Raw genomic sequence first — 72,089 nt, forward strand, 5'->3', positions numbered from 1 at the left:
GTAGCTGTGAGGGATGAAGTAGTGAAGGCAGCAGAGGATCAAGTAGGTAAAAAGACGAGGGCTAATAGAAATCCTTGGGTATCAGAAGAAATATTGAATTTAATTGATGAAAGGAGAAAATATAAAAATGCAGTAAATGAAGCAGGCAAAAAGGAATACAAACGTGTCAAAAATGAGATCGACAGGAAGTGCAAAATGGCTAAGCAGGGATGGCTAGAGGACAAATGTAAGGATGTAGAGGCTTGTCTCACTAGGGGTAAGATAGATACTGCCTACAGGAAAATTAAAGAGACCTTTGGAGAGAAGAGAACCACTTGTATGAATATGAAGAGCTCAGATGGCAACCCAGTTCTAAGCAAAGAAGGGAAGGCAGAAAGGTGGAAGGAGTATATAGAGGGTTTATACTCGTACAAGGGCGATGCACTTGAGGACAATATTATGGAAATGGAAGAGGATTTAGATGAAGATGAAATGGGAGATAAGATACTGCGTGAAGGGTTTGACAGAGCACTGAAAGACCTGAGTCGAAACAAGTCCCTTGGAGTAGACAACGTTCCATTAGAACTACTGATGGCCTTGAGAGAGCCAGTCATGACAAAACTCTACCATCTGGTGAGCAAGATGTATGAGACAGGCGAAATACCCACAGACTTCAAGAAGAATATAATAATTCCAATCCCAAAGAAAACAGGTGTTGACAGATGTGAAAATTATCGAACTATCAGTTTCATAAGTCACAGCTGCAAAATACTAACGCGAACTCTTTACAGACGAATGGAAAAACTGGTAGAAGCGGACCTCGGGGTAGATCAGTTTGGATTCCGTAGAAATGTTGGAACACGTGAGGCAATACCAACCTTACGACTTATCTTAGAAGAAACATTAAGAAAAGGCAAACCTACGTTTCTAGCATTTGAAGACTTAGAGAAAGCTTTTGACAACGTTAACTGGAATACTGTCTTTCAAATTCTGAAGGTGGCAGAGGTAAAATACAGGGAGCGAAAGGCTATTTACAATTTGTACAGAAACCAGATGGCAGTTATAAGAGTCGAGGGTCATGAATGGGAAGCAGTGGTTGGAAAAGGAGTGAGACAGGGTTGTAGCCTCTCCCCGATGTTATTCAATCTGTATATTGAGCAAGCAGTAAAGGAAACAAAAGAAAAATTCGGAGTAGGTATTGGAAATGAAATGGAAATGAGCGTTTGGCGTCAGTGGCCGGGAGGCCCCTCGCGGGGCAGGTCCGGCCGCCATATCGCAGGTCTTATTACATTCGGCGCCACATTGGGCGACCTGCACGCCGGATGGGGATGAAATGATGATGAACACAACACAACACCCAGTCCCTGAGCGGAGAAAATCTCCGACCCAGCCGGGAATCGAACCCGGGCCCAGAGGACGGCAATCCGTCACGCTGACCACTCAGCTACTGGGGCGAACGGAGTAGGTATTAAAATTCATGGAGAAGAAGTAAAAACTTTGAGGTTCGCCGATGACATTGTAATTCTGTCAGAGACAGCAAAGGACTTGGAAGAGCAGTTGAACGGAATGGACAGTGTCTTGAAAGGAGGATATAAGATGAACATCAACAAAAGCAAAACGAGGTTAATGGAATGTAGTCAAATTAAATAGGGTGATGCTGAGGGTATTAGATTAGGAAATGAGACACTTAAAGTAGTAAAGGAGTTTTGCTATTTAGGGAGTAAAATAACTGATGATGGTCGAAGTAGAGAGGTTATAAAATGTAGACTGGCAATGGCAAGGAAATCGTTTCTGAAGAAGAGAAATTTGTTAACATCGAGTATAGATTTAAGTGTCAGGAAGTCGTTTCTGAAAGTATTTGTATGGAGTGTAGCCATGTATGGATGTGAAACATGGACGATAACCAGTTTGGACAAGAAGAGAATAGAAGCTTTCGAAATGTGGTGCTACAGAAGAATGCTGAAGATAAGGTGGGTAGATCACGTAACTAATGAGGAGGTATAGAATAGGATTGGAGATAAGAGAAGTTTGTGGTACAACTTGACTAGAAGAAGGGATCGGTTGGTAGGACATGTTTTGAGGCATCAAGGGATCACAAATTTAGCATTGGAGGGCAGCGTGGAGGGTAAAAATCGTAGAGAGAGACCAGGAGATGAATACACTAAGCAGATTCAGAAGGATGTAGGTTGCAGTAAGTACTGTGAGATGAAGAAGCTTGCACAGGATAGAGTAGCATGGAGAGCTGCATCAAACCAGTCTCAGGACTGAAGACCATAACAACGATGGGTGGCAACACCAGCAGTGGATGGTATATAAAGCATCTCGGGGGGGTTCGCACAACATTGCGGTTGTTGTAATGCGGGAAAAGAGCGATGTATCTGACATCCTAAAGGGCATAATCATTGACTTTCGGACCTAAGGTGGAAGAATTTCCGAAACGGCTAAGTTTGTAAACTGTTCGCGTGCCGCTGTGGTTAAATTACACCGTGGGTGTCAAAATGGCGCTATCCAAATCCGGCGCTGAGGTAACTGTATTGAAGCAGGGGCCATAGATGACAGGTATGAATGACGGTGAGGGTGGTGCGTACGAGCGAACAGACGTGCCGTTGTTGAGCAACTCACCGTCCAGATGAATCAATGGGCTACCAACAGTCTCCTCAACGAGTGTTCAGCGTATTGGGGCATCGCAGCAGGCTCCAGGTTCATGCACCCATGCTGAGTGGCGTTCATGGGCGACGAAGGCTGGAATTTGCCGGCCTATACCAAAAATGTGGGTCAACTGAATGGCGACTGATCACCTTTTCAGATGAATTACAATTTATGCTCCATTAGAGGAATATCAAACACATTGCAAAAATAGCTGGAAAGGTCCAGCCCAGAGGACTGACTCTTGTGGTCAGATTGATTTCGTGCCACTCCCTGGGTTATGTCGTCATTCTGGAAGCACAGTTGTTCACCATAGCTATGAATCTATTCTCGGGTACCATATTCACCTCTACATTCAGTTTCTCAGTTCGATGTCACCTGCCAGCAGGATACTACAACGTGTCATGAAGCTCGCAGGGTAAGTGAGTGGCTCTAAGAGCAGGCCAATGAGTTTACCATACTCCCCCGACTACCAAACGCACCAGATATAAACCCAATCGAGAATCTATGGGGCCAACACGATCGGGCTGTTCGCTACATGGCTCCCCAACCGTGAATCCTGGTGCAAACAGCTACGGTACTGGAGACGGCATGGCTAAATAAATCTGCGTGTCTCGCAGGAGCCCGCTCTGCAAAAGATGACTACGCAGGCTTTTGATACATGGTCATATTAACGTGAATGAACAGTGTATTTTCTGAGGTGCGGTTTGGGAACAGGTCCAACATTTTCCTAAACAAGCCTGGAAAACTGCCTGAAACCATATCTGGCTGCGCTCCCTGTTCCGTAAGCTAGCGCACAACGATGTCATGGACCGATAATTATTTACAATACTTCAATTTATGTTCCACCTTTGGTAAGTAAGGAAATAAGCAGCAGCGATTTACATGCCGTCGCCTGTCTCTGATGTCGCAGTATCATGGATGTGGAGAGTGTGCTCCGCGCCCTGACAATTAGTCATGAGGTAGGGTGAAACACACCAACTAACTGCGCTCAGAGTAGGTCGTTGATGATTGGACGCCGAGAGCAGCGTGTGGAATGGCTCTGGGAGTGGCTCTACCATCTCTGCTTAATATGGCACTACTGTTAAACCAATAGAGGTTTTCATATATTTGGTCATTCTTGTCCTTATTGTTATGTGTCAAAGCAACTCTGACACCGAAAATTGACGTGCTTCTCGTCCTCTGTATCACCAACAGCAACACATGTCACCAAGGGTGTAGTGACTGATTAACATGATGGGGAAATATCACTATAAAAGCACAACCACCATGATGTAATGAGGTATACATACCATACACCGTGTGTGAAATTTTGGGTCATAACTGGAAGGTCATAGATCTGTAGGTAAAAGTTATTGCGAAAGACGCCTTTCGAACCTGCATGCGACGAATGACTGTGTCTTATATCACCTTACCGCTACTCCGGTTAGCAAGGACTGCCCTCTTCAGGAATAGATCATGAGCAGCAATCATTAGATATCTCAGAGTCCAATAAACTGTAGACCTTTCTTTTTCTTCTTCTTCTGGTCTTAATGTGTGGGTTGGTAGGCAGTAATTCTCATTCCCTAATTTTCATTATCTTGCTCAAGTCCCTTCAATTAATACTACATCATCAATTAATACCACAACATCAATTACAGTTATTACGTTATCCCCCTCATGTATTGTAGTTTTTGTCCTCCTCATGCATTCTTGTTCCCTTACTGTCCAAATCTTCAGGCCTTTTGAGGCAACTTTCCAAACAGATGTTTTTAAATACTGTTTTATGGCGTTTAACATTTATTTTTTATATTATTAGCTTCTTCCTCTTGTTTAATGCTGTCTTAATTTATACAATTTTTCATTCATATACGTCATGGTATGAATCATCCTCTGTTAGCTATTAAACTACCCAGGTGCTTCAGACTGGTGACTTGCTACATATTCTGCCCCTGCAGACATGGGTTTATTGCTACTGGAACATTACTACATACAGTCATTTCTCTTGTAATTTGATTTATTCTCATATTATATCTTTACCAAAAAATCGTGGTCATACATTCTATGGCCTTTTCAAACTTGTTTTCAGATTTTGCTGACACTGCTATGTCTACAGCAAATCTAAGCATTTCTATGTAATGTCCATGTATAGTTTATTCCGTCAGCATTTAGTGAGGTGTTAGTAGAGCTGTTTAGCATACCCCTAAAATGTGAAAAATACGATCCCCAGTGACCGACAGGGAAGGACCGTTTCCCATAAAGTCATATAACGTCAAAAGAAACAATGTTCAAAACCGTATAATATCTTATTAAATAAAAATTGCTAGGTGTGGCTCAATAAAACATGAAAGTGCAGGTACCACACCACAAATGGACATGTTAATGAAGGGACTCATCTACAAGTAACTACGAAAAGGAACTAGCTGTCACAACATAAATTTGATTTATTGCCGTGAGACATGAAATGAAATGTTTTACCCACTGAATCATCCCGTAAACATTTAATAAATGGACAAAAGTTAAATGCACGTACACAAGCATAAAATGGAACTATATCTTAGTTGTGGTCAGCGACTGTCAGTGTGAATCATGATTTGCAGAAAGACCCCCGGAAAGGCAAGTGCAAGAACTTGGGGAAACTAATAACCAATAGATTAACAATAGCAGATCTAGCTTTCGTCTGTAGGCAGAAAATATATAGCTCTATACTAAATGACTAGAACTTTAGTTCAGCGCTTCTATATTACGGTCCCTCTCAAATGCCCTCATGCCCTTCATTCCAGTCACCATGGATGATTATTTTCTCTAGTTACTTACACTAGATTGTTAAGATAACTTGTCGTTTGATTTCGCAATTGGAGGCCTCATAACACATATTTATTTTACGACGTTTTTTGATTACTTATGTTTTTATAAATTTTGTTACGGGTAACTAGTTTCATACACATATAGCTGTCCTTTATTACTACTTGTGATCGTAAAGTCTTGAGCACGGTAACAGTCGTGCGTGATGTAGACTGGTGGCAAACTGGCAATTAAAAACTCCAGATGGAGCCTGGAGTTCCGTAATAACTCTGCCGTTAAGCCGAGCCTTATGGAAACTTCGTAATGTCCTGTTTAATGTGCAGTAAAAACTTTGTCCTTCGCTTTGTGGGCCAACTCCGATGCCCTGCGTAATTGCCTGATTACTCTTCCCAACTCTTTCATTACTATAAAATCTTCTATTTTATTTCCAAAATCGAACTCCATGAAAGAATAACAACACGAATTTATGGTTTATTATCTGTTTAAATTAAGAAGTGCTTAAGTTTGAAATAAATGGATACTTGTCAACTGGCCAGCGAATATTCTTAGTATGTCCACTATGCCTTTCCTAATATGTTAAATTATTTTACAACCAGACTAAATTTTATCACGTGTATACTGTTTCGACAAACTCTTAACATTGAAGAAACTATTTTATAGTTAGTTAACCGGAGTTAACAATGCACAAACAGTCTACATGTTTTTGCAACTGAAATTCTTATTCAAATCCTGTGAATGAATACGCTGTGAAATTAACGATTTCGGAAACAATTTCATAGCTCAATAAAACTCTCGTTCTGGGGAATTATGAGTGAACCCTTTCTGGTCTACAGAACTCCGTTCATAGAGCTGTTTTGGAAATAATTTGAGACTGCTACCAAAATCGTTTCTTTGAAGAATCCCTGATCGCTGAGCAATCCCATCCTTTCCATTCTCCTGTTTCGTGTCTAAAGACCATAACCGCGATAACCCTAGTCATCTCTCCATGATTACTTTCTTAAATGAAATGGCTATGAGCATTCTTTCTAGTCTTAGTGAAATGAGAGTTATAAGATGCAAAATTTTGGTGTTGATGGTCTAGATTTCTTCTTCTATAATGTTTGTCACAAATAACTACCCGTGTTTAAAATCGTCCAGTCAACAAATGGTTCAAATAGCTCTGAGCACAATGGGACTCAACTTCTGAGGTCATTAGTCCCCTAGAACTTAGAACTAGTTAAACCTAACTAACCTAAGGACATCACACACATCCATGCCCGAGGCAGGATTCGAACCTGCGACCGTAGCGGTCTCGCGGTGGGACTTATCCTTTGTAACGCAAAGCATAACTCCCGTACTGACACAACAGGACTTAGACTCCCCTATTACGCTCGGTCGCGTTTGGAGTAGCGATGACTACACTAGAGGCTGAAAATAGTGTACAGTCATTTAGAGATCATAGTACGAGAAGAATAAAAGGGCTGATGGAGGGATTAAGGAAACTCAATTGTGTTTCAGTAAGCACATTTATAGCCCGCCCAGTCAACAAATTTGTCTTTTCCCACGATAATGTGTTGCTTCAGGTCATCCAGTCACAGATCCCCAATCCTCCCAATTCTTACTCAGAAATTGGACTTGCCCTTTCTAGAGACAGCTTTCCAGATCTTGGCACAATTCAGAGGGAGAATATGGAACTTGAAACAGCCAGCAGATGGCGCTTCTTATATTTCTAGAGCAACATAAACGTACATCCCGATAATAGCAGCCTATTACGGAGCTAGGAGGCAGAAATGTGCCCAGACTGCAGGCGATGACGTGGTATGCGAGCCACATGTACCTGTAGCCCTGGTGACGAAACATATCTTGCAACAGATACGCATCGCCACATCCGTGAATACCGTTTATTCGCGGTTGAAGTATCTGACAGTTTGGTGCATTACAAAATAATACGAGTATAGTGTGCGGTGACTGCGAGTGTAAAATGAATGAAAAGTATAGCACTTTTTGCATTATCAAATAACTTCTGAGTAAAACAATTGTACAACAGGAGTAAACTTAGTGAATTTGAACTGACTGGCCTTATATTTGAGATAGTATAGTCTCCAATCTTCATCCGGACATCCTGATTTAAGTTTTCCCAGGTTCTCCTGAATTATTTCAGGCAAATGATGGGAATGTTCCTACTTCAAGGAACTAGACTTGTAAGTATGTAAATGCCGATAGGCATATAAATTATGTTATTTTTGTAGTTCTTAAATTTTAATAGCATGACGTGTAGAATATCCATCAAAAAGTGATCTACGGACGAATAAAAATAGTACTAGTACTACTACCACTGTTGCTAACTATAGTCAGTACGTAATAAATATACTTCACTAATCTCGATCACATCTACATCTATATCTACATGGTTACTCTGCAATTCACATTTAAGTGCCTGGCAGAGGGTTCATCGAACCATTTTCATACTACTTCCCTCCCGTTCCACTCTCGAGTGGCACGTGGGAAAACAGAACACATCTTCCCGTTCGAGCTCTTATTTTATTACGATGATCGTTTCTCCCTACGTAGGTGGGTGTCAACTAAATATATTCGCATTCGGAAAAGAAAGTTGGTGATCGAAATTTCGTAAATAGCTCTCGCCGCAAAGAAAACCGCCTTTGTTTCAGTGACTGCCACCCCAACTCATTTATCATATCAGTGACACTCTCACCCCTATTGCACGATAACACGAAACGAGCTGCACTTCTTTGCACTTTTTCGATGTCCTCCGTCAATCCTACCAGGTAAGGATCCCACACCGCGCAGCAGTATTCCAGCAGAGGACGGACAAGTGTAATGTAGGCTCTCTCTTTAGTGGGTTTGTCGCATCTTCTAAGTATTCTACCAACAAAGCGGAGTCTTTGTTTCGCTTTCCCCGCAACATTATCTGTGTGGTCTTTCCAATTTAAGTTGCTCGTAATTGTAATTCCTAGGTATTTAGTCGAATTAAGAGTACTGAGATTTGTGCTATTTATCGTATACCCAAAATTTATCTGATTTCTTTTGTTACCTATGTGGATGACCTCTCACTTTTCTTTCTTTAGTGCGAATTGCCACTTTTCTCACCATACAGAAATCCTCTCTAGATCATTTTGAAATTGGAATTGATAGTCTGATGATATTACTAGACGGTAAATTATAGCCTCATCTGAAAACAATCTAAGGGGGCTGCTCAGATTATCATTTAATATCACATGGATATGGAAGTAGCTTCTATCGTTGAGAAGTGCTTCGTATTACCTCCACAGATTTACATTTCTATGTTTATTGAAGCTACGTAAGTGTAGTTTCGGATATTACTAATCGTAACATCATGGAAATACTTAATACTAAACACGGTTGCATTTGAATAGCAGATAAGTTTTTTTATTCAAAGGCAGACTGAATTTATTCAGGAGAAAATCTGCTATTCACTGTCGATCCGCGCTATTCATTGCCTTACGTCAAGTGCGCCATAAATGCCTGAATGCTACCAAATCTTTTACCTAGTTTGGATTTTTCCTGTTTGTAGATATGAAAATGATAAGCAAGTTCCGTCATTATGTTAGAGCAACCTGCAACAGACGTCTGGGTAATTAAAAATACAAAAAAGCCTTTTCTTACGAACGAATTTATTTTATATTTTACGATAGCTTTCAGTGCTACTGATCCAAGTTTCTAGCGATTGCGTAACTGTATTGAATATTTACTCTTGAATAATGTGACTTCGTCCTCTGTTGTAATGATCACGTCGTGCGACTCACTTCGAGAATCAACAGTTGGAACTAGAAGTGTCTGTACGGATCACCAACGTTGAGCCTAGCGGTAGACATCAGCCAAGCAGAGGGTAACATCAGGATGCAAGTCCATTGCCCCTCAGCGCCGCTATTTACATACAGTGCCCAGAATCGGACCTGGATAACTTGCTGTGCGGTTAACACTGCTGTGCGGCAACCGGAGTATGACCCGTCACCACACAGCCACATGCCATTTCGTCCGCCACTGCCTCTCGACCGACCACAAAACGGAAGACAGCACGAATGGCACTGAAATGCTTGGCCTGTGCCGATCGCAAGCTTAGGTAGAATACGCCAATTCCGGCGTCAGCGTCACGCCTCAGTGTTTTGTTACCTCGTGAGCCAGCGTCTTCAGGCTCGGGCACTACTCACTGTGTTTGGAGTTAAAGAACATCACGTGGAGTAGTCCCCAAATTTACAGACTCATCCTGATTTCGGTACGAGCCATATATCAAGGGTCACAGTACTTTTGCATTTAGTTGCTATTATTACTAGCACTTGTTTAGTGGAAGAGATGAGTTTCACAATAGTGAAGATAAACAAATGCTCGTAGCTGTCCAGTTATGCACTTTAGGCCCATGTTTACCGGACTGCTTTTCTTGTTTTGCTCCATACTACCTCCTCCTAAAGTAAGGAAAGGAAAGAGCTTGAAGTAGAAGAGACCTGTTCCACAGTTTCGACGATAAACAATTTCTCATAGTTGTTAAGAATGCATTTTAGAGCCCTTGTTTTCCGGACATTTTATTCTTGTTTTGGTGTAATGAACATGTCCCCAAATTTGTAGAACGTCCTTCTGAAACGCGCTAAATTCACTCATTACCGGAGGTACACATAAAACATCATCCGAAATTGTGCTAAATGCATTCTCTGGAAATTATTTCGAGCAGTGAGTTCATGAGACCACGCAAGTAGTAAACGCTTGTGAAAACACACTTGACATCTTAGCAAAAAATAATCCTGAGCTAATAACAAGCATCAAAACGTATACAGAGATTCGTGAAGACAGGGGTGTCGTGGCGAGACTGTACATTGTAATACCCAAATTCTTCAAAAATGAACGGAAAATGTGCCAGTTCCAAAAATCAGATAAAAATTCACTTGATGCCTTCCTGACAGACAATCTCCATTGCTTTTAAATTAAAACTGTAAGTGTAGACCAGATGTGGCCTCAATTCAAAGAAATAGTATCAGCAGCAATTCAGATTTATACCAAATAAATTAACAAAAGACGCAGCTGATCTTCGTTGGTACACAAAATGGATCAGAACAGTGTTGCTGAAGCAGCGAAAATAACATGGATTGGCGATCATTTACAGAAGCTCCAAATGTAGCGCGGACTTCAATGAGAGATACATATAGTAGTTTCCACAAGTCTGGCGAGTTATAGCAGGAGCAGTTCCCCCGCCTCACTACATTTTACTACGTTTCTACATCTGATTTACCTTACCTTAACTTTTATCTGATTCTGACCCAATGAAACGGCTAAGGATGGAATTGGCTGTCTCATTCATTAGCTTTCAAATCTATATATGCTTTTATACTCTCCTTTGATTTCATTATTGTTTGATATTTTCGCCTTTTTACTATCCTTCGTCCGAGCGATCCGCCAGTCTTCTACACTAGAGTCCTGCATGACCGAGTAAGCGAGCACAGAATACGAGGTGCGGCGAGCACACCCTAACTGGATAGGCTACCCGCACTAGTTCTTGTGACCGAGCATAGAAGCCGTGACCGAATACGTAGCACATAACTTCAAACACATTACACGTGTTATTATCCGTGTGACACTGCACCCAGTACGGGCTTCTTATTTGTGGTGTGTCTCTCTCTGTAATCATGCAGCGCAAGGAAGCCAGTGTAGTAAGACGTAAGATTGAAACCAATGTTTACACATTAAAGAAACGGGAAGGTCTAAGAAGCCAAGTATGGAGTACATTTCTGTTTGTTGTAGATGAAAACATTGCGTCTACTGGGTACGTATCGTGCATAAACTGCTCCACTTTATTGTTTTTCCAGTCGGGAACCACTCACTTAAAGAAACACAGTTGCAAGAAACCTCACAAAGATCGTTTCTTTGGCCGTCCTTCCGTTATCTTAATATGCTTGAAATAAGTGAAAAGCAGGAAATTCTTAACAATGTGTGACAAATGTGTGCTACGTACGCAGGTACAACATTCAATCATTAACATAATCGTTTTTGCATAGTTAGTGGAATGTGTATTATAGAGAAACGGGAATGTTGTGACTCGTATAATAGTTCATTAACGTAAAACATCTCGTTTTTATGGGAACGGGGGTCGGGTTGTTTGGGGGGAGAGACCAAACAGCGAGGTCATCGGTCTCTTACGGGAATGTTTCGATGATTTCCATATCAGTTCTGTACTACTTGTCTCTTTTGTTTATTATCATAGATCCTTCAAGTACTGTGTCATGTCATCACCACCCAGAAAGAGAGCTCGTTTGAAGGAATGGAGGAACAACAGATCATCCGCAGCAGATGAAGTAGATCTGTACATTTTAATGCACCCCGGAGGAGATGATGACATCTTAAAGTGGTGGAGCAGACATGAAACAGATCTGCGAGGTTTGGCTGCAGTTGCAAGACGTATTTTATGTATCCCAGCAACAAACGCACCTAGTGAAAGATGCTTTAGTAAAGCCGGCATGTTACTAACAAATCGCCGCAGCCAATTAAATCCGGAACGCGTTACTGATTTACTGCTGATCAACAATAACTATAATTTTGTTTATGCTGCAAACAATTGAACGTATGACAAGTTACGTCTGTAAATGTTTAATGTTCTTTGTATGCTTTCTTTATGAAGATGGTTGTCTTCTAGATTACAGGGAAAGCACTTATTTAATGTTTTCTATAAATGAATGGAAAAATATCTTTTTTGTTTGGAAATGAGACTCGTCTTCTATCCGCGATTGTATTGAAATGTCATTTTACTTTCCAGGTGCTTTATGAATTTAGCTGTGTCACGTACCCGTTCTTGGAAATGTTACTTTTGTATTAAAAGAGAGAGAGAAAGAGAGGCGCTGGATTTGTACAGTAAAGTACAGTGCAGCGAGCCGGGGCGAAGCGAGGCGAGACGTCAGCGGTGACCGGTCGTGGTCTCTGTTATCCGCGTGTCCGGAATCCGGACAACAGACATGGGGCGAGTACGTGGCAGAGCCGAGTCGTGTGGGGCCGGACACGAGCGGCTCGGTCCCCCCCGTCAACAGGCGATCCGTGACCGGTCAAACATTGAGCGTTGCAGCACTCTAGTCTACAACGTGTGGGGCGTAGTGTGCGGACCTCCCGTCGCAAGACTATCACTATGGTGTTTTGAGTTGCTTTCGACCACCATAACGCCCCAATCGTACAGAGTTTTATTACTTTTCTACAGCTCTTTTATCTTCGCTTTACCTGTAACTTGGTTGTATGCCTGAGACGAAATCATAAACGATTGGCTGTCCACCTTTTTCTCCTCGGGGAGTACTTCACGCTCTGATTATAATTCAACAAGAAATGGGCTAATGAACCAGCAGTTTTGTCCCTTTCAAACCAACTACTCATTCGAAATGACATTTAGAAACGGATCAACACTGAAAATAAAATATTTTTGTAGGCAGTGTAATACGAGGAGTATTTTAATTTTCTTTTAATTCTCTGTAACTCCTATCTCGATATATTTGAATAATTATTTTTATAATCTGTTTGCTGCTATGTATCTGCTGTCTATTGTTACGGCTGAGATGGACTGCGCCGTTTAGTTTTGGGTCGACTGGCAGGGGGTTACGGTACTGTGGTGCATATATTTCAGTGTGTACCACATCTGCAGCCATATACCTGCAAAGAAACAAAAATTTATTTAGTAATTACATTATTAATTTAAAATTGAATTTCGTTATTTACCTCCCACATCTCTTACTCTTTTGGCAAGATGGGAATCAAATGCTACATACTACGTGACTGTTTGTTTCCTTTCCCTAGATTTTAGAGCCCAGTTTTCGCTCCCAATCAATAATAATACTCTAGAATATCTAGCTTCGTGGCACAATGTACTTTATATCGTACCCAAGGAATGTCTAAATGTCATACGTTTGACTAAGAATATATTTTATAGCCCAGATAGGTTAACTGAGGCACTTCCGCTTCGATTTCGTTAACAGCAACATTTCTTGTTCTGACTGGTCTTTTCCATGGCTGGTTATTTCGTTTTGTTCATTGTCCATTAACACTCTCCTGCCATATTCTTTGATTGCATTATTTCTTATATTTCATCCTCTGCTCGTATCATGCCCACAAACAGTACTGCCATACTGTTATTGTGTTTGTTACACAGTCTCTAAATACAGGGTGTATCATAAGTAATGGCGTATACGCATACAGTTGAAAGCAGCAGAAGCAAAAAGGTTTCAATAAATACAGGGTCGAAAATGCATCCCTTCAGAGCTTCGAGAAATTTTTCATCTTCGATAATGTGAAACAAATCTCTTCCACTGAAAGCTCTTTGCTTTCCATATATTGGGAATTGATAGTATGGACCAAAACAAGAAGAAAAGTCCAGTAAACATGTGCTCTAAAATGCATTCCTTGGGAGCTATGAACACTTGTTCATCTTTTCTACTTTGAAACACAAGTCTTCTAATGATTAAGTGCTCGTAATTTTTAAGGTATGCGTTTTAGAACACATGTTTACTGGACTTTTTCTTCTTTTTTTGGTCTGTGCTACCACTTCCCAAAATAGGGAAAGCGAAGAAATTGCAGCAGAAGAGATATGTTTCACAGAATCGAAGATAAAACATTTCTCGTAGCTCTTAAGGTATGCATTTTCGCTCCTATGTTTACTGAGACTTTTTTCTTCTCGTATCGTGTACTTTCAACTGTATGCGTTTACGCCATTAATTATGATACACCCCGTATAGTGGTGTAATTTAGACTCTGTAAGAAGCGAATGGCGGCAGGAGGTCCTGCCGCTGCTGTCTCGGCATGGACTGTTGGGTCAGAAACCTCTTCCGGCGCAGAGATACAGCTGAGTGAGTGGGGGCTGATGCAAAGTCGATAACCTTCTGCAGGGGCAGAAAATTGCGTCGCCAGGGGCATAGGCGAAGTCCTGTGCCTGGCGAAGTACTGACGCGCACGTCACGACTCTTGCCGTGAGATGGCAGTCTGTGTATATTTAGCCGAGAGATAGTTTCGGGATCGTCTGCAGAGGAATTTAATTTGTCTTCATTACGCCAGTAAGTATCCGTTTTAAGCAACACTTTATATATATGTACGCAAATATTGGTAGTAGACTGGAGAGCCTCCAACTACGTATGCCATTTGAACAACTCTTGTACCGTCGAAATTACTTTAAATAATAACAATTGGCAACCAATGCTGTGCAATCGCCATAAAGTCATGAGATGTTCAATTGACTCTTTTATTAGAACATGTTGCGCGTTTCGGAATTACACCCATCTTCAGACATCATGCAGGCGTACAGCCTTGAGTTGTCAAGGCTGTACGCCTGGTTGGTTAGGAAGGAGTTGAAGTTTATGATGTCTGAAGATGGGTGTAATCCCGAAACACGTAACATGTTCTAATAAAAGAGTCAATTGAACATCTCATGATTCTATTGCGTCTGTGGGAAGATACGAGATTACTTACACAAAATTTATAGTAGGTGTTATGAATGGCAGCTAGCTCTAAAAGCAGAAAAACAAAAGTTAATGCAGATAATTAGGAAAAACAAAGCCATAATGTTCGAGTACCGCATTAATAGTGTGCCGCTCAATAAAGTCTCGTCGATTAAATTTGAGGTGAATTGACGGAAAGTGGTATGAATTGGAAAGGCCATGTAAGGATAGTAGGGAAGACGAATGGCTGACTTCGGTTTATTGGCAGGATTTTAGGAAAGCGTGGTCATCTGTGAGAGACCGTATGTAGGGCACTTACACTACCCAATGTTGAATTCTGGCCGTGAGGGGTAGCCGTGCGGTCTGAGGCGTCTTGCCACGGTTCGCGCGCTTCCCCCGTTGGAGGTTCGAGTCCTCCGTCGGGTATAGGTGCGTGCGTTGTCCTTAGCGTAAGTTAAGGTTAGATTAAGTAGTGTGTAAGCCTAGGGACCGATGACCTCAGCAGTTTGGTCCCGTAGAACTTACCATTAATTTAAAAAAAAAATTGAGTACTGTTGGAGATCGGATTAAAACAAAAATCGAAGCAGTTCAGGGGCGGGCTGCTGTATTAAGTACCGGTACGTACGAACTAAAAACAGCAAACCGAATATGCATCGGGAACTCAAAAAGCAATCACTGGAAGATAGACGCCGTTGCTTTCGACGAGCACTGTTGAGAAAATTTAGAGGACCAGCATTTGAGGGTGACTGCAGAACGATTGATTCTATTGCCACCAATGTACATTTCTCTGGACAGTCTGTCAGATCTTCGAAATACACACTCCACAAAAAATTCATGGAGTTCATATATTGATGGATTCAGTTATGAGTGCATCTGTGTATCTGATGGTCTATACATGGAGTGCGTAGGGGCCTGAAGATGGCATTAATGAGACGTAGAAACAGGTCGTCTAAATAAAATAATTTCGGAAAACATATTCAGTGCCGGCCGGGGTGGCCGAGCGGTTCTAGGCGCTTCAATCTGGAACCGCGCGACCGCTACGGTCGCAGGTTCGAATCCTGCCTCCGGAATGGATGTGTGTGATGTCCTTAGGTTAGTTAGATTTAAGTAGTTACAAGTTCTAGGGGACTGGTGACCTCAGATGTTGTGTCCCATAGTGCTCAGAGCCCATATTCAGTTTGGCGAGTTTTCTTTGGTGAAAATCTGACCGGTTCCTGTCCCATTTCCAGAATGGATCAATAATGGTTCTAGAGGAATGTTTCCTATCCCTTCTACCTTATTCGATCTTGAGTCTTCCAAAGCTCTTTTAAATTGTGATTCTAACACTCTATCACCTATCTCTTTTATATCGACTCCTATGTCTTCTATCACATCATCAGTCTTCCCCCTCATAGATGCTTTCAATCTATTCTTACCACGTATCCTCTCTCTCCTCTGTGTTTAACAGATGAATTCCCATTGAACTTTTAATGATAGCACCCTTGCTTTAAATTTCACAGGACGATGTTTTGACTTTTCTATATGCTGAGCCAGTCCTACCGACAACCATTTCATATCCGATTTCTTCACATTTTTCACGCATCTTGTACGCCTTAGCTTCCTCTCACTTCCAGTTTATTTCGTTTCTAAGTGACTTGTATTTTTGTACTCCTAATTTTCCCTGAACATTTTTGTGCTTACTTCTCTAGTCAACAACTTTAGTATTTCTTCTGTTACCTATGGTTCCTTTACAGTTGCCTCCTTTCGAGCTACGTTTTCCTCTCCAGCTTCGGTGATTACCAGTTTTAAAGAAGTCCATTCCACTTCACCTGAACTGCCTATTGAGCTATTCAGTATTGCAGTTTCTATAGATTTAGAGAATTTCAAGCATATCTTTTCATTCTTAAGTACTTCCATATCCCACTTCATTCTTCTCTTTAACTTCAGCCTACTCTACAACAATACTAAATTGTGATCTGACTTTATATCTCGGCCTGGGTACGCCTTACAATCCAGTACCCGATACCGGAATCTCTGCCTGACCATGATATAATCTAACTGCAATATTCCCATATATCCTGGCCCTTTCTAAGTACTATTATTCTTTAACCGAGTATTCGCTGTTGCTAGCTAAAATTTGTTGCAGAACTCAATCTTTCTCCTACCCCACTCCTAGTACAAAGCCCATATTCTCCCGTAACTCTTTCATGTACTCCTTTCCCTAGAACCACATTCCAATCTAGGACTATTACATTTCCATCTCCCTTTACGTGCTCAGTTACCCGTTCACTATTCTCATACACTTTATTTCTTCACCATCCGCTTGCAACGTCGGCATACATACACGAACTGTCTGAATCGTGGTACTACCCAATTCTTTAGAAAATCAAAATTACAATCTCACCACAGACATTTAAAGGAAATGGGAAACCCGGGATCACTGGTGATGGACAAGCTTCTGATTGCTTTACAATTTTAATTTGACTCAAAACAGTCTTTATTATAAACTTCAGTTCGGACATTGGCCCTCTTACTGTTGAAATATACGAATCTTCAGTTTGATTGAATTACATAAATACGATTAAGAACCGTATTATTTTGCGTCGTCAACCAAAATCATTGATAGTAGGTACGGTGAATAATCAAACAATCGCTCTTGTTTATCCATATACAAGTGACTAATAACACTATACACTTCCAACGAAAGTTACACACCCACATAATACCAGTACTTCATAAAGAACAAAGGGATCTTAAAGCTTAATAAAACTGAACTTCCCACATGAAGGTCCACAGTGGAACATGCTTACACTAAAGACACAAAGTGGGCCGACCAAGGTCGCAAAACTAGCACACACGAATAATAACAAGTCGCACGTTTATTAAAGATAAACAAATTATTAACATAAATGTTAAATAAGGAGGGCTAGTAATAACCCAGCCAACAAAATGACTTACAGAAAGGCCAATATTAACAAGGTGGCCTCACTTAACGGACATAATGACTCAGCATGATTCCCAAATTGCACTTAACTTTTGAGAACAGCGTTAAGGCCCGTAGCAGTGTTTGGAAGTAATAACGCTACGGCCGGCAGACAATACGAGCGTTCACTCCGCACGGCTTTTGCCCATGGTCACATAGCAGACGGTATATGTTTATATATAATCAGACCGGCACCACAATGAGCGGTCCTGACAAGAATCCATAACCACGCCGACGCCAGGGAACGAGCAGACTTAATAAATGGTATGTTGCAAAAATAGATTGTAATGAAAACAAGGTCTAATCACAGGCACACGGGAATATACAGAGTGAGTCACCTAACATTACCGCTGAATTTATTTAGTAAACCACATCAAATACTGACGAATCGATTCCACAGACCGAACGTGAGAAGGGCTGGTGTAATTGGTTAATACAAACCACAAAAAAATGCAGGTAAGTATGTATTTTAACACAAACCTACGTTCTTTTAAATGGAACCCCGTTAGTTTTCTTAGCATATCTGAACATATAAACAAATACGTAATCAGAGCCGTTTGTTGCATTGTAAAATGTTAATTACATCCGGAGATATTGTAATCTAGAGTTGACGCTTGAGTACCACTCTCCGCTGTTCGATCGTGTGTATCGGAGAGCACCGAATTACGTAGGGATCCAAAGGCAACTGTGATGGACCTTAGGTGCAGAAGAGACTGGAACAGCACATTACGTCCACATGCTAACACCTTTTTATTGGTCTTTTTCACTGACGCACATGTACATTACCATGAGGGGTGAGATACACGTACACACGTGGTTTCCGTTTTCAATTACGGAGTGGAATAGAGTGTGTCCCGACATGTCAGGCCAATAGATGTTCAATGTGGTGGCCATCATTTGCTGCACACAATTGAAATCTCTGGCGTAATGAATGTCGCACACGCCGAAGTACATCTGGTGTAATGTCGCCGCAGGCTGCCACAATACGTTGTTTCATATCCTCTGGGGCTGTAGGCACATCACGGTACACATTCTCCTTTAACGTACCCCACAGAAAGAAGTTCAGAGGTGTAAGATCAGGAGAACGGGCTGGCCAATTTATGCGTCCTCCACGTCCTATGAAACGCCCGTCGAACATCCTGTCAAGGGTCAGCCTAGTGTTAATTGCGGAATGTGCAGGTGCACCATCATGCTAATACCACATACGTCGACGCGTTTCCAGTGGGATATTTTCGAGCAACGTTGGCAGATCATTCTGTAGAAACGCGATGTATGTTGCAGCTGTTTGGGCCCGAGCAATGAAGTGAGGACCAATGAGGTGGTCGCCAATGATTTCGCAACATACATTTGCAGTCCACGGTCGCTGTCGCTCTACCTGTCTGAGCCAGCGAGGATTGTCCACGGACCAGTAATGCATGTTCCGTAGATTCAGTGCCCCGTGGTTTGTGAAACCCGCTTCATGGGCAAACAGGTAGAACTGCAACGCATTCTCTGTTAATACCCATTGACAGAATTGCACTCGGTGATTAAAGTCATCACCATGTAATTGCTGATGTGGCGACACATGAAACGGGTGAAAGCGGTGACGATGCAGTTTGCGCATGACACTACTTTGACTCAGTCCAACGGCTCTCGCAATGTCCCGTGTACTCATGTGTGGGTTCATGGCAACAGCAGCTAACACACCAACTGCAACCGCTTCTCCTGTGACGGGCCTGTTACGGACCCGTTTGCGTGCTACGACTATATCTGTGCATACAGTTGGCGGTAGATGTTTTGCAATGTGCGGCACGTTGGTTGCTCTCTGTCCGGGTACCGTTCTGCATACACCCTGCAGGCTTCAGCTGCATTTCGTCGACACTCACCATAGATGAGTATCATCTCCGCCTTTTCAGAGTTCGAATACACCATGGTCACAGTTCCTACAGCACTACACTATCACAGACGTCTGGTAACACGGTGAACAACAGTTGGTCTGCGTGCGGAGACGAATGCAGAATAACAATAGCAGCAAGCGCTACATGCGGACACTGCGACAGCTAGACCAAACCACAACAGTGCACTACAGCCACACTCGTAAACACGGTCGTCATCGTAAACATGTCCCTACAGATGCTGCTCGCCGACTGTGGCCCGTGTTTGTTACAACACGCAGCTGAACGTCGGAGGTTTCAAGCGTCAACTTTAGGTTGCAATATCTCCGGATGTAATTAACATTTTACAATGCAACAAACGGCTCTGATTACGTATTTGTTTATATGTTCAGATGTGCTAACAAAACTAACGTGGTTCCATTTAAAAAAACGTAGGTTTGTGTTAAAAAACATAATTCCGTGCATTTTTGTATGGTTTGTATTAAACAATTATGCTAGCCCCTCTCCTCACGTTCGGTCTGTGGAATCGGTTCGTCAGTATTTGATGTGGTTTACGAAATATATCCAGCGGTACCGTTATGTGACTCACCCTGTATAATAAACACGCCCCCAAATTCTTGTGGAGCAATACTCTAACAGTACCCGTCTCCAGGTAAATTAGCAGGAAACTTAGAGATCACTTCCAGTTGCCTTAAGGCACTTTCAGCATTAAATAAACATTCCAAATGCGGCCATGACAAATGATTAAATCATTGACTCTATGGTTGCCTGGCACGTACACAACCGCAGTCAGTCCCAAAGCGGACAATCTGTCCTGAAACAACACTGCACGGATGATCAAAAACGGAACGAGGAACATAAGCCTCCTTAAAATAGCCACTGTGGAACCAAGTTCAGAATCACCTCCGGCAGCTACCCATGCCACAATACGTTTCAACAATCTTCTTAGTTAAACACAGAATAAAAGTCATACGTAACTTGGTGCTTGCAAATTACGAGCTGGGAAGCCGTTCGCCGTGAGACAACGAACCAACCACAATTTTGCACGTCAAGGCGCCCAGTGATCGGCACCGTACATCCGGCGCGCGCCAAAAGACAAGGGCGGCGAGTACGACGAGGCCCATGCACCACGGTTAGCGACGCGGGATTGTTTTCAACACACGTTGACTCCTTGAACGCCGACCGGAGACTCAGTCGCCACACGTTCACCCGGAAAACCCACCGGGGGAGCAGTCAAAGATAGCAGGACAGCCGAATATCGATATCAGCGACACAAGTCGAACACCCTAGCGCCAGCCTCCACGGCTCACTGTCGTCCTCGGTGTCGGTTTGCTGGCGATTCCAGTGACAACATATGTATCACTGAAATGTTAACATTAACTCTCTGACCTACCTTACTATTCATAACAAATCCTGCTCCCGCTTTGTCATTTTCTGCTGCTGTTGACGTTACCCTATACTCATCTGTCCAGAAAACCGTGTCTTCTTTCCAGTCATTCTGCAGGGTACCCTACTTCGCGCACGGTACAGTGTCTTCCATGGAATGTACGTAGATGTAGACTCGGGGTAACCAGTATCTGTTTTTTGATCGGTCTAGAATAACCGGATTACATTAGAGTCTTTAAATGCCGCTGTCACCTTTAGTCGCACTGCTTTTGAAACAGTTCATTACGTTGTCAGATATCTGGAACAACCGTGACTGGCGCTTCCAGACAGCTGCTGTTTGACTCACAGTTTCGGTAGAGATCCCTAGCGTAGTGGAGTCCGGTGTAAGCACTGCTCGGGCATGCTGGCTGATGGCTTTACCTCAGTCGATGCAAATCTAAGGCACACGAGTGGAACTGACGGGTTTCTCTCACTGCTAATCCATCGTGATAGCGTTACGAGACAGCACGGAGCTTATCAGTTACTCTGCTTCTGTGTACGATACGCAGCTCATCGCAAACGACACAGGCTTGCGCCAGTAGCGACGCGGAACGCTTCACTGAATGCAGGAGTACATTTTGTAGCGAACCGAAACAACGTAATATTGTTGAGAATAGTACACCAAGTTGTCACTTTTGCTGGCTCTGATACACTGTGCAAGCATCAAACCAGTATGGTCTAGGAGTGAGCGAATAGCACTACTACCAATGCTTGCGTTAACATTATTAACGTGGGAGCGGCGTAGTAGAGAACAGAAAAATGTTCGGCCAGTGCGCTGCAGATAGTGGAGTGGGATGTGTCTGTTACGTAGCGGATTCTGTCTCCGTGTGCCCGCATGCTGTGTCTACAGCTTTAGTGGGCCACTGATACAACATGAGGTTGCATTAAGGGGATAAACCAGGGTCCCGATCAATTTTGTAACTGATGTTCACGTTATTTTTTTCCAATAAAATAACAGACAAATTACAAACTAACATTGGACCTTTACTGTCCACTCTCAATATTGTGTTATGAATTTTTTCAGGTAAAAAGTTCGCACTCAGAGAACACCACGTGACATCGAGAAAAGACCTTCGTGGAATGCGGAGCTCTGAACGCCACAATTTCCAACCAAGAACAAATTTCCAAAACTGGTTTGGAACCGATGATATTGTCTACCGCAGCCCTTAGGGACGTTTAAAACTTTGTTTAAACAAAATGGCGGCATCCTGAAGTAAAAGTCAGTTTCTTCGATGAAAAAGTCGTTATAAAAAACTTGCACCAAAAATCGAATTTACAGTGTATCGCAAAAATCCTACGTACTACAGTAGACAAAACGCCGACTCAAAGGTTACACAAAAGTGTAATGTATCAGTATGTATGCTTTATGAGTTATAGCTCACGCTAACGCGAAAAATGAACTTTTTAAAAACAAACGTTTGAACATTTAGCTCGTGTTTTTTAATAGTTAAATTGAACAAACCATTAATCGGCATTGCCAGCATAGTACAGTTGCCTTGTTTTCCGCATGATGTCAGAACGCTCTAATTTTTATGGAATTACAATATATCGGTTAACCGGCTTCGGCTTACTAATAGAAGCGTTTATTGGACGATCGGGGTTACTATTGTAACGTTTTCTATTCGTATAATTATGTTTGTCATTTTGAATCACCCACCTCTTACTTCATGTAAGAAACGAGCGAACTGACGAGTTAAGCGGATGCAAGACAAGCCCTTGCTTTCACACTGTTTACAATAAATGGACCACGTTACGAAGAGAAATTTGGCTGTGAAGAGTGTTTTAGTTGATACTGATTTGCACTGTGATACTATCCGAAATTAACAGTACTCCCACTGGGTCGGGAGCTCTTATAGTATTATATGGGCTGCATTCGAGCGCTTGGATGCACCAGGCCCCCTTGCAGTAAATCGCGGTTTTAACGTATTTTAACATTTACTTTTTAGGAACGAATCTTAAAAATAGACTCTATAAAGAACAGTTTAAGCCAATCAAAAAATTTGGCTAAAAAGGTTTCTACCCTGGTATATCACGTTAAATAACCTGAAGGCCTTACGAAAGAAAGAAATATCTGTTGTTAAAAGTATCCAGTCACGCTCGACAGAGGGTGGTTCAGACGATTAAATAAAGGCACCGGCAGCACTGATTAAACTGACTTCCGTAGGATTCTTAACACCTTGTAATCCTTTCACCTCAAAACAGCTATTCAAGGATGCAGAACGCACAATTTTACGTCTGCTGTCGAGTCAGTAGTTATTCGGAGTCCTGATTCCTGTCCCATTTCAATGCGGCCTTGTAATGCGTGATCAGTAATTATTGAAATTCTTAATCCATGATTGCCATTAATTACCGACATCTTTTATGTAGCCTTTCAAAAGGAGTGCTCAATAATTTCTTCAGTACGAGAAACAGCATACATCCTTTCGAAATGTATTTCATGTTTCTATTAAGAATCATGTGCCCCTGTTTCACATGTGTGCTTGAGAAACTGCTTTAGTGAATCAGCACTCATAAATATGATTTTATTCCAGTTTTTGAAAATAACTAGTTCAAAATTTTTGTAGGTGCTGTGAGCTGCTTTCGGAATAATCATTCCCGTATGTGGAATTTTCTCACTTTGAAATTGCGTTGAGAAGTTATCTGTTACTTTTTTGGATGAAATTCTTCTGTCACAGTTGCTTCTATAATATCTGAAAAATGGTGCATCAATTTTGAGTCATACCTTTGTATTATAGGCTTTCTGTGGAATAGGGTTCGGGTTGTATAGGCGTGGACAAAGAATATCCTTGACAACTGACAAATAGTCCATAAGTGAACTGAATTTGAAGGCCAATTATTGTTCCTGAGGCCGGGATATAGAACACCACAATAACAGCATAGAACTGCTTCAGCTCAAAAGTAAAAATAAAAAAAAAATTTCCTCTCCAATAACATCAAAATTAGACCAACAACAACACCGCAACTATTCACCGTACATGGTGCTTGGCGAGAAATATAATAATGAGAAATGAAAACACCTTCCACTAGACCAAAAATATATCAGAAACAGCCTTCCAGTTTAGTTCCGCTAAATCGAGATCTACTACCACTCCCGCCATCAAGTACTCACTAAGGCATAGCTACTATTAATCTATTAAAATGCTAGTTACGCATATTTAGCAATTACATTACAACTGAACTGACCAAAGTGCCACTATCGCTCTCTAAAGCATACCGTTTACGCTGCTTTTGTAATATCGAAGCCCGTATCGGCGTCTACTCAGGAACCGCCGTCCTCTCGCTTGGTAAACAGACACCAGCCACCCTCCTGGGTCATTTGTGTCCAAACACAATAGACACGCCCCGAGCTGACGATTAGCGAAGTCCCGATCGTGGCTCCTCAGTAGACCAGCTCTGAAGGCTTTATATTGTTGGCTGTCCACCGGTGGACGGATGGCGAACAACGAAATGCAAACTGCTGGAGAAAGAATGTCCTGGAATACTACTTTACAATTTTACGTGAACTATATAACAAGCTGCCTTCTCTAATGCACAACTTAATTAAAAGAACTAAGGAACAATTACCAGGAGAAGTCCGTGGACTGCGCCTGGTATTAAAGTACCTGCTCATGGTATCTACATCTACATCTACATCCATACTCCGCAAGCCACCTGACGGTGTGTGGCGGAGGGTACCTTGAGTACCTCTATCGGTACTCCCTTCTATTCCAGTCTCGTATTGTTCGTGGAAAGAAGGATTGTCGGTATGCCTCTGTGTGGGCTCTAATCTCTCTGATTTTATCCTCATGGTCTCTTCGCGAGATATACGTAGGAGGGAGCAATATACTGCTTGACTCTTCGGTGAAGGTATGTTCTCGAAACTTTGACAAAAGCCCGTACCGAGCTACTGAGCGTCTCTCCTGCAGAGTCTTCCACTGGAGTTTATCTATCATCTCCGTAACGCTTTCGCGATTACTAAATGATCCTGTAACGAAGCGCGCTGCTCTCCGTTGGATCTTCTCTATATCTTCTATCAACCCTATCTGGTACGGATCCCACACTGCTGAGCAGTATTCAAGCAGTGGGCGAACAAGCGTACTGTAACCTACTTCCTTTGTTTTCGGATTGCATTTCCTTAGGATTCTTCCAATGAATCTCAGTCTGGCATCTGCTTTACCGACGATCAACATTATATGATCATTCCATTTTAAATCACTCCTAATGCGTACTCCCAGATAATTTATGGTATTAACTGCTTCCAGTTGCTGACCTGCTATTCTGTAGCTAAATGATAAAGGATCTATCTTTCTGTGTATTCGCAGCACATTACACTTGTCTACATTGAGATTCAATTGCCATTCCCTGCACCATGCGTCAATTCGCTGCAGATCCTCCTGCATTTCAGTACAAATTTCCATTGTTACAACCTCTCGATACACCACAGTATCATCTGCAAAAAGCCTCAGTGAACTTCCGATGTCATCCACAAGGTCATTTATGTATATTGTGAATAGCAACGGTCCTATGACACTCCCCTGCGGCACACCTGAAATCACTCTTACTTCGGAAGACTTCTCTCCATTGAGAATGACATGCTGCGTCCTGTTATCTAGGAACTCCTCAATCCAATCACACAATTGGTCTGATAGTCCATATGCTCTTACTTTGTTCATTAAACGACTGTGGGGAACTGTATCGAACGCCTTGCGGAAGTCAAGAAACACGGCATCTACCTGTGAACCCGTGTCTATGGCCCTCTGAGTCTCGTGGACGAATAGCGCGAGCTGGGTTTCACATGACCGTCTTTTTCGAAACCCATGCTGATTCCTACAGAGTAGATTTATAGTCTCCAGAAAAGTTATTATACTCGAACACAATACGTGTTCCAAAATCCTACAACTGATCGACGTTAGAGATATAGGTCTATAGTTCTGCACATCTGCTCGACGTCCCTTCTTGAAAACGGGGATGACCTGTGCCCTTTTCCAATCCTTTGGAACGCTACGCTCTTCTAGAGACCTACGGTACACCGCTGCAAGAAGGGGGGCAAGTTCCTTCGCATACTCTGTGTAAAATTGAACTGGTATCCCATCAGGTCCAGAGGCCTTTCCTCTTTTGAGCGATTTTAATTGTTTCTCTATCCCTCTGTCGTCTATTTCGATATCTACCATTTTGTCATCTGTGCGACAATCTAGAGAAGGAACTACAGTGCAATCTTCCTCTGTGAAACAACTTTGGAAAAAGACATTTAGTATTTCGGCCTTTAGTCTGTCATCCTCTGTTTCAGTACCATTTTGGTCACAGAGTGTCTGGACATTTTGTTTTGATTCACCTACCGCTTTGACATAAGACCAAAATTTCTTAGGATTTTCTGCCAAGTCAGTACATAGAACTTTACTTTCGAATTCATTGAACGCCTCTCGCATAGCCCTCCTCACACTACATTTCGCTTCGCGTAATTTTTGTTTGTCTGCAAGGCTTTGGCTATGTTTATGTTTGTTGTGAAGTTCCCTTTGCTTCCGCAGCAGTTTTCTAACTCGGTTGTTGTACCACGGTGGCTCTTTTCCATCTCTTACGATCTTGCTTGGCACATACTCATCTAACGCATTATGTACGACGGTTTTGAACTTTGTCCACTGATCCTCAACACTATCTGTACTTGAGACAAAACTTTTGTGTTGAGCCAACAGGTACTCTGAAATCTGCTTTTTGTCACTTTTTCTAAACAGAAAAATTTTCCAACCCTTTTTAATATTCATATTTACGGCTGAAGTCATCGATGCCGTAACCGCTTTATGATCGCTGATTCCCTGTTCTGCGTTAACTTTTTCAAATAGTTCGGGTCTGTTTGTCACCATCAATATATCAATAGCAGCCATGGTGCTACTCGTACATCCTTCTACCATATAACAAGAGAAACAAAAGGAGGCAAACAAAAATGATTAATAAGGTTGTAGACTATGGTGCAAATCAACATAACCAACAAAGCACGATCAGTTAATGTGCTGTGACTTTTTGTAAGGACCTACAAACTGTATTTCTATGCTTTTACATAAGCAAAAAGTTTCCATGTCTGCTGTTCTAAAAAAAAACTTTACCTGTGATTTCATGTACTAAATACTGTTTATTTTAACATTCAGCTGTCTATATTTTAAATGTTAAGTAGCGCACTTACGTCTACGGCTACTAGATGGCACTCTTGGTGTAATGTTCACCTACCCGCACTTGCTAATGCGGACGCCTCAGTCTGTTGCTACCTGTGACTTTATAGGTATGAGCTGCCCAGAGTGGCTCGGTTTTTACGAATTATTTTTAAAATATTTGTGACTAAAGCCTTTCTTGCTTGTTATTTATTTCCTGTCTCTTTCTTGTAGTGTTTGTCAGTACGCACACTTTTATATAAACTTTTTCCCATAATTTTGTACTTACGTTATAGGCCACATTAAGTATTTAATTTCTGATGAAGGCACTCACAGAAGTGTTGAAACCTGGTCAAAAAGCCTAAAATATGTGACCGAGGGCTTATTTAGTTCAACTTTCATTTATTAACGGTCACTGAACCAAGCAGCCATGTTTAAAACTCAGATTTTTGCTTGCCCAAGCATCCGAGGATGCATCAAAATATAAAATATGTAAAGAAGAAACTGCTAAGTACAGGTATGGCCATTCAGTTTAACAAGCAATGTGAAAAAAAGCTTATGCAGAAGCCTATATTAATTTTGCTAATTGTAAGAAAGTTTCCAAGTTCTTCGGACTTACCATTAAAAAATCTCATTTGTGATAATATTAAAAATGCTATACACTAAAAAAGATGTTCTTAATGAAGAGGCATATTATCTGTATTTAGAACTCACAAATATCTTTCGCATTAATTAGAATTTTAACGTTGACAATTTCTGGATACAGATTAATGAACGTTTAGAAATTTGTAAACAGGACATAATGCGTAAGGACGAAAAGAAACTTAGTGAACTCTTGTCTGTTTCCTGATGAAAAATACTTTCAAAGTACCTTCAAGAAAAGCAGTCACGTATTTTGTAAAAGAATTCTAAATAAAACTAACATTACTTTTACTCAGAATGAAACTTCCTTACTTGAAAAAGGGCTGAAGTAAAATGTCATGCCCAACCTGTCAGGCATAAATGTAATGGAAAAAATGCTTGTCGACCTAAAAAAATGGCCTTGATTGTAAAAGAAATAGACAGTTCATGTCAAACTATAGTTGCTTATGATGTAGCTAACATTCTCAGTAGCACCACAGCCTCGATTCATAACGTCACGCATAACGATCGAAAATTGGTTAATTCCATTAACAATAAACTTAAAGAAGCTGATGCTTTAACAACTAAGTCTGAGAAAGGTTGCTCTTTAGTTATTGCCTACAATTCTGGATATATTTCCAAAACCTTAGATTTTTTAACGAAAATAATATTTCGAAATCGCATGAGGATGCGACTCCAGAATTACAAAAAGAAGTAAGGTCAGCTATCAGTAAAGCAAAATATCTAATCAAATCTTTTCAGAAGAAAATGCTTATCAACATGAACCCTCAGCCCCTAAAACTTCAGTCTCCATTTAAAAGTCACAAACCTAACCATCCGATACAGCCGATATCTAATAGTATGAATAGAGCATACCATGATTTGGCCAAATTTCTGCATGAAACTCTGAAAAAATCATTGTTTTCCGAGAACAATTATTCCATCCCCAATAGTCATGCCTTAATCCATAAAATGAAAGATTTAGAATGCAGTTAAGATACCAAGTTGTTTTCATTAGTTATCAGATATCTTTATACTAACGTTCCTGTACAAGAAACGTTCACAATCGTAGAAAAAAATTTACGTAATTTCAAAAAAGATTTTCAGATGAACAAATCACTGACTTCATGAATCTCATCACAGTAGTAGTCAGATACAACTATTATAAATTTAATGAAAAACATTTTACAGGATTAGTTACCAGTTTTTAGTTATAACTATAGAGTGAGTGGGTTTTAGTGAATCAATCAGAAATCTTATAAAGAAAAGCATAAATCGAAGCTGAAGATAAATGGGCAGCTGCAGTTCCGGTGTCGTTTCAACAACGAGTATGGCAGTAATGCCTCTGTTGATGTTGCTGTTCGCCATAGCAGTCAGTCCCAATGAATTCTATAGTTCTCCACAAGGCCTTCAGACACTTAACATAAAAACAGTACGTAAAGTATATGCAGGTGCCGTGAGCCTGATTGTCGGTTCCGCACAAATGGCCCTGAGCACTATGGGACTTAACATCTGCGCTCATCAGTCCCCTAGACTTAGAGCTACTTAAACCTAACTAACCTAAGGACACCACACACATCCATGTCCGAGGCAGGATTCGAACCTGCGACCGTAGCAGTCGCGCGGTTCCGGACAGAGCGCCTAGAACCGCGAGACCACCGCGGCCGGCAGGTTCCGCACAAGAAGCTGATAGAGATGAGTAGTAAAAGAGTATGCAAATAAAACCGGAATAAAACTCAGTTCCAATTTTTAAAGAAATGCCACTAGGCTTGCAAGCCGGATACATGGACCATACCTGTCTAAAGCACACTAACGACATTAAACGATGACCTAGATCAAAGTGAACCGGGAAATGGAACTTCCCACAGCACGGCCTATTATTGAAGAGCACATTATGAGGAATTTTAACCGAATAAAAGACTCCCCTTCGTTCCACATTTTCGTATGTGGCGAAATATACTGCATTTCAACGTATACCTATATAGGCTGAACATTAATAAAACCGTCTAAATGCAGGGACAGAGTCCGACTGGAAATTGAAGGAAAAGGCTTCTATGAACATGTGTCCGGCAATGGACGGTGTGGCTGCACCGACAGCAAATCGTCCTGGAACACAGTACAGGGTTGCATCGTACCCGCGTCAGAACAGATGCTCAAAGTGGCCTCCATGAGAGGCAATGACGTGCAGGATACATATAATCGATGGGTGTGGCTTCTATTTGTGTTTCCATCTATCCTCTGTTTAGATTAGAATAGATTTACTTTCATTCCAATTGATCTGTAGTGAGGATGTCCTCCAGGATGTAGAACATGTCAGAAAAACAACAATACATGACAAATATTTACAACTCAAACAAATAAGCTAATGTACCATTCCACAGGTCCTGGTGGCATGGTCGTCTTTTCTTAATGAATGCTATATGAAAGTATCATGTTACAAATACTAATACACTGAATTTAAAATAAAAAAGCTTTTTATTTATTTATAAGGTAATAAACATGTAATACAAATACTAAATACTTATTTACAATGAACACATTACTGCACTGAACTGGGGCAGAAGTTACATTGTAGTTACACACACACACACACACACACACAGACACACACACACAACCACACACACACACACACACACACACACACACACACTTATTTACAATGAACTCATTACTGCACTGACTTTGTGCGGAAGTTATATTATGCTCATATATACATAAACACAAACCAGTTGGTCCTACTGAGAAATTCATCAATGGAGTAAAAGGAGTTGGCCACCAATGAATCCTTTAGCCTTCTCTTAAACTGAATTTCATTGGTTGTTAAGCTTTTTATGGCTCCTGGCAAGTTACTGTAAATGTATGTTCCTGAATAATGCACACCTTTTTGTACAAGACTAAGTGACTTTAAATCCTTGTGAGGATTATTCTTATTTCTAGTATTGATTCCATGAATTGAGCTGTTGTTTTGAAAAAGTGATATATTTTTAATGACAAATTTCATTAAGGAATAAATATATTGGGAAGCAGTATTTAGTATCCCTAGTTCTATCAACGTCTACATGTGGATGTGTTCCATTACCCCCAGTACCTGCACTAAGCGCTGGGAGCGTCACCATCAATGTTGTGTTATGTAATTAATAACGTTGCGTTTCAGTGAATGATAAACTGTGATACAGTTTTGAATAGGTCTTTAGGAACGGAAATGAATTACCGAAATAAATACTGTACACTATTTAAAAAAGTCATTCCGCTGTTCATATCTTTGTAAAAAACAAAGCTACAACGGAAGGCAGTCATGCTGATTGATGTCCCCTGACATCTAAAGAACATTTGCTTGACACATTTCGTAATTTACATCTGGACAAACAGTTATTTAGGGTGGTCAAGATAAATGGGACACCCTGTACACATACGTACATGCTATACAAACGGGTAGATTTCTAGGAAAAACCTTACGTTAGTTTGTTCAAAATGTTAATCTCCGAAAATTCTTCAGCGATTGTTTCGAAATTGTAACACAACTTGCATTTGAACGCGCACGTGTTCCTATACGCGTAAATAAGCATGAAATAGTGGGAAATCTTCTTACCAAACACCTCAAGAAGTATTCAAGCAATTTGTTTCAGATTTTGACACGGTGGTGTAAGAAACGTTTCGACACAAGGAAACTATGTTTATAATATTTAGTACGTAAAATATATATAATAGTGAACCGTTGTTAGTGAACAGGACAGCTGTACTTGTGGCTTAATCGGTTTAGAGATTAGAACTCTATTATAGAATCTGAATTTGTAACAACAATAAACGTTCAAGGTGAAAGAGGTCGGGAGGAGATGGACAGAGGAGTGGAAGCAAAAGGACTTAGAAAATTGAAAGGAGGAGACAGAGAGAGGGGGCAGGAGGGGCTGAAGGAAGTAGATGGAGGAGAAGGTGGGCATAGAAATGGCGTGGAGGTGATAGAGAGAGGGGCAATAGAGGGGGCAAGAGGCATTGGAGAGAGAGCAGTGGAGGGGGGGAGGGGAGGAGATGGAGGGAGAAAGGGCGGATGAGGTGATGGACAGAGAGAGAGGGGGTAGGGGGCAGGAAGAGATGGTGAGAGAGGGGAGCAGGAGATGGACAGTTGGGAGGAGGTGATGGATAGGGAGATGGGGAATAAGGTGGACAAAGAAACACGCAGGAGGAGACGGACTGGGACAGGAGAGAAATATGGAGATTAGGACGAATATCCAGCTCCCATACGTAATTGAAACATGTGATTTCTTGTTTTTGTTTTTTCTATTTAACCAAGCAGTGCCACAGTAATGCATGGCCTGGAAGAGCTAGTGGAAAATAGAATATTAGCCCTCGCTGTTTAATGTATCTGGAATTGGAATACTTTTAAAGTTCGTCATTAAGACCACAGTTAGAACAGTACAGACAACCAGCCAAACATTACAAAAAAATTATCTGCTATGTTAGATCCCAAGAACAGGACAGCTGCAACGAACGTCGAGGACATCAACAACAGTCTGGAAAACATTCGTCGATAATTCACGGAAATAGACAGCTGACAAAAGCTTAATGTCAGCGTATTTACAGTCTCATCACAAATTCACGGATGGTTAACCACATCGAAGAGAAGTGCCCTCACAGAAAATTAACTTGGAGCAGTATCAGCAATGCAACGCTAAGTTCTGGCGCTAATGCAGTATGGTGCTAACCACTTCTGAAAGTAGCTCGCAGCTGTATAACATAAACCTCAAGACGAATTTGTATTCCGAAAGACGTCTCCTTGCGTTAGCGCACATTTTCAGATGCGGTGATTACAAACGCATACGTAACCGGGTTAGGGAAAACTGGCAATCATTAATCGAACAACGGTGATCGATAATGTTGGAAGATATTATCAGATCCGACTGGAAATTACACATTGCTACAAAGAATAGCAGCTGCACCTTGGCCAACAGTCAGTATCTTGTTCAAATAACTTACGGGTTTGCTGCCGGGTGACGTCGTCGACCACCGCCGATATTTCGACAGGAGCACACCCTGCCATTCTGAAGGCGCAACTGCAAGGAGGAAGCAATGTGCAAGGGAACTTATTACCTCGGTTCACAGAGGAGAAACAAGGAAGATACCGCACACAGAACAAGTACCCGCAGAGTCAACACACAGCCAAAGATAACAATATCAGAAATATTGATAGTGACTATTAATCTACAGGTGAGGTAGCACTAATTCTGTCCCTCTGTTTTTTGATGAGAGACAGGGCCGGATTGCAAGCAGCATTTAAACAAAATCCACCATCTCTGTTTATAAAGTTCCCTTGATAGTTTGATATCAACAGCTTCCTTAATAACACTATCCCAATAGCTGGACGTGCAAGCCAGAATTAAGAACTTTGCAGATTTCTCATGTCGATTGCAGGGATTGCGTTTGAATGACTCTGTTATTTTAGTTAGTTTCGATATGGTTTCTCTTTTCACTGTTCACGTGCTACATGGCAAGAATATATACCCTCATATCTAGAAGTGTGTAGGGAAAATCAGTCATATAGGCTTACACATCCGAACACTAAATTTTGAAACAATATATCTTATCAAATCTGTCTTAAAAATACCTATAGACAGTTATTGTACTGTTTGCTGTGTGATATTAGAAACAATTCATTCGTGCAGAAACCATGACGCATAAAAGTTTCACTGTCTGAAAGAACAATGCTAATATGTCATTTACGTAACAAAGTGCATATTTCTATTAACACCATAAATGAGAGAATCTATGCGGAGAGGTCACGTTTTAAGCTATCATGGTTACATACGTTTCGGTATCATTTTCCATGTCTGTCATAAAAAAAATTTTCGTAATTAATTCAGCTCAGTTTTTTAAACTTATTACTCAAATAGCTACGTAGTACTGGCATCCATCTTGGTTTCACATGACCTGGCCACAATAAAAGAAAAGATTTAACTCGAATATACCAGCTCATTACAAAAATAATATTCAGAATCTGACCTCTTAGGACTGGCTACCGTTACAGTTTAAACTTACTGTATACATTTCAGATGGAAATACTGTCTGTAAGTTTGCTATTGCTCTCATCCTGACGCTGAATACAATCATTGTTCCTTCGATGGATATAACATATTTGTCTAGAGACTAACACAGGTAAGCGGTGCAGTGAATTGTATTGTAAATGTATTTTGTGTGGGCGAAACTGAATCCCATATCCGCCCAAGGATTCGGAGACATTAAACGATTTTTATAATAGTTTCATTAGAGGTCAAAATACAGTTACAAATTGTAATATATGTTATCGTAAGATATCTTCCCAATATCATAGCAAGTTTGAATCCGAAAGTAGCTAAATGGTAAATGTCACGGATTATCTCGAGTTTGAAAGTTACGAAAAGGCAACCGTGCACCAGACAAGATGACTGCCATCAGAGATATATTCGAGATGTGGGTAAAGACATTTCAGGTCGGTTATATTCCTCGCAGTAAAATAACAGTGTGATGAACAACTTCTGAGATTCCGTGGCAGATGTCCACTTTGGCAATACTTTCCCTCAAAACCAGGAAACTAAGGATTAAAGAGTTCTCATACTTCCAGTATCGTCAAGTGATTAAAATTAGAGGAGCTTTCAGCCACGTACTCCTTGGCCATTTCCAAGTGCTATGTCGTCCTGCTTGGCACTGACGAAAGAGTGCTTGGCTGAAATCTTGGTCAAGTTTAATCACTTGACGGGACTGGAAACACGAGAACAATTTATTCAATGTTACCACCGTGACACACTGCATGCAGGAAAATATGGGTTGAGGTCATGGGCTGTATGTGATAGTGCAACAATTCACGTTTGCAATCTGCAGGTTTACACTAGTTCACAAGAAAATCAATCATGTGAAGTTGGTCAAGGCAAGAGTGTTGCTTAAGATATTGTGAAAGGCGTAGGAACTTGTGGCAATTATTTTACAAGCCTTAGTTTGGCGTGATCATTTTTAAAATTGACCTCACACTTTTAGGAACAATTAGAAGAAACAAAGGAGAACTACCACAGGCTTTCACTCAGATCGTAGGACGAATCAAATATTCATCCATGTTTGAGTTTCAAGACCATGTACCAATTGTTTTGTAATGTCCAAAAAAGGATGAAGTTGTAACCTTGGTCAGTTCCATATGTTTAAGGAAGTAAATGGAGGATCATAAAGAATCGAAACCAACATTGATTCTGAGTTGTAATAAAGATACAGAGGACAAGCTGCTAAGAAATTACAATGCAAAGATTATGAGCAGAACGCGGCCACTGACATGATAGGTATTAATGTAGTGAATATATTTATAGGTGGCTGCATCATCTCCAGACTGGGCAGAAACGACTAACTACATGAGATGGGCATTCCTCGTAGAACAAGGAAGGCAACATATTGCCAGAAAACTAGACAGTATTAGTTCATGAGTACTCTTATGAGCACCACAGACGAGAAAAAGAGGACAGTGGCCATTTTGTGAAAGGTCTAAGGATAGAAAATACGCTGGTAAGTTTAACGCAAGTTCTTGTCTTAAACGCATGATTTTTATTCGTAAAAAGGTAGATTTTAGTGGAGTCGCTAGAGAGATCCCAGTGATTCTCATTGCTACAAAGAATAGTCGGTATTAGGAAGGTTAACAGCTTTTGCTCGTGAAGGCCGATTTTACCCTTATGACCGTTGTTGCATATGTACAAGCACTGTATGATAGGATTTGTTGCTACTTCTGTGCAGATTAAAAACAGTAGGATAAACTGCAAGTTAATTCCAACGTTATAGTTGGTAGCGTACATTAAATTTAAAATTCGAGCCAGTACTTTGCAAATGTATGTCAATTTGAAGCAGATGTGCTTTTCTCTTTGCTCTTCCAGCGTTGAAGCTTAAATATTAAAAACCGGATACGTTTAATAGCACAATACGGCTATTAATTTTTCACGTTATAAACCGGATTTACTCAAGTGTACACGTAGTATCCCTTTGGAAAAGATCGCAACATTTCTTCAGTGATGTAATGCTTTTTTATCACACTTTTGTCCACATCAAACCTCGTCTATTACTATTTCATATTACTGCGTCAAGCGAAACTAACACCAGCAGAAACAGTGCTTCTGTTAAGCGAATTGGAATCTACGTTTTTAACAAATATTTAAGAGACGTAATGTGAAAATAACGGCGTGGCAATAATGGAGGGGGAAGTTTCCTTGGCGGAAAGAGCGCACTTCGGGATATTAAAATTCTCACGCGGTCCTTTGAGCGAGGCTGAACAATAGAATGTGCCAGCACGAGAGGGCGCGAAGTGCCCTGCTTTAATTACTGACACACGTAAAAATGTCGTGTCTGCCGGACCTTAGAGGGGATACGTACTCTACTGAACGGGAGAAAGATCCCGTCGCATACACAAGACACGTACTGAGTCCACAAAACGATCCGATATACATCATGAGACAGAACCTAAGGACGAAAAACCGAGGAGAGAGGTACAACAGACACATCATTTTATACCTTTGTGAGTAGGACTGAGGAAATAGCAGCTTTATTTCCTTTATTTTGGTAGCGCTTTCAACTGGAGTCTCAAGCTGTTTCATCCAATACGGAATTCGTTTTGGTGTCTTGTCAAATATCGCCTGGTCACACTGATCTGTTGTACACACAACAAATGCTCTAACTGAGGCCAGCTCAACGTGGTCGCTATAGTTTTACTGCTGTTTTGATACCCCTCTACATAAGAGATGTTTTAATCAAAGCATAGTCAGAGTAAATTCAGTCACTCTTTCTGTTGAATCACACGCAAGTACATGAAGAGATACCGTGAAATTTACAGATTAGTATCCCCTATTCCTCTGTGCTTCACTGGACTCGCATTCGGGACAACGACGGTTCAATCCCGAGTCCGGCCACGTTGATTTAGGTTTTTCTTGCTTTCCCTAAATCACTCCATTCAAATGCCGGGATGGTTCCTTTGAAAGGGCACGTCCGACTTCCTTTCTCTCCTTCCCTAATACTATGAGACCGATGACCTCGCTGTTTGATCTCCTCCCCCAAACAATCCAATCCAAACCAATCGTCTCTGCTTGATCAATATTTCGTAGCTCTGTCAAAATAACAAAGATTTCTGTCACTTTAAGTTCTTTATAAAAGTATCCCACGTGCGCGGATGTTCGTAACGTCCGGGGTGTAGGTTTATACCACAAGAGCCTTTTCGGAGAGGAGTGTCGCGTATTTGCTGCCAACTGATAGATAAAAATGTTTTTGAGCATTTTGTGTTCCTAATAGAAAAAAAAAACTCAAGGACTTAATATTTTTCTCTTATATCCCCCCCCCCCAAAAAAACTTTTTCTTTTCGAAGATAACGAAATTTTTCCTTTTATAGACAATATTGTCTCACCCATTGAGATTTGTTAGCTCCTAGACCGATTGCTGACATTAACTGTGGCCTACAACACATGAATATTACATACATCTTGTGACGTCAGCCAGTGAAAAGAGATAGACGGTGACAGACGTACCCTCTTGGTAGCTCTGGTGTCACCGCCAGACACCACACTTGCTAGGTGGTAGCCTTTAAATCGGCAGCGGTCCGTTAGTATACGTCGGACCCTCGTGTCGCCACTATCAGTGATTGCAGACCGAACGCCGCCACACGGCAGGTCTAGTCTAGAGAGACTCCCTAGCACTCGCCCCAGTTGTACAGCAGACTTTGCTTTGGTTCACTGAATACATACGCTCTCATTTGCAGAGACGACAGTTTAGCATAGCCTTCAGCTACGTCATTTGCTACGACATAGCAAGGCGCCATATTCAGTTACTATAATTACTTCAAGAATGTACTCTGAACAGATAATATTGTGAATCATGTACCGTCAAGAGCGACGTTCATCATTAATCGATTAAAGATGTCAAACTAATTACGTTCGCTTTCTAAATTCTCATTCCTTGTCATGTTCCAGACCTCATGTCAGTATAGTTCGTCCCTCCTCACGCTAAGCTGCTTGAGCTAAAACGCGAGCATATCGGCCTCCACTTGTAACACGGCGTTGGCTCTTCTGCTAACACAAAAGTAGCAACCTCACCATACCTCGGTGGCGATATAAATTTATTAATCCACAATTACACTTCGATTTGCTTGGCCACACGGAGGGTGTCTGCCATTCCCCCCTCTTCACGTCACTCCTTCAGTTTATCTCGTAAGAGGCCTTCATACCTTTGTGGTTTACCACTATTAGATTAAGACACTTGTGCACCTGGAAAGCCGACATCGGGATTAATACGATGACGACCTACGCCACATGTACTGACAGTGGTTTCAGTGTCGTCCGCCAACAGATAGTGTTTCAGCATAACTACCAGAGGACCATCTGTGTCTACCTTTAATATGGATTACTCACAGCCAGAAGGCTCAGTGTGCTGCGAACGTCTGAAGTAAGCAAGCAACCGTGCCACGGAGACGCACTTATGCTTCCTATAGTAAACTTAGCGAGTCTCAAAGAAGTTAAATTGTGGTCATCCGAGTGGCGGGATGGTACTTTCGGAGGATTCTCACACAAACCGAAAGATCCCATGTTATTTAGCTGCAATATAGCAGGTCAGCAACTGGAAGCAGTTATCTCCATAAGTTATCTGGGAGTACGCATTAGGAGTGATTTAAAATGGATTGATCATATAAAGTTGATCGTCGGTAAAGCAGATGGTGGACTGAGATTCATTGTAAGAATCCAAAGGAAATGCAATCCGAAAACAGTGGAAGTAGGTTGCAGTACGCTTGTTCACCCACTGCTTAAATATTGCTTAGCAGTGTGGGATCCGTACCAGATACGGTTGATGGAAGAGATAGAGAAGATCCAACGGAGAGCAATGCACTTCGTTACAGGATCATTTAGTAATCGTGAAAGTGTTACGGAGATGATAGATAAACTCCAGTGGAAGGCTCTGCAGGAGAGACGCTCAGTAGCTCGTTACGGGCTTTTGTTCAAGAATCGAGAACATACCTTCACCGAGGAGTCAAGCAGTATATTGCTCCCTCCCACGTATATCTCACGAAGAGACCATGAGGATAAAGTCAGAGAGATCAGAGGCATAACGACAATCCTTCTTTCCACAAACAATACGAGACCGGAATAGAAGGGAGAACCGATAGATGTACTGAAGGTACCCTCCGCCACACACCGTCAGGTGGCGTGCGGATTGTGGATGTAGATGTGGAAACTGGACGTGCAGTGTCAACCGTGCAACGATGCTAGTATCATTAGTCACGTGAACGTTGTCACACCCGTAGACAAGGTGCTGGACGTCCACGTAGTACAGATGCACGCCGGGATCGTCGTATTGTAAGAGCAGCAGTGGCAGATCGTACAGCTACCACAGCTCAGATAAGAGGTCCTGTGAGCCCACACATGTCAACACGAGCTGTTGCGTACTGGTTATTAGCACTGGGAGTACGGGCACGCACAACTCTGGGCCGTCTTCCACTCACGCGACATCATCGACGAGCACGGCTCAACTCGTGCCGTCAGAGCATCACTTGCATGATGGAATGGCGTGCCGTGGTCTTAGCGATGAAAGTAGATTCTGCCTGCAGGCAACTGGTAGTCGTTTGCGCCGACGATGTGTAGACCTGGTGTGCCGTGTCTCGTAGACTTCATTCCTCGAAGAAGGTCCTATGTCGTTCCCCTTTGCGGTCTCCAGATGGGACACTATGTGAGTGTCGTGGGTGCTATTCTGTCATTCTGCGCAACGGATTAATCTGAGATGTACCCTTTACCCTGTGGCTCTTGCAAGATGAAATTTCCACTCCCACACTCCCACAAGTCAGACAGACGCTCCTAACGTTCTAAAGCGAGATGCCTGAAAAACTTTTTTGTGAAGTCGTCCGCTGTAAGGAAATGACATAAAAATTCACAAAATTTCTTACATAACTAGTGGGATACTTGGGTATTGGAGTAGTCCTAGTTAGTGTAAGAAAAACTCACGAGAATTATTATTTATTTTTGCAAAAATTCTGAGAAATCACAATGGCACTTTTAGTTATGAATTGAACAAGTTATATCCTGGTCCTTTTCGGAACGTGAAGTTACCTCTCAAGGATAGGATTCACTAATGTAATTTCTATACAAAGTTTAAGATTGTTGTTGACTTGGCAGAATGGCTGAGAGGCGTGCCTACTCAACTTGAATAATTATCCTTTAGAATGTTGCTAGGTACAGTCGAGGCTGCCGCATGTGAAATGCAGTGAAGTGTACTGTTGTGGAGGAAATATGGGGCTCGCAAGAGCTGTAGCACACAATACCGTAAGCTGCAATGACTGCTGTCTGCGCCGCTTTCTGCTGACAAATAAGATAACTCTCGTTCTGTCTGGATTGACCTTCGCCACTCAAACTCTCCCTACGCCTTGATGAAGTCAAGGACTCCTATTCGCCCCTAGTCTAACTATTGGCATGGTACAGCAGTCAGATAACCAGTCCACCGCGATGCCACTCAAAAGTTCGCTTGCCGGCTTTTAACTATAACTCTGTCGGTTCACACCGCACAATAAGTGTGGTGGCCAACACAGTGAACAACGCTTAATCGCAAGGACTCAATATAGAGTAGCACTCCAATTCGCTCTCGACAGAGGTGCTCTCCCAGTGAAGTACTGAGGAGAGACTTGTTCCTCGCTCTTTGAGTACACGTACGAGCGCGCACGCTCTCGTTAGGTGTTCTCGCTCCAAGAGGGACAACAGAACGGGCCCTCTATACGCCAGATGTGGAGGGGTGTATCATTCGGTCTCTGCAATTACTCCTTCAGCTCAAGGCGTCAGAAATATCGTCTGCCAATCAGCATTGGTCTTCTAAAACGGGGGAGAATGATGTTTCGTTTAAGGCAACCAATCTGGAAATCTGTAGCACCGGCGTTTGGCGTTGGCTGTCTCCCTGTGAAAATCTCAGAAACTTTGTGCTATGTTTGTAAAGAAAGCGAAGTCTGGGCGCTCCCACACAATGTAGCGGAATTTGCTTTTAAGCCGATCACTCGGGCAACTGCTCAATGGGCAGTCGCAGGCCAACTTAGATAGGTCGGGACCGGCCTCCTGGCATGCGGTTGCGCTCCCGAACTAAAAGCTTTTGTGACCGTCGTGTCTTGAATGTGAGTGTGTCTACGCCAGCCTTTAGTATTTCAACCACGGTGCGCTTACTTGTTATTTGCATATCGTTTACATGAATTCATACAACATTGGCTTTATCTTATCGAGTTTTGGTTCCAACGAAGCGCCTTGATGTGTGGAATATGATTGTGAGGGCGGAATATGTAAGCAATGAAGGTCAGGAGACCACGAAGTCTTACAACTAATCAGCGCTAGGTACATGCGCAATGTTATTAGATAGTTCTTTCGTCTTTGTTGCAACACAGAGGTGATGTATTATTCCAATGATAATTCCCATTCACAAATTCCCATTGAAACTCAATGTGCTTTCCAAGTTGTGTAGCAACTTCCATGCCAGCAAGATCTCTAGACTTGTCTCCAATCTAGCGCTTGTGAGATATGATGGGACGATAAGTGATTTGTGCGGCTCGTCAACCAAGAACTCTTACGGGGCAACTTAAACAAGTAGACCAGGTGTGGAGTAACACACAGCAGGACAGTATTCGCCATCAGCATGATCGTCTGGAAGCCAGTCTCAGCGACTGCATTGCTACTCATGGAGCCTACATCACGACCTACATGGATGAAACAGCGTGAATGGACACCCGGTACCTCAGACCCGCCTTTGCTATTGACCTCTAAACGTAATCATTTCGCCGGCCGGAGTGGCCGAGCGGTTCTAGGCGCTTCGGTCTGGAACCGCGCGACCGCTATGGTCGCAGGTTCGAATCCTGCCTCGGGCATGGATGTGTGTGGTGTCCTTAGGTTAGTTAGGTTTAAGTATTTCTAAGTTCTAGGGGACTGATGACGTCAGGCGATAAGTCCCATAGTGCTCAGTGCCATTTCAACCATTTTTGTAATCATTTCATGAACTCGATCTACACTGTTGCAACAACAAATCTTTGGTGAACTGGAAACTCTTAAATGCGTATACTAATTATTGCTCCAGCAACGTATGTTTACTACATTGGCTACGCCAAAAATAATACGTGACAGAGTACACCAAAGGAGTTTTCAAAGTTTATTTTATTGAAAGTGTAAAATCCAGACATACTCATTTGCTAGCCAATCCCTCAAAATCAGGTGCAAAGAGTATCAACATATAGCTAATTAAATGTCGAGTTCTAGATGGTATCATATAATACCTAGTTACAGCGCTAGCACAAAATATTAGCAAAATGATGCTAAAGCTAGTACGGGACAGGAGAAAAGAAAATCATTTGTCAGTCCAACAACAGCTAATGCTTGTTTATGCGTCAGCAGCATAAAATGCAGTGAGCGGAAACAATAAAGGCGAACCTTTTTGTGTCCTCTTCATCGAATCAGTTTTAGAAAATTCTGACAGTTATTACAACTCTGTAAACTCAGCCAACATGAAAATGACATGAAAATATTCTGAAACTTTATTGCAGTAGTAATAAGCAAAATTCGGTGTTACCCTGTTGCAGTAACTATGCTCACAAGATTAATAATCTGGTTAACCATCAACCAGCACCTGCTGGTTCATATAATCTACAACGACATTTTTTAAAAGCAGAGATCCATTACTTGCGTTTGACACATATAAAATAATGACAGAACTACAAAGCTAATTACAGATGTGTTACATCTAAATGGGAGAAAGACGGAACCATTGTTCCCTCCTTCAATGCAAAAATAATAAAAACACCCTTCATTTCCATTTCCTTAGTAACTTGGCAAGAAGGCCTAGCAGTAACTATCAGTTACACTGTACATGGGCTTAAATTATTTCTAACGGTCGCAACAACTTCATATTTATAATATCACCTCACTATTTTGTTTGAGTTCGTGCCATAGTTCTAACTTTTCGGTTTTATACATATATGCGCCCCTTATCGTTCATTATTAAGACTTCTTACAGTTATATCCATGTGAACACTAAATGGAAACTTATCCCTGTGTGCTCCCTTTACCGTTCATTATTATGACATGTCACAGTTGCATCTACTTGAACGCTGAATACAAGCTTCCCGGTATGACGGACACCATGGAATATCGCTAACGAACCTTTAAATCGAAGGTAGACAATATCAAGAGGGAGAAATATATTTCTTCTTCTTACCTTTCTTGTAATTAACATTGATGTGAAACTTTTTTATTTAACATTCGTGACCTTCGTTTCGGTACATAAAATATTTATAGAAAGTTAACTGGAACTATATATCAAATTACATATAGGAATTTAACTTCCAAGTATTTTCTATGACCTAGTCTATTGTATTCTGATGGCAGAATGCTGTCATCTGTTGGTTACCAGTGGCACTTCGACTACTTGCTTTTCACAAGCTTCGTATATCAGCGGATTTCGCTCATGATAGAGCTTTCCAGTTGACTCTCTCTCCCTGAGATCATCGGCCCCACAATGTTCAAGAAAAATGAAAATTACTGCCTGTAAACACAAATGCTGATTCAAAGTGCATTTCTTACATCTAAGACATAATGTATTAAACCAACGTGACTACCGTTATTGGCCATAGCTTTCAGGTACACAAGATAGGCTTTCCAGCTGTTCTAAGACAAAATCAAAGAAAAGTATGCTTCCAGGTCAAAAACAAAAATATACGCAACGCTAATTAGAGTGGGTAAGTAAACGGATGGGAAATAACCCGAACTTTCCTCCATACATCACGACAATTGAATCGCTTAATAAGAGGAATACATACTGGTTCGTAACAACCGAAGTCCTCAGTGTGTCGGCTGTTTATTTTGTTTTCATTTTAATTATTTATTTCAGTGGTTGCGTGTACAACGCACAAGGGGACAAGTTGTTCTTCCTTAACAGTGTTTCCTGGAGTGTGGAATAGGTATCGCATCTCCGAGATATTCACTGTCTGTGAGGGGTGGTGTCTGTACCATCGTTATGATTTACAACTGCTGTGCTGAATGGAAATTACTGGTTCATTATCCCTAATATAGCTCAGGCAACGTATATACTGGGCTATATTAATTTATAGCACTGCAGTTTGCTGTAGACTGGTCATTGGAAATCCGCGAGATTAAAGCCATTCTGGATACAGGAGCTCACTAATTGGCCACAAATACTCACTGGGGTGTGTGTATGCAAACCGCTAACAAGCTATCGCCACCCACGGCTCCATTTCCACGATTACCGTGTTGTTACCCGCAGACAAGTGCCGCACTCCACCTCTTCACCTTTGCTCGGGTTAGTAGCTCTGTCAAATTCATAACTATTCCCTTTGCTTATACACAGTCTTCAAAAAGGTATAAATGTAAATGCGTATCACTCGTTCTTTCTCCTTTAATAGGCTATGAAAAAAATGTGTACCAGACAGATGGAAGTTGTTAGGTAACGGCTATATTAATTACGTACGAGTATTAGAGAGCAGAGAAACGTACACATTGTCACCCGAGAATTGCGCCTCAGTAAGTGACCCTTACCACGATCGTTAACGAATCGGAGCACACGATAATGTCCTCAATGGGTTCGGCAACGGCGTCCGTTCTCTAGTGGACGGAATCGTCATGCGAAGCGCATACAGTGTATTGCCAAACTGACTGAAGTCCTTTCAACTTAGATGTTCACACACTCATAAATGTGTTTATGGTGCAGATTATAACGAATATGAAAACTTTTCCTGATGTTCACTGCAATGGTGAATGAAGAAAACTGGATAATTTAACTTAGTGGTCGTTAAAATAGATACAACGAGGTTGATAGCAAAAAACCAAATTACTTACCGTGTGTGAAAGGTCTGGCAGTGGTAATGGCGCTAACCCAGCAGGGTATTGAGTGGAACTTATCTTGGATGACGGTTAAAGTTATATCATTGCATAGTGCTTCAAAAATTTGCCGGAATCACTAGTCACAGAGATTTGCAGGTGGTAGTACGTCGGTCTCTTAGCAATCCATGATCAGATGGTTTCACTATATGAGAGCTGAGGAGAAAGTGCTCGTCAAGAAGTCGTTCTAATACTGTCTTTGTCGAGGAGATAACGGTCAACATGCGGTTTTCCTTTATCTTACTGAAAGATAAAGTAAAAGAACCTTGAGGAGCCAGCCAAAGTGGCTGAGCGGTTCTAGACACTTCAGTCTGGAACCGCGCGACTGCTACGGTCGCAGGTTCGAACCCTGCATTGGGTATGGTTGTGTGTGATGTCCTTAGGTTAGTCAGTTTTAAGTAGTTCTAAGTTCCAGGGGACTGATGACCTCAGGTGTTAAGTCTCATAGTGCTCAGAGCCATTTGAACCTTGAGGTCACGACACGGACACAACCCTTCACGCACCAGAAAAGTAACAGCTGCTGTCCAAATAAATGTCAATTCATACCATATGTTATTGTGTTGTGTAGTTGATGGCGCCCATATCAGCACCCCACGTATTGGACCCATACGACAATGAAGACAGCCGTTTGCCGACGCTCGTTTCCCAGTAGCCTCCTTACTTCTATGTCTATATCTTGATGCTGCATGTAGACAACGTGGGGACACTTTTCTGTGCAGTGTTGTCATTGGACGCACTACCGTCAAAGCACCTCTCTCATTGGCCAGATAATGGAAGTTGTGCTGACACAAGTTGCTGTGCTGACTGCGTTGCTCCTAACATCGTTGCCATTTTCTACGTGGAGTTTTGTCTTTGTGAAAGCAAACCCATTTCCTGACTCGAGGTAAGGCCTTTGACATAAAATACGGCCCCCAGCCGGTCGCTATGCAGAATCATGAGTCTTTCGCTTAAGGCAGTAATAAACTGACCGTCCCTCAGGTTTCTAAGTCCGAGCATCTCCACGATCTGGGAACAGACTAGATGTGGAAGTTTTGAGACAAAGCTTTGTCTTCTGCTCGATCTGTACATTCAGTTCCATTACCTCCTTCAAATTTTTCATTTAGGTTGCCTACAAAACTACGAGTATCATGTAGCCTCAGAGATGATGTGCTTTACTTTTAATCCATCAGTAAAAGCAAAATCTTCCAGAAACATTTGGGACTCAAAATTAGAAGTGTCGAAACACTATGCTTCAACTCTTTTCGCTCCGCGATACGCCTTTGTACAAGCTAGCCACATTTTTATATGCAAATTAGAGTCAGTTTGAAACTTCCTGGCAGATTAAAACTGTGTGCCCGACCGAGACTCGAACTCGGGACCTTTGCCTATCGCGGGCAAGTGCTCTACCAACTGAGCTACCGAAGCACGACTAACGCCCGGTACCCACAGCTTTACTTCTGCCAGTACCTCGTCTCCTACCTTCCAAATTTTACAGAAGCTCTCCTGCGAAACTTGCAGAACTAGCACACCTGAAAGAAAGGATATTGCGGAGACATGGCTTAGCCACAGCCTGGGGGATGTTTCCAGAATGAGATTTTCACTCTGCAGCGGAGTGTGCGCTGATATGAAACTTCCTGGCAGATTAAAACTGTGTGCCCGACCGAGAGTCGAACTCGGGACCTTTGCCTTTCGCGGGCAAGTGCTCTACCAACTGAGCTACCGAAGCTACTGAGCCCGCGAAAGGCAAAGCTCCCGAGTTCGAGTCTCGGTCGGGCACACAGTTTTAATCTGCCAGGAAGTTTCATATCAGCGCACACTCCGCTGCAGAGTGAAAATCTCATTCTAGAGTCAGTTTGATATGCAAATTAATTAAGTTTCGATTAGAAACCGTCGAAATCAAAGGGATTGTTGAAACGCACGTTTCTTTCCAATTACAATAAACAACAGCATTTGTGTAGGTGCTTCCTCCCTTTTCTTCCATCACATCACTTGTTGATATTCCTTTGCTTGTGTTGAGTGCGGGCTAAGGAGATTTCTGCGTGCTGTGACAGCTACAGAGCAACCAGGGTAGTTCATCTGAAGATCCGTTCCGAAGTAGTGCCCGTTTGGACGGCAGGGAAAATAGTCGGCGAATGGTGCTTGACTCAGGTATAGGAGAGACGCTGGAGATAGCCCGTCATTGTGCTCTCTCCGCTTTCTGGAGACATTATCGGCCACGCGCACTCTGCTGACATTTTACTGCTACGAACAACAGCGTTAACGTTTCCCTGGCGGAAGGAGGATTTCGTAAGTAACACGGCCAGTTTTCTGTGCTAATGTGAAAAATTCCTAGGGGAGACACCAATCTAAAATACTTTTTAATTGACCCTCGTAGTTCTGAAAAGTTTCTATGGGAGATACCAATCTAAAATGCTTTCTAAATGGCACGGGCCGTTGCTGGAAATGACGGTCTCGAGCACTGGCCACTCGTTTGGCATTCAGCTCTACGTTTTTCCCTTTTTTTCTTTTTCTCTTGTTTCGTTCCGGCGCTAGAAAACAGTGCGAAGAATAAGACATCTGGATTATCGTGATGCTGTATTTTTAAACTAAGTTACTGGCGGAGGGTTTCAGTATACATACGTAGACAACAATTTGTTTATTTACAGAGGGTCTGATAACGGCATTGATCACGACTTGAAAATCCTTAACGAAAGTCAAGAAATAATTACCTCCACGCGTGAGCTCGAAAACCAAAACCGTCAGATAAATTATTTGGATCTAACGTTAACAGTAGTTGATAATTACATTTCTTTTTATACTTTTCACAAGGGAATCTACACTGATCCAATAGTGCCGTCCTGTTCAGTATACCCTCACTCTCACATAAAACCCTTTTTCCATTCATCCATCCACAGAGCTAATTCTACTCCTTTATCTGATGAAAATCTCAATGCTGAGATTAATTTGATTAAAACTATTGCAGCCGGCCGGAGTGGCTGAGCGGTTCTAGGCGCTTCAGTCTGGAACCGCGCGACCGCTACGGTGGCAGGTTCGAGTCCTGCCTCGGGCATGAATGCGTGTGGTGTCCTTAGGCTAGTTAGGTTTAAGTAATTCTAAGTTCTCGGGGACTGATGACCTCAGAAGTTAAGTCCCATAGTGCTCTGAGCCAAAACTACTACAGTCAATGATGGATACAAACCAACCATTACGGATAATATTTAAAAAAAGATAGATAAACAAAAACAATAATATAAACACCACTATTGGAACTTCTCTTGATAAAACCTCTGAAACAAATACGGCTGTAAAGTAACATTTTCTACTAATAATAACTTAAAGGAAAATATTAAGCATATGAAACCTCCTGGCAGATTAAAACTCTGTGCCGGACTGAGCCTTGAACTCGGGGTCTTTGCATTTCGTGGTTCGTGAGTCGTGCATGTGTAGCTGAGTGGGTAGAGCACTTGCTCGCGAAATGCAAAGATCCTGAGTTCATATCCCGGTCCTTCCAATGTAAGTTGTTCGTAATTATAATACCTAAGTATTTAGTTGAATTTACGGCTTTTAAATTAGACTGATTTATCATGTAACCGCAGTTTAACGAGTTCCTTTTAGTACTCATGTGGATGACCTCACACGTTTCGTAATTTAGGGTCAACTGCCATTTTTCGCACCATTCAGATATATTTTTCTAAATAGTTTTGCAGTTTGTTTTGATCTTCTGATGACTTGATTAGTCGATAAACGACAGCATCATCTGCAAACAACCTAAGACGGCTGCTCAGATTGTCTCGCAAATCGTTTGTATAGATAAGGAACAGCAAAGGGCCTATAACACTACCTTGGGGAACGCCAGAAATCACTTCTGTTGTACTCGATGACTTTCCGTCAATTACTCTCTGACCGGAAATCACTAATCAAGTCACGTAACTGAGACGATATTCCATAAGCACCCAATTTCACAACGAGCCACTTGTATGGTATAGTGTCAAGAGCCTTCCAGAAATCCAGAAATACGGAATCGATCTGAAATCCCTTGTCAATAGTACTCAACACTTCATGTGAATAAAGAGCTAGTTGTGTTTCACAGGAACGATGTTTTCTAAACCCATGTTGACTGTGTGTCAATAGGCCGTTTTCTTCGTGGTAATTCATAATGTTCGAACACAATATATGTTCTAAAATCCTGCTGCGTATCGACGTTAACGATATGGGCCTGCAATTTAGTGGATTACTCCTACTACCTTTCTTAAATATTGGTATGACCCGCGCAACTTTCCAGTCTTTGGGTACGGATCTTTCGTCGAGTGAACGGTTGTATATGATTGTTAAGTATGGTGCTAATGCATCAGCATACTCCGAAAGGAACGTAAATGATATACAGTCTGGACCAGAAGACTAGCTTTTATTAAGTGATTTAAGTTGCTTCACTACTCCAAGGGCATTCATTTCTACGTTACTCATGTTGACAGCTGTTCTCGATTCGAATTCTGGAACGTTTACTTCGTCATCTTTTGTGAAGGCATTTCGGAAGGCTGTGTTCAGTAACTCTGCTTTGGCAGCACTATCTTCGATAGTATCTCCATTGCTATCGCGCAGAGAAGGCATCGATTGTTTTTTTTTCCCGCTAATATTCTTCACATACGACCAGAATCTCTTTGGATTTTCTGCCAGGATTCGAGACAGTTTCGTTGTGGAAACTGTTAAGGGCATCTCGCGTTGAAGTCCGCGCTAAATTTCGAGCTTTTGTAAAATACCGCCAGTCTTGGGGATTTTGCGTCTGTTTAAATTTGGCATGTTTGTCTCGTTGTTTCTGCAACAGTGTTCTAACCCGTTTTGTGCACCAAAGAGGCCCAGCTCCGTTGTTTGTTAATTTATTTGGTAAAAATCTCTCAATTGCTGCCGATACTATTTCTTTGAATTTAAGCCACATCTGGTCTACACTTATATCATTAAAATGGAAGGAGTGGAGACTGTCTCTCAGGAAGGCGTCAAGTAAATTTTTATGTGTTTTTTTGAATAGGTATGTTTCGCTTACTTTTCGAAGATTTGGGAATTACAGTATTCTATCTCGCTACGAAAGCTCTGTGTTCAGTAATCCCTGAATCGGTTTTGATGCTCGTTATTATCTCAGGATTACTTGTTGCTAAGAGGTAAAGTGTGTTTTCACAACCGTTTACTATTCGCGTGGGCTCATGAACTAACTTCTCGAAATAATTTTCAGTCAGAGAATGCGTTTAGCGCAATTTCGGATGATATTTCAAGGTACTTCCGGAATTAAACATGTATTTTTGCCAACATATCGAGGTTAAATTAAAGTCACCACCAACTATTATTGTATGAGTCGGGTACGTGTAAGAAATCAGACTGAAGATTTCTTTGAACCTTTCAGCAACTGTATCATCTGAATTGGGAGGTCGGTAAAAGGATCCAGTTATTGTTTCATTCCGGTTGCCAACAATGACCTCTGCCCATACTAACTCACAGGAAGTATCTACATCAATTTCACTACAAGATAAACTACTTCCGACAGCAACAAACACGCCATTGGTAACGGTGTTTAGCCTATCCTTTCGGAATACTGTTAGGTTCTTCGTAAAAGTTTCGGCTGAGCTTATATCCGGCTTTAGCCAGATTTCAGTGCCTATAACGATTTGATCATCAGTGCTTTCTATTAGCGCTTGGAACTCTGGTACTTTCCAAAACAGCTACGACAATTTACAACTGTTGTATCAATGGTTCCTGTATCTACGTTCTTCCTGTTCAGCCTGCATCCTTTGTGACTGAAGCCCATCTTGTGTTTTCCTAAAACCCTTGAACCGAAAAAATCGCACAGTCTACGCCACACGGCCCCTGCTACTCGTGTAGCCGCCTCCTGCGTATAGTGGACACCTGACCTATTCAGCGGAACCCGAAACCCAACCACTCTTTGGCGCAAGTCGAGGAATCTGCAGCCTACATAGTCGCAGAACCATCTGAGCCTCTGATTCAGACCCTCCACTCTGCTCTGTACCAGAGGTCCGCAATCGGTCCTGTCGACTATGCTACGAATGGTCAGCTCTGATTTCATCTCGCAAGCAAGACTGGCAGCCTTTACAACTTCTGGCAGCCGCTCGAATCCAGAGAGAATCTCTTCTGATCCGAAGTGACACACATCATTGGTAGCGACGTGAGCAACCACCTGCAGTTGGCTGCACCCTGTGCTCTTCATGGCATCCGGGAGGACCCTTTCCACATCTGGAATGACTCCACCCGGTATGCACACGTAGTGCACATTGGTTTCCTTACACTTCTTGTCAGTCAAGTCCCTAAGGGGCCCCACAACGCTCCTAACGTTGGAGCTCCCAACTACCAATAATCCCACCATCTGCGATGGCCCGAATCTTGCAGGCTGAGTGGTTTCCTTTGAAATAGGACAGGCGACAGCATCTGGCTGAGCGACAGTGTCAGCCACAGACAGCACCTGCAACCTGTTTGTCAGACAAACCGTGCAGTCCTTACGTGCGGCCGCCTGGGAAGTCTTTCGCCGCCTGCTTCGCCCTGGGGCGACCTCCCACTCGACTACAGTTGAGTGGTCAGCCTCAGTGCGAGCAGTAACTGCGTTGGCCAACGGTGAGGACCGATCGGAGGACTCTGACGTGCTGGAAGTCCGTTGGATCCCCACAGCCGGCCCACAACAGTGGTGCCCATCCACTGCAGCTTCAAGCTGTGTAAACGAAGCCATCACAGCCTGAAGCTGAGAGCGAAGTGTCACCAACTCGGCTCGCATCCGCACACAACAGTCGCAGTCCCTGTCCATGCTAAAGACCGTGGAAAACTAAAGTATACAGATAAACGGACTATCGGCACCTGCTGCGCAACTCTACTCAGCGCATTCGCACTCTAACCATAATGTGATTTACGGGCAGCACCAGCGGTATAGTTTGCGATGAATTTAATTACCGTCAATAATTTCACGATTAGGTTCTACCTGGACCCTTGGACTGGTACAGCAGCACAACTCCACTTACACTCCAAACATGAATGCAATCACTGTTTTCGAGTCGCGGATTTGAGTCACTTAAAAATTGATGTTAGGGAGCTACAATTACCAACACGTTCTTCCAGTCCAGAAGTCACTTCAGTTTTATCTTTCTTATGACTGTTATTATTGCCATTACATCTAGACTAACTTTTACTGTAATACTTGACAGTTCTTCAGTCTGGCATACGAAGTCTCCAGATAACATCTTTCGCAAACACTCCTAACGCCAATTGCACATAAAATAGTACGATTTTCTTTTATTGCTCACTCGTATGAGCTTTCCTAAGCATATTGTATGTTCTTGTATTTAGTATCCACTTCGGTTCCTGATGTTTCATTGGCCTTGTAATTATTATGTACTCCCTTTTCTAATTTGTATTTTGCGTAAATTTTGCCACAGTTAGCTGATGATGATGACGTGAAACATCTACATCTACGTCATACTCCGCAAGCCACCTAATGTGTGGCGGAGGGTACATTCGGTACCAGTATCTTATCTCTCTAACCGCGTTCCAATAGAGAATAGTGCGTGGGAAGAATGATTGTCGTCAGCCTCTGTATTGGCTATAATTTCCCGAATTTTCTCCTCGTGTCAATAAGCGAGATGTATGATTGGGGGGGGGGGGGGCAGGGGAGAGTAATATGTTGTCTGGCTCCTCCTGAAAAGTGCTGTCCCGAAATTTCAACAGTAAATCTCTCCGTGATGTACAACGTCTCTCTTGTAACGTCTGCCAGTTTGTTTAGCATCTCCGTAATGCTCTTTCGCCAGCTGAACGATCCCGTGACGAAATGTGTCACTCATCGTTAGATCTTCTCCATCTCCTCATTCAGTCCTACCTGACAGGGATCGCAGATAGGTGAACACAATAATCTGACGAACAACTACGTGATTACCAGCATCCGCTGATCAACTGCTCGTCCTAAGGATAGCGTTTATTAACTCCACTGAGCACAGTTTGATTAGCATAGTTCCTTGGGACAGTGGGGGGGGGGGGGGGGGGCAGATCTAGAGATATGCACTACTGGCCATTAAAATTGCTACACTACGAAGATGACGTGCTACAGACGCGAAATTCAACCGACAGGAAGAAGGTTCTGTGATATGCAAATGATTAGCTTTTCAGAGCATTCACACAAGGTTGGCGCCGGTGTCGACACTTACGACGTGCTGACATGAGGAAAGTTTCTAATCGATTTCTCATACACAAACAGCAGTTGACCGGCGTTGCCTGGTGAAACGTTGTTGTGATGCCTCGTGTAAGGAGGAGAAATGCATACCATCACGTTTCGGACTTTTATAAAGGTCGGATTGTAGCCTATCGCGATTGCGGTTTATCGTATCGCGACATTGCTGCTCGCTTTGGTCGATATCTTATGAGTGTTAGCAGAATATCGAATCGATGAGTTCAGGAGGGTAATACGGAACGCAGTGCTGGATCCCAACGGCCCCGTATCACTAGCAGTCGAGATGACAAGCATCTTCTCCGCATGGCTGTAACGGATCGTGCAGCCACTTTTCGATCCCTGAGTCAACAGATGGGAACCTTTGCGAGACAACCACCATCTGCACGAACAGTTCGACGACGTTTTCAGCAGCATGGACTATTAGCTCGGAGACCATGGCTGCGGTTAACCTTGACGCTGCATCACAGACAGGAGCGCCTGCGATGGTGTACTCGACGACGAACCTGGGTGCACGAATGGCAAAACGTCATTTTTTCGGATGAGTCCAGTTTCTGTTTACAGCATCATGATGGTCGCATCCGTGTTTGGCACCATTGCGGTGAACGCACATTGGAAGCGTGTATTCGTCATCGCCATACTGGAGTATCACCCGGCGTGATGGTATGGGGTGCCATTGGTTACACGTCTCGATGACCTCTTGTTCGCATTGACGGCACTTTTAACAGTGGACGTTACATTTCAGATGTATTACGACCCGTGGCTCCACCCTTCATTCGATCCCTGCGAAACCCCACATTTCGACAGGATAATGCACGACCGCATGTTGCAGGTCCTGTACTGGCCTTTCTGGATACAGAAAATGTTCGGCTACTGCCCTGACCAGCACAATCTGCAGATCTCTCACCAACTGAAAACGTCTGGTGAATGGTGGCCGAGCAACTGACTCGTCACAATACGCCAGCCACTACTCTTGATGAACTGTGGTATCGTGTTGAAGCTACATGGTCAGCAGTACCTTTACGCGCCATTCAAGGTCTGTTTGACTCAATGCCCAGGCGTATCAACGCCGTTATTACGGCCAGAGTTGGTTGTTCTGGGTACTGATTTCTCAGGATCTATGCACCCAAATTGCGTGAAAATGGAATGACATGTCAGTTATAGTATAATATATTTGTCCAATGAATACCCGTTTATAATCTGCATTTCTTCTTGGGGTAGCAATTTTAATGGCCAGTATTGTAAATATGTAGTATCACTTGTCACTCTCTTTAATAGCAGTGATGTGGTCGCAAGTTTCCTCGCCAATCACTGACCGCCAGTCACTAGCCACCTGATGCAGATCAGCGTCCACAGAGGGGATCGCGAAGTGGCGCACCTTGGGTACATTTCTGATCTGGCGTTATTCAATATTGCAGTTAGGTTTTCAGCAGGAATTCCATATATATTAGAAAACTGTGTGTGTAGGTGTGTCTTCCGTATCTCCTAAACCGCTGGACCGTTTACGACCAGACTTCGCATACATATCCCTTACTGTCTGGCAACCGACATTGTCGGGGTAAGAACCACCTACCTATTTTGGTTAGGAGATATGACGTCATAAACAATGAAATGCGTGACAAAACAGCCGCCTCACAAATGACATTAAAATTTATTACTTCTGCACTACTATAAAAGCAATAAATTTCGCACACAGTTTTCGCATATGCAGCCCTGTGCACCTACTAAGTTATATCACGGTACTACGCATAGTTCAGGAAGTATGACGTCATAAACACTGAGATACGTGAGAAACTGCCTCATTGTGGATTTTGCTTAAATTTATTACTTCTTTCCTGCTAACTCTATTCGGAGTCAATTTTGCAGACAGTTTCAACATAGTATCAACACATGCCGTTGTATGTACCCACACAAACCTATCACTGTCTGAAACGTAGCTGAAGATATAAGACGTCATAAAAAATGAAAAAATGCCACATGATGGACCTAATTTTAATACATTTACTCTTTACTACTATGGCACTTTTACAGTTGAGTCAATTTAAGAAAATCCTGGACCCTTGACAGCGCTTTTGAAAGGTTTCAATTGCGAGGCGCCAACCAATGTTTGCGGAAACACTCGGCGTGTACAGAGCTATGAAGAAACGTTGCCATAGGGACGTTTACAAAATCCAGTTGCCGTCACGGGAAACTGCTGCGCCCTGCGAGCAGAAACTGTCCGGGATATTACACTACAAACACAGTTCATTTTTTTTAAATTCTTTTCTAACGAAAACTGGAAAAATGAATACTCGGGCAAAATGAATACCCCGGTCAGTACCGACTTCGACAGCTGGTAACAACAAAAACCCGTATGAACAGCATGAATTAACGCTATGATATGCCAATTGTACTCGCAAGATATGACGTGAGGAATATTAAATTGTGTCAACTATCACAAAAACTATAAGTTATCTACGAGGTGCATTCAAGTTCTAAGGCCTCCGATTTTTTTTCTAATTAACTACTCACCCGAAATCGATGAAACTGGCGTTACTTCTCGACGTAATCGCCCTGCAGATGTACACATTTTTGCCAACGCTGACGCCATGATTCCATGGCAGCGGCGAAGGCTTCTTTCGGAGTCTGTTTTGACCACTGGAAAATCGCCGAGGCAATAGCAGCACGGCTGGTGAATGTGTGGTCACGGAGAGTGTCTTTCATTGTTGCAAAAAACCAAAAGTCACTAGGAGCCAGGTCAGGTGAGTAGGGAGCATGAGGAATCACTTCAAAGTTGTTACCACGAAGAAACTGTTGCGTAACGTTAGATCGATGTGTGGGTGCGTTGTCTTGGTGAAACAGCTCACGCGCAGCCCTTCCCTGACGTTTTTGTTGCAGTGCAGGAAGGAATTTGTTCTTCAAAACATTTTCGTAGGATGCACCTGTTACCGTAGTGCCCTTTGGAACGCAATGGGTAAGGATTACGCCCTCGCTGTCCCAGAACATGGACACTATCATTTTTTCAGCACTGGCGGTTACCCGAAATTTTTTTGGTGACGGTGAATCTGTGTGCTTCCATTAGAGCTGACTGGCGCTTTGTTTCTGGATTGAAAAATGGCATCCACGTCTCATTCATTGTCACAACCGACGAAAAGAAAGTCCCATTCATGTTGTTGTGCGTCAACATTGCTTGGCAACATGCCACACGGGCAGCCATGTGGTCGTCCGTCAGCATTCGTGGCACCCACCTGGATGACACTTTTCGCATTTTCAGGTCGTCATGCAGGACTGTGTGCACAGAACCCACAGAAATGCCAACTCTGGAGGCGATCTGTTCAACAGTCATTCGGCGATCCCCCAAAACAATTCTCTCCACTTTCTCGATCATGTCGTCAGACCGGCTTGTGCGAACCCGAGGTTGTTTCGGTTTGTTGTCACACGATGTTCTGCCTTCATTAAACTGTCGCACCCACGAACGCACTTTCGACACATCAATAACTCCATCACCACATGTCTCCTTCAACTGTCGATGAATTTCAATTGGTTTCACACCACGCAAATTCAGAAAACGAATGACTGCACGCTGTTCAAGTAAGGATAACGTCGCCATTTTAAGTATTTAAAACAGTTTTCATTCTCGCCGCTGGCGGTAAAATTCCATCTGCCGTACGGTGCTGCCATGTCTGGGACGTATTGACAATGAACGCGCCCTCATTTTAAAACAATGCACATGTTTCTCTTTCCGAAGAAAAAAAAATCGGAGGCCTTAGAACTTGAATGCACCTCGTATAACAAAACTGAGTTCTTATGTGATTTCGAGACGTTTTTGTGCAAGCGAGTAGGTTGCTATGAACGTATTTATCAATTGTCAATTTTTTCTTTGAGACCTTGCAGTTACATATTGAATTTTGCATACGTCAATATTTAAAACGTTGTTTATGCGTTAAAAAGTCTCAAGTGGGAGAAGACGTAACATTTGCTACATAGCGCCCGCTTTTGGTTTGACAACGGGGTGCAGGTGGCGGAGACAGTTCGAAACATTTTTGCCATATACACTCCTGGAAATGGAAAAAACAACACATTGACACCGGTGTGTCAGACCCACCATACTTGCTCCGGACACTGCGAGAGGGCTGTACAAGCAATGATCACATGCACGGCACAGCGGACACACCAGGAACCGCGATGTTGGCCGTCGAATGGCGCTAGCTGCGCAGCATTTGTGCACCGCCGCCGTCAGTGTCAACCAGTTTGCCGTGGCATACGGAGCTCCATCGCAGTCTTTAACACTGGTAGCATGCCACGACAGCGTGGACGTGAACCGTATGTGCAGTTGACGGACTTTGAGCGAGGGCGTATAGTGGGCATGCGGGAGGCCGGGTGCACGTACCGCCGAATTGCTCAACACGTGGGGCGTGAGGTCTCCACAGTACATCGATGTTGTCGCCAGTGGTCGGCGGAAGGTGCACGTGCCCGTCGACCTGGGACCGGACCGCAGCGACGCACGGATGCACGCCAAGAACGTAGGATCCTACGCAGTGCCGTAGGGGACCGCACCGCCACTTCCCAGCAAATTAGGGACACTGTTGCTCCTGGGGTATCGGCGAGGACCATTCGCAACCGTCTCCATGAAGCAAGGCTACGGTCCCGCACACCGTTAGGCCGTCTTCCGCTCACGCCCCAACATCGTGCAGCCCGCCTCCAGTGGTGTCGCGACAGGCGTGAATCGAGGGACGAATGGAGACGTGTTGTCTTCAGCGATGAGAGTCGCTTCTGCCTTGGTGCCAATGATGGTCGTATGCGTGTTTGGCGCCGTGCAGGTGAGCGCCACAATCAGGACTGCATACGACCGAGGCACACAGGGCCAACACCCGGCATCATGGTGTGGGGAGCGATCTCCTACACTGGCCGTACACCACTGGTGATCGTCGAGGGGACACTGAATAGTGCACGGTACATCCAAACCGTGATCGAACCCATCGTTCTACCATTCCTAGACCGGCAAGGGAACTTGCTGTTCCGACAGGACAATGCACGTCCGCATGTATCCCGTGCCACCCAACGTGCTCTAGAAGGTGTAAGTCAACTACCCTGGCCAGCAAGATCTCCGGATCTGTCCCCCATTGAGCATGTTTGGGACTGGATGAAGCGTCGTCTCACGCGGTCTGCACGTCCAGCACGAACGCTGGTCCAACTGAGGCGCCAGGTGGAAATGGCATGGCAAGCCGTTCCACAGGACTACATCCAGCATCTCTACGATCGTCTCGATGGGAGAATAGCAGCCTGCATTGCTGCGAAAGGTGGATATACACTGTACTAGTGCCGACATTGTGCATGCTCTGTTGCCTGTGTCTATGTGCCTGTGGTTCTGTCAGTGTGATCATGTGATGTATCTGACCCCAGGAATGTGTCAATAAAGTTTCCCCTTCCTGGGACAATGAATTCACGGTGTTCTTATTTCAATTTCCAGGAGTGTATGTTGCACGTGCTGTTGCAGAAATGCCCAGAGAAAATCATTTTCTTTTTTAAGGGAATATCATTTTTGCATGTAAGATCTTTCACATTCTGAAAGTCCCTATACCTGGGAAATGAGACATAGTCGTTTAGCCTCTGTGTAACATTTTAGTTGAATGGGCTATGTTCAGAAGTCAGATGCAGGACCAGAGATTGCGTTTGTCGCTGAAACAATCTGTTTCTGATTGCATTGTTTCATTCCAGGTCAGTTTAACCTAACTGTTAAAACCGCTCAAAGTAACTGGTTTCTGAAATAAACGATTTTCGATGTTTCATTCGTATTGTTTCCCGTAATAGACGGAGAAATAGAACCAAGACTGAAAAATTTTGACTCCCTCATTTCAAGATACATGGAGCCAAACTATTCAGTTAAATAGGCAAATAAAAGAAAGAACTTAGTTCGTCCACAGTTCTCTGCTTTTCTCAAAAAGTTATGCTTTTCTCGGAAAGTGATAATCGATTGCTACAAAAAATTACCAATATTCTTCTACTGAGTATACGTCTTTTAAACACTGCTCAGAACTAGTTTTGCAATCGAGGATCGTTCCACTATAATCCGCCACCGTAGCAGCATGGACAGCGCGCCAGCTTGTCATACCTTGGGACCCTGATTCTTTTCCCGGATGGGTTGGACATGTTCTCTGCTGAGGGACTGGATGTTTGTGTCGTCTTCATCATCATCATTTCATCCTCATCGACGCGCAAGTCACCGAAGTAACGTCACCTCAAAAGACTTCCAGCAGGCGATTGGGTCTACCCGCCGGGAGGCTCTCACTACACGACATTTCGTTTCGTATCACTATTTGTTCATCACGAGACGACAGTGATTAGGGGTGAAAACTGAGATTGGAGAATATCTTTGACGTTAATTTGTCCGTTTTCGAGGGCTACACGCAGGTAGAGGAATATTATGTAAATATAGGGAGTCAGATCAGCTACTTTCTTTTTTATTGTAAAGTATGAATTATATGTTAAGATTTTAACTTTTCGCCGTTACCATAATTTCCTTTCTTTTATTATTTCATAGAAATGGCAGACAAATATTTAATCATTTAAAGCAAATGAACCATTGTGAACCGCTGCTACGACAGTTCGTACAAATATTTCCAGACTAGAGTTTGTGCCATTCTGCAACACAACGGACATCCGGCATCAACAGCGAGAAACTCCCTTACAGGCCACGTGGGGGCAAGTCTTGTACAGTGCACGTACACGCGAACCTTAAGCCAAGACAGACGGCAACAATGACATTATTAAACTTCCTGGAAGATTAATACTGTGAGCCGGACGGAGACTCGAAATCGGTACCTCTGCATTTCGCGGGCAAGTGCTCTACCATCTGCGCTACCCAAGCACGACTCACGACCCGTCCTCAAAGCTGTGAGTACGGATCGTGAGTCGTGCTCGCGTAGCTCAGATGGTAGAGCACTTGCCCGCGAAAGGCGAAGGTCCCAATTTCGAGTCTCGGTCCGACACACAGTTTTAATCTGCCAGGAAGTTTCATATCAGTGCACACTCCGCTGCAGAGTGAAAATCTCATTCTAGTGACATTATTGTCTCAGCAATGCTGTACCAATTCTTGTGCCCTGTGTTTGTTGCTCGTTTCTGTCAGCATTTTTGCTGAAATAGCACTGATTCCTTTTCCTGTTTTCTATGACAAGGCAATATTACTATACAATGCAAATTTTACAAATAAAACTAACTCATTTTTAAAAAGATTTTTTAAAAATGAAAAATTGTAGCACTGCTGCTAGGGCTAATTGATTTATCGTTTTTACACGGTTTTTAATAAAAACTGTAAAGTACCTGTTATAAAAGAGACCAATGAAATACAAAAAATACCACTTAATCAGAATTAAAATGCAGCGGTCTCTACAGTGCAGCATGCATTTATTTCCAATACCTGAAAAACCTTTCGGTCGCAGTTTTAGGAAAACGACTAACAAAATAGCATCAGCTTTGCTACTTCACGAGAAACCCACCTGCATGCTTGTCTTTTTCATTTATGCGATGGTCGTTTAAGAGAATGATGCCAACATGATTCTACTACTGGCAATAACGCCGTGGGAAATGCATTACCACACGGCAAGGATTTAAGTTGACAGGAGCACTGTATTACTCGATAAACTGATTCTACGATGTTAGCCAGTCTTATACAGTTTTAAGCGTCAAAAATGGAACATTTTACTTTGATGTGGAGCTGTGGAGCTGTTGTTGGCGCATCGTAATGGTTTGGTAGTAATAATTATTAGGCAAAAGGTTCTTCTTCCAGTGGCGAGTAAATTTTAATATACACTCCTGGAAATGGAAAAAAGAACACATTGACACCGGTGTGTCAGACCCATCATACTTGCTCCGGACACTGCGAGAGGGCTGTACAAGCAATGATCACACGCACGGCACAGCGGACACACCAGGAACCGCGGTATTGGCCGTCGAATGGCGCTAGCTGCGCAGCATTTGTGCACCGCCGCCGTCAGTGTCAGCCAGTTTGCCGTGGCATACGGAGCTCCATCGCAGTCTTTAACATTGGTAGCATGCCGCGACAGTGTGGACGTGAACCGTATGTGCAGTTGACGGACTTTGAGCGAGGGCGTATAGTGGGCATGCGGGAGGCCGGGTGGACGTACCGCCGAATTGCTCAACACGTGGGGCGTGAGGTCTCCACAGTACATCGATGTTGTCGCCAGTGGTCGGCGGAAGGTGCACGTGCTCGTCGACCTGGGACCGGACCGCAGCGACGCACGGATGCACGCCAAGACCGTAGGACCCTACGCAGTGCCGTAGTTGACCGCACCGCCACTTCCCAGCAAATTAGGGACACTGTTGCTCCTGGGGTATCGGCGAGGACCATTCGCAACCGTCTCCATGAAGCTGGGCTACGGTCCCGCACACCGTTAGGCCGTCTTCCGCTCACGCCCCAACATCGTGCAGCCCGCCTCCAGTGGTGTCGCGACAGGCGTGAATGGAGGGACGAATGGAGACGTGTCGTCTTCAGCGATGAGAGTGGCTTCTGCCTTGGTGCCAATAATGGTCGTATGCGTGTTTGGCGCCGTGCAGGTGAGCGCCACAATCAGGACTGCATACGACCGAGGCACACAGGGCCAACACCCGGCATCATGGTGTGGGGAGCGATCTCCTACACTGGCCGTACACCACTGGTGATCGTCGAGGGGACACTGAATAGTGCACGGTACATCCAAACCGTCATCGAACCCATCGTTCTACCATTCCTAGACCGGCAAGGGAACTTGCTGTTCCAACAGGACAATGCACGTCCGCATGTATCCCGTGCCAACCAACGTGCTCTAGAAGGTGTAAGTCAACTACCCTGGCCAGCAAGATCTCCGGATCTGTCCCCCATTGAGCATGTTTGGGACTGGATGAAGCGTCGTCTCACGCGGTCTGCACGTCCAGCACGAACGCTGGTCCAACTGAGGCGCCAGGTGGAAATGGCATGGCAAGCCGTTCCACAGGACTACATCCAGCATCTCTACGATCGTCTCCATGGGAGAATAGCATCCTGCATTGCTGCGAAAGGTGGATATACACTGTACTAATGCCGACATTGTGCGTGCTCTGTTGCCTGTGTCTATGTGCCTGTGGTTCTGTCAGTGTGATCATGTGATGTATCTGACCCCAGGAATGTGTCAATAAAGTTTCCCCTTCCTGGGACAGTGAATTCACGGTGTTCTTATTTCAATTTCCAGGAGTGTATGGTGCACGTGCTGTTGCAGAAATGCCCACAGAAAATCATTTCCTTTTTTAAGGGAATATCATTTTTGCATGTAAGATCTTTCACATTCTGAAAGTCCCTATACCTGGGAAATGAGACATAGTCATTTAGCCTCTGTGTAACATTTTAGTTGAATGGGCTATGTTCAGAAGTCAGATGCAGGACCAGAGATTGCGTTTGTCGCTAAAACAATCTGTTTCTGATTGCATTGTTTCATTCCAGGTTAGTTTAACCTGACTGTTAAAACCGCTCAAAGTAACTGGTTTCTGAAATAAACGATTTTCGATGTTTCATTCGTATTGTTTCCCGTAATAGACGGAGAAATAGAACCAAGACTAAAAATTTTGACTCCCTCATTTCAAGATACATGGAGCCAAACTATTCAGTTAAATAGGCAAATAAAAGAAAGAACTTAGTTCGTCCACAGTTCTCTGCTTTTCTCAAAAAGTTATGCTTTTCTCGGAAAGTGATAAGCGATTGCTACAAAAAATTACCAATATTCTTCTACTGAGTATACGTCTTTTAAACACTGCTCAAAACTAGTTTTGCAATCGAGGATCGTTCCACTATAATCCGCCACCGTAGCAGCATGGACAGCGCGCCAGCTTGTCATACCTTGGGACCCTGATTCGATTCCCGGATGGGTTTGACATGTTCTCTGCTCAGGGACTGGATGTTTGTGTCGTCTTCATCATCATCATTTCATCCTCATCGACGCGCAAGTCATCGAAGTAACGTCACCTCAAAAGACTTCCAGCAGGCGATTGGGTCTACCCGCTGGGAGGCTCTCACTGCACGACATTTCGTTTCGTATCACTATTTGTTCATCACGAGACGACAGTGATTAGGGGTGAAAACAGAGGTTGGAGAATATCTTTGACGTTAATTTGTCCGTTTTCGAGGGCTACACGCAGGTAGAGGAATATTATGTAGATATAGGGAGTCAGATCAGCTACTTTCTTTTTTATTGTAAAGTATGAATTATATGTTAAGATTTTAACTTATCGCTGTTACCATAATTTCCTTTCTTTTATTATTTCATAGAAATGGCAGACAAATATTTAATCTTTTAAAGCAAATCAACCATTGCGAACCGCTGCTACGACAGTTCGTACAAATATTTCCAGACTAGAGTTTGTGCCATTCTGCAACACAACGGACATCCGGCATCAACAGCGAGACACTCCCTTACAGGCCACGTGGGGGCAAGTCTTATACAGTGCACGTACACGCGAACCTTAAGCCAAGACACACGGCAACAATGACATTATTAAACTTCCTGGAAGATTAATACTGTGAGCCGGACGGAGACTCGAAATTGGTACCTCTGCATTTCGCGGGCAAGTGCTCTACCATCTGCGCTACCCAAGCACGACTCACGACCCGTCCTCAAAGCTGTGAGTACGGATCGTGAGTCGTGCTCGCGTAGCTCAGATGGTAGAGCACTTGCCCGCGAAAGGCGAAGGTCCCAATTTCGAGTCTCGGTCCGACACACAGTTTTAATCTGCCAGGAAGTTTCATATCAGTGCACACTCCGCTGCAGAGTGAAAATCTCATTCTAGTGACATTATTGTCTCAGCAATGCTGTACCAATTCTTATGCCCTGTGTTTGTTGCTCGTTTCTGTCAGCATTTTTGCTGAAATAGCACTGATTCCTTTTCCTGTTTTCTATGACAAGGCAATATTACTATACAATGCAAATTTTACAAATAAAACTAACTCATTTTTAAAAAGATTTTTTAAAAATGAAAAATTGTAGCACTGCTGCTAGGGCTAATTGATTTATCGTTTTTACACGGTTTTTAATAAAAACTGTAAAGTACCTGTTATAAAAGAGACCAATGAAATACAAAAAATACCACTTAATCAGAATTAAAATGCAGCGGTCTCTACAGTGCAGCATGCATTTATTTCCAATACCTGAAAAACCTTTCGGTCGCAGTTTTAGGAAAACGACTAACAAAATAGCATCAGCTGTGCTACTTCACGAGAAACCCACCTGCATGCTTGTCTTTTTCATTCATGCGATGCTCGTTTAAGAGAATGATGCCAACATGATTCTACTACTGGCAATAACGCCGTGGGAAATGCATTACCACACGGCAAGGATTTAAGTTGACAGGAGCACTGTAGTACTCGATAAACTGATTCTACGATGTTAGCCAGTCTTATACAGTTTTAAGCGTCAAAAATGGAACATCTTACTTTGATATGGAGCTGTGGAGCTGTTGTTGGCGCATCGTAATGGTTTGGTGGTAATAATTATTAGGCAAAAGGTTCTTCTTCCAGTGGCGAGTAAATTTTAATATACACTCCTGGAAATGGAAAAAAGAACACATTGACACCGGTGTGTCAGACCCATCATACTTGCTCCGGACACTGCGAGAGGGCTGTACAAGCAATGATCACACGCACGGCACAGCGGACACACCAGGAACCGCGGTATTGGCCGTCGAATGGCGCTAGCTGCGCAGCATTTGTGCACCGCCGCCGTCAGTGTCAGCCAGTTTGCCGTGGCATACGGAGCTCCATCGCAGTCTTTAACATTGGTAGCATGCCGCGACAGTGTGGACGTGAACCGTATGTGCAGCTGACGGACTTTGAGCGAGGGCGTATAGTGGGCATGCGGGAGGCCGGGTGGACGTACCGCCGAATTGCTCAACACGTGGGGCGTGAGGTCTCCACAGTACATCGATGTTGTCGCCAGTGGTCGGCGGAAGGTGCACGTGCTCGTCGACCTGGGACCGGACCGCAGCGACGCACGGATGCACGCCAAGACCGTAGGATCCTACGCAGTGCCGTAGGGGACCGCACCGCCACCGCCACTCCTGGGGTATCGGCGAGGACCATTCGCAACCGTCTCCATGAAGCTGGGCTACGGTCCCGCACACCGTTAGGCCGTCTTCCGCTCACGCCCCAACATCGTGCAGCCCGCCTCCAGTGGTGTCGCGACAGGCGTGAATGGAGGGACGAATGGAGACGTGTCGTCTTCAGCGATGAGAGTGGCTTCTGCCTTGGTGCCAATAATGGTCGTATGCGTGTTTGGCGCCGTGCAGGTGAGCGCCACAATCAGGACTGCATACGACCGAGGCACACAGGGCCAACACCCGGCATCATGGTGTGGGGAGCGATCTCCTACACTGGCCGTACACCACTGGTGATCGTCGAGGGGACACTGAATAGTGCTCGGTACATCCAAACCGTCATCGAACCCATCGTTCTACCATTCCTAGACCGGCAAGGGAACTTGCTGTTCCAACAGGACAATGCACGTCCGCATGTATCCCGTGCCACCCAACGTGCTCTAGAAGGTGTAAGTCAACGACCCTGGCCAGCAAGATCTCCGGATCTGTCCCCCATTGAGCATGTTTGGGACTGGATGAAGCGTCGTCTCACGCGGTCTGCACGTCCAGCACGAACGCTGGTCCAACTGAGGCGCCAGGTGGAAATGGCATGGCAAGCCGTTCCACAGGACTACATCCAGCATCTCTACGATCGTCTCCATGGGAGAATAGCAGCCTGCATTGCTGCGAAAGGTGGATATACACTGTACTAGTGCCGACATTGTGCGTGCTCTGTTGCCTGTGTCTATGTGCCTGTGGTTCTATCAGTGTGATCATGTGATGTATCTGACCCCAGGAATGTGTCAATAAAGTTTCCCCTTCCTGGGACAATGAATTCACGGTGTTCTTATTTCAATTTCCAGGAGTGTATTTGATCACATGGCACCCGTTCTTCAATAATCCTCTTTAAATTTCGTCTCGAGTGCATATAGTCCTGTGCCTCATGTAACTGCTTGCGCGTTATATTCACAACGCCTTGTAATTTATTTCGTCAGTAGGCCGTCTGGATTTATTTTCGCGCGCTCTTGCATTTACTTCACATTCGACTTGACTCTCTATTAACTTCAGACTCGTAACTCTAGCTGTCGCGTGCCACGGATCCCAGTATCATTCAGACAACCTTTGGTTGTTATAAAATGCATAAACCGCGCACTGCCAGCATTTCTACCACATCCTTTGAAAACCTAATTTTGACACTAGTTTTTACAATGAAATTTCAAGATATATACACTTATATTTGAAGATTTATGTCGAAAACGCGACAGAAATAATGTCGTATGTATGAAGTACAGTACTGTTAATAGAGTAAACTAATGTGAAAACGCTGCAGATGTTTTCCTTGCACTTATACATGAGAATATGAGTAAGTCAAAAAGTATTTGTAACACATATGTGCCTAAATCGTCACAAAACAGTAAAAATTTACTCACTCTGAACATCAAACGGTTCCTTTCTACGTGCTGTCCATAGTCATACTCAAGTAGAATGAAAATATGGCAGTTGGAGTTGAGGCATTACGAAATCCTGTTAACAAATTACCGTGCCAGAACTGTGTGTTTAGAACAAACTAAAAATGAACATCAGAAGAAGCAGAAGAATCTGGAATTGCCAGTGGTGATGAACCAAGCTTTACTACCTTATACTAAGGCATAGTGATTGTAATGATGACGCTTATGACGGAGAAGTTTTCTTCAGTTTGTCCTTATAGATTTCCAGCTGGGCTCCCTGTAGTTCTATTACAAAAGAGTTAAAAGACGTTTATCGGGCAATACTGGAACCAAGACCTAACACAACCTTAGCATTATGACACGAAATCCTTTGCTCAAAGCTGGTAAACAACTGCGGCACTTAACCACCCCCCCCCCCCCCCCAATTGTTCCAGTGGTGTCTAAGACAGATCATTCATAACATGAAAACCAAAGTTAGTCGTGATAATTGTCTGGAACGACTTTCCCGGCCATAGGACCATAATCCATTGTCGTATTTTAAGTCAAAATCATTCAGATTATTCGCTGGAAATGACAAGAAAAATTCAAGTTAAATTATCAGGATAGTTCTGTGCCATCAAAAAGTAACTTGGCTGTCCCGGATTTGCGAAACATGTTCCGTGATGTTACCAAGTGTAGGTCGTGTCAGCGGTAGGAAGGATACGTTTCCACAGCGGACATTTCTCGAACAGGCTCGCAATAAAGGAATACCGCTTGCCTCTCAGAAATGTGGTTGCTCAGATCCTGAATATCTAATATATAAGCTATTTTCGTAACTATGTTTAGGGGCTAGAGAGCAATAATTACATCAGTCACATGCACTGACTGCAAAGTAATCATGTTAAATTAAGATATATCACAATCTTTTTTTCTGTCTTAAGCGTACTGCAAACCGAAAACCTGAGTCACCAAGCACTATTCATTTGTTTACTATTTTTACTGGCTCGAGTGTAAACATTACGCATAAGTAACACATCTTTTGATCTTTAAAGACTTAAAAAACATTACTTTTGCAATATGTTCAAAACAAAATAACATAAAATAAAAGTCAGCATCACTGCATTGACTGAAAAACGTGAACATCCACCAACAAATACCATAAGCTTCAAGCAAGATAAAGTTTCTCATCAGTAAAGAGAGCTGTTGAAAGAAACAATGTGCAATGACTGGAAAAGTATGCTAAAATTGCATTAACAAATGAAACCAAATATGTAAAAAGAAACCCACTACGCTGACAGAAATCATTAATACCCGTATGTTTGCCCTAATATAATAGTCATAAGAAGGGAAAGTACCTCACCACGTAATAATTACAGAATAATTGCTACTGATGCTTTTAGCTTGGAATACGCTTATAACAGGTAGCAATCAAAATACTGCAGCAATTAGAGGTTAACTAGTGGTGCGAGGGATACATTTTCAATCTAATGCCTCGTAACTGGCGTATTTCTCTCTTCATTTATTGACTGATGATTTCACATGAACGATGCCTCTAGGCTATCACAAACGTTTATGTGAGAAGTGTCGAGAAGGCATTGTTAGAACGAGTCTGTTAAGTAGTAATTAGCACAATACCGTAGTGCTGATTGTGGTCAAGGGCTCAGTGGGACAATGTCCAATGTTTCTGGAGTGAAATTTACACACAGCGCCCCAGTTTGTGGGGCGGCGGGTGGAAAATAAAAAAAAATATTATTTGTTATTTGTATTCTTTGCCGTTCTCTACACAGGCTGTCTAACTACAATGTTGGCAACCAGAAAGTGATTAGCAAAAATGTAATGCCTGCAATTAAAGTTCACTGTGCCCACTCTGATGGAGAAAAAAAAGTGATTATTGAAGTTCATTAGTCTGTGGATTTAGGATGATGTCTGAGATTCATAGAAAATACAGTTTACTGTAACAATTTTCATTGTATTCTGAAAACGATAAAGCATAAAATTCCCGACAAATGATTACCCATATCAGCTATTGTACTATCAGAGCTGTTCAGAGTCTATTGCGCTGATCCTATTATCCCTAATTAACGAAACTGTTCAATAATCGTTATCGATGTAAATATTCAAAGAGAATGCTCGCCAAAATTTGATGTTAATACTCATCAAACGCCACGCTAGTAATGGAAGAAAGTCTGTCCTGCGGCGACACATGAAAATAGGACATACGGAAACTGAGGCTAAATCACTGAAGTCGTTTCACAATTAACACTTTACCCCAATGCGAACTCATTGTTACGTGCATACCGAGTTACAGGGAACTGCACAAACGCGACGCGGCTTCCGACACGGAGTGCGCGCTGATATGAATCTAGAAGAGAAGTGGGGCATTACTCTAGTTTTTACTTTTTTTTTACTTTATTGTTATTTTAAAATCTGTACAAATCAGGTAGGCTGGAAGCGGCACACTACACCGCTCTTCAGCCATAGCGTTTACAATAGTATAAGAACGGAGAATGATAGTGAACAAAGTGACGGGCAAAAGAGAGAGGTCACAGAGACACAAAAAACATGGAGTCGTTCACACGTGGCGATAACAACACTGAAAACACGTTGCCACGGCGCACAGAACACTGATGAATCCGACAGCACAAGTGAACGGAGTAGTGGGATGGCGGACACCAAAAATCACTAAACGACGTCACACACACGAGACACAGAAGGCGATGATCTCCGGCGTGCGAATGTTCACTATGCGTGTGCGAGTCCGGGGACCTGCCAAGAGAGGAGGAGGAGGAAGGGGAGTGGGAGAGCGAGAGGGGAGAGCAGAGATGCCACGGGCAGGGGAGAGAGGGGGGAGGGAGGAAGGGGGAGAGAAAGCCCGGGGGAAGAGTGGGGAGGGAGGGGACGGGGAAAAGGAAAAAGAAGGGAAGAGAAGAGAAGGGAGGGAGGGTGCCAATAGGAAAGGACACCGGAAGTGGGGGGCGGGGCAGGGTCAAAGTTGATAGGAGGGGTAGATGGAGGGGATGAGGACATCATCAGGGAGAGCGAGCTGGCGGATGCCACCTTGGGAGAGGGTAAGGAGGGTGGAGAGATGGAGACCGGGCGGGAGGTGGGAATACAGGCGCGGCAGCGGTTGGGGACGGGAGAGGATCGGTGATACGAGCGGGTGAGGAGGATCAAGTTTACGGGAGGTGTACAGGATCCATATCCTGGCATTACTCTAGCTCGCACGCTCTTATTTATATAGCCGCGGTGCGGACCGACGAAGGCGCAGTAGACAATAGTTGCCTTCCTCACTAGCCGCTGGGGCTAGCAGAAAACCACTTCAAGTTACTAAATAATTAATTGCTTCATTCGCTGAAGGCCAATGACGCTCTCGATTTAATTGTGCACTCAGCACACAGGTGAGTATCTATAATAAAATTCTAATTTGACTAGGTTAAATACTTTTGGCGAGAGAACTATCTTAGTTGTACAGCACGCAATAAATGAGCTCTGAACGTGCCCTTTGGAGAGACGCTACATCTATAGTTTTATAGGTGCGTTTTTGAAACCTCTCACATCTTTGTTATTATAGCGTATCTCCATTCATACCTAAATCTAAACATCCTAGCTTTATCTAATCACTTACTTAACCTATCTTGCTTCAGAACTTTTAGGACACAAAAACAGAAAATCATGAATTTCGACCAAAATACTACTTTCTGAGATCCAGCATGCTGTTTCCATTAAATTACAATGAAAAAGGAACATGAATAATAATTTTGAAGTTTCTAGCTCCTTCCTGTTGCGCCGATGATTTTTGTGTGACATGTCGAAATTTCGAAAACTGTTGAAGATGTTGTTGTTTTGGTCTTTAGTCCTGAGACTGGTTTGATGCAGCTCTCCATTCTACTCTATCCTGTGCAAGCTTCTTCATCTCCCAGTACCTACTGCAACCTACATCCTTCTGTATCTGTTTAGTGTATTCATCTCTTGGTCTCCCCCTACGATTTTTACCCTCCACGCTGCCCTCCAATACTACATTGGTGATCCCTTGATGCCTCAGAACATGTCCTACCAACCGATCCCTTCTACTGGTCAAGTTGTGCCACAAGCTTCTCTTCTCCCCAATCCTATTCAATACTTCCTCATTAGTTATGTGATCTACCCATCTAATCTTCAGCATTCTTCTGTAGCACCACATCTCGAAAGCTTCTATTCTCTTCTTGTCCAAACTATTTACCACCCATGTTTCACTTCCATACATGGCTACACTCCATACAAATACTTTCAGAAATGACTTCCTGACACTTATATCTATACTCGAAGTTAACAAATTTCTCTTCTTCAGAAACGCTTTCTTTGCCAATGTCAGTCTACATTTTATATCATCTCTACTTTGACCATCATCAGTTATTTTGCTCCCCAAATAGCAAAACTCCTTTGAAGTTACTAAACTGAAACACAACACATTATCATTTTAGCATCACTCCCGAGATGCTATTAACTTTACAGACTATTTATTTTATTTTTAAGGTATTGCGCAACATTCGTGTCGTCATGGCTAGTTACAGCGGACTAGGCTGGCACACAATGGAAAGCATATGAACTTTATATGGCGTGAGTTGGCTGCTTCCCTACAACTGTAATATAAAAAAAAGAGGTATAGCATCGCTGACCTGGAGATCCATCAGGGGGTTCAAATGGTTCAAATGGCTCTGAGCACTATGGAACTTAACTCCTGAGGTCATCAGTCCCCTAGAAGTTAGAACTATTTAAACCTAACTAACCTAAGGACATCACACACATCAATGCCCGAGGTAGGATTCGAACCTGCGACAGTAGCGGTCGTGCGGCCATCAGGAGGAGTTCGGCCGCCCAATGCAAGTCTTATTTCAGTCGACGCCACATTGGGCGACTGGCGCGCCGGTAATGAGTATGAAATGATGATTGGGACAACACAACACCCAGTCCCCGAGCGGAGAAAATCTCCAACCCGCCATGGAATCGATCCCGGGCCCGCTTGCATGGGCGGCGAGCTCGTTACCACACAGCTAAGCGGGCGGACAGGGGGCACAAAAAGGACGGCACAGGTGGGCAGACGGTGTGCGAACGTGTGGAGACTTTCCAGATGTCACTCATTATACCAAACTACCACCAGCCTATATATACCTGTGATTGTTGTCAGTCATAACCCAAATTTAGTTGCTGTCACTGAAAGAACTACTCGGTAGTATGTGAAAATCATCTAAACTTCTGTACTCCACATCATTCAGATGCTAGTTATTCACAGAATATGCCCTGTGATACACATTTCTGTAGACAATTGCGCTAGGAAACTTGTAACATCGTTGCACAGACACAAACAAGAGTAACAGACTATCATCGCCAGAATACGTTTGCACTGCCCTCTCCCCATCCTCCGACCTTCACTGAGCTCTATATTTCTTCTAAATTGTGATTCTAGACGAAATCTTCATTTTTAGCTAAACCTCTCCGGTGAAAAGGTTTACCACTAGAAGACATGGAGACTAGCGATCTCACAATTAGCGCTATCATGAACAAACTTCACACTGTCATTAAGAAATCGGAAAATGGTAATGGATTGAATGAGAGGTACGAGAGAGGAACAAAGTAAAAATTTCGAGACCAAGAGTAACTGCATTGTTTCCGTAAGTTTTCCGTGTTAATTTGCCCATAGGCGGCGAACCTACTGCTAAATATACGCACTGTCGTCCTCCGTAGTA

Source organism: Schistocerca serialis, chromosome 1 (assembly GCF_023864345.2).
Source record: "Schistocerca serialis cubense isolate TAMUIC-IGC-003099 chromosome 1, iqSchSeri2.2, whole genome shotgun sequence".
NCBI lineage: Eukaryota > Metazoa > Arthropoda > Insecta > Orthoptera > Acrididae > Schistocerca > Schistocerca serialis.